A 72089-nucleotide genomic window follows, 5' to 3' on the forward strand; every position below is an offset into this window, starting at 1 on the left:
CTATAGCTACAAATATACCCGTGCTAAGTAAGACTGGTTTTGTGGTCCAGGGCCACATATTTGGTCAGTGATGTAGAACATCTCTCTAAATGCACAACATAAAAGTGCAAAATATTATCATTCATATTTGTTAATGACAAAAATCATCGGTCTAGCAAATCTCTAATGCAGATTTTGTGAAACACCCCAACCAACATAGAACATTAAATTTGTTCTCATTTAGTTATTTTGGGGTTTTATTTTTTACAACCATAAAATAATTTTCCCAGTACGTTGTAGGGTTTTTTTTTCTTGTGACAACCTGTGCCCTAATGGTTATTTTTAGGTTTAATTTAGAACTATAAAATCAATTATTTTGAGACGATCTAAAAATAATCTCCAACGTTTCATAATAATGATTTTTATTTTTCAAACCTAGAACAAAATATTATTATATTTCTGTTAAGACAGCTTTCCTAGCTAACCAAAATATAAAAATGTGTGTTTCGGAATGTTCCGAGAACGATTAGGAACTATCTTTTCCTGTACAACACTGAGGAAATAAGTTCCACGAAACAGCCTGTTGAAGCAACAATATCAAAGTTTGCTGTAAGCATCCAGAATGCCATTACGGTGCGTGTTAGTCACAGTATTACATCCCAGAAGACACAGACCTTTGAGACGACAATCTCAACCTCTTCTTAAACTCTGTGCTGGTTTTTTGTCTGTCCCTCACATATTCCTGATAATTCCTCGTTAATAAAGTGTACAAAAAAGGGTTGATGCAACTGTTACTATACGCCAAACAAGTAACAACGAAGTTAATGTAGACCACCGTACTGCTCGAGAGCCCCCCGTGCGCGTAATAATAGATACTGAGCAACTGCCACAACCAGAAGGGTAAGAAACACGCCCAATAAGTCAGAACTATACTGAAGATCATATATAACACCTTCTGTTTAGGACACTTCTTCATTTCTCTGGATGGGAATATAGAAGTTTGCGATAGCCAGTAGGTCCGGGCTAATTTCAGGTAGAGAAATCCAATGATTAATCCAGGAGCCAAGATGCAGGTGTTGAACAGTATGGTCAGATACACTCTGTACGCGGTCATCCGCCAGGTCGGGTGGCACATGCGCTTCTCTACTCCATTGTGCACGTCTTTCTTGAGGTCAATCATGATCATGGTCGGCAGAGCCAGTATGAAGGAGAACAGCCACACGAGGCAGGAGACCGCGCGCCTGTAGCGCCGGGACCGGCCGAAGGTGTCCAGCGGGTTCACCACAGCCAGATAGCGCTCCGTGCTCATGATGGTAAGGATGAAGATGCTGGCGTGCATGGTGACCAAATCCAGACTGAACAGGACGCGGCATCCGATGTCGCCAAAGTACCAGTCCTTCGCAAAATAGGTCCAAACCACGAAAGGGATGGTGGAGAGGTACAGCAGATCCGCCAGGGCCAAGTTCACAATGTAGACATACATCGATCCAGTTACGCGCACGGTGGTGTTCATGATGATCAGGGTGTAAACGTTTCCAATTACGCCTACCAAACACATGATGGTCAAAATTGTGCCGAGTATGGATGTTATTAGTATATCGTATGAAGATGCGTGCTCTTCAGGTCCTGGTATTGTTGGTGAGATGTTGGTAAAAACAGCCGAGATATTCACCTGATTCCTCACACCAAGTGGATCATCTGATTCCATTTTTAAAAAGCTTCACTTCATTCCTTGGTGAATTTAGTTCATTTTAACATCTGTTAAAGGAGCAAAATGTGCATGCGCAAAATTGCAGTTCCCTGAAATGTCCATTAGCCTATGCAAAATAAAGCTAGCTATTAACTCACTAATATATACATTAGTCTACTTCTAATGTATTTCCAGATGACGATCTAAATATGGACATGCATTATAAATCAGCGTAAATTAAAAACAAATGTGCGCAAAATGTGCCGCGTTCTCACCATCTGCGCGTAAAACTTCTCAGACTGCAGGTCCAGTTGGTGTAGTGGGTGGGATTTATGAGAATCACTCGGGTGTAGTACATACTGCATCACAAGTATAGAACAATAAAGGATGTTAGACTCGGTGCGCAACAGCTTTTTGGATGCGCACTGCGCGCGTTTCATCGAATTCTTTGGTTCCTTCTGTGTCTGTTGTGAAGTTTCTGCAAGGAATTGGCAAGGAATTTTGCACGTATGAATTTAAGAAACAAATAAAGTTATGACAGCGTTTGTAAAATTAAGACGAGACACTGCAGGTGAATAGGGTAAAAATGAACTAATAGCTATCACCTTACTTACCTAGTTGATTGATTACATTGATAATTGCAAACATTTTTTTGTATTACAAGCTTTCTAAAATGTTAGGCTTAAATATGCAAATGAGGCATTATTTAATGAAATATGCACTAATTTGCATACATTTCTAGAACAAAAATCTAAACAGTGGATGAAGTTCGTTTCAAAATTATTTCATTTTATTGACATTCGAGTCAAAAGTTTTTGGGTCTCATTTTGTCACTCAATAATTCAGAAAATACTTAAAACAGACAGAAAACAATAAATTTTTTACAATTTTTGGGGGGAATAAAATGTTGTATATAATCAAGCAAATTATATATGAACAAATCCCTCTGTAAAAACCTTCAGGATATAGACAGGAATAAAGATGTAAAGTTTGGTGTGTGTAAGTACTACTGAAGTGGAGATATACGGCTCAGTGTAGGAGAGAAAACTCATTTTGAGAAAACGGCCTTTAAAAATATGTATTGTAATTGAAATCTATTGACACAAATAGATAACGTGCTATAAAAGAAACACTTAACGGTGTCTTTTGGATGTTTTCTTTCCACTAGTCTGAAAAAATACTTTATGAATAACCAAAAAGCCCAAAATCAGTTTGACAGGTGCAGGAAAAAACATTTTTTTTGCCTGCAGTGTCTCCCCTTAAAACTAAATATTTAAATTTAGTCAAATTACTTCACTAAGTGATTTTAAATTCAAAACATGAATTTTATGGAGTTTAAAACTATACTTTTTCACTATAGAAAGCGCTTTCATTAGCTTATTTTAACAACATATTTGTTTCCATCTACTTATATACAGCTTACAATACAATAATTTATGTTGTTTGTACTCAGTGTTTTGAATTTTCAGTAATTTATTTTCAAATAAACTTTTGGTACCACTTTGATTTTACGGCAGCAGTAAAACTTAAGTTTTCGATCATAATTGTCATATCTGTCTGAAATATGTGAGTGCATGAGACCAAAGCTGTAAATATCGAGGTTGAATGTACATTATTCTTTTCAGTAGCATTGCACAGACTGCCTTTATGAGTTTTTGCAGCTCATATTTAAAAGCTTCTGTATAAAACTGAAAATGTATCAGTACTTTATCAATATAGCACTTTGTTGTAAAATATATTTTCAGATTTTAAATGGCTCTGCACATGGGAAATGTTAATACAAAAATGTTGATGGATATTTCAGATAATTATATTTTCATTACAATAAATAGGTTAGTAAATATCTGGCACGGAGCATGGTTTGTACTGGTGTAAATGAGATTATAAGAATAGCAGAGTGAAATGAGGCAGTGTCAGCAGATGGTGAAAAACTCATTCTCACTCCAGTGTCTGTCAATACGTGTACAGAAATAGCCTGGCACCATCAGTGCTGAGTGATTACTGGATGAAGACCTGTCATTTCTGCACAATTATCAACTTTTCTGGAGCGGTGACCATCTGAATTCATGTGCATGGATACTAAATTATATCAGCAGGGAGCAGACGGCTCATTTGTCCATTACGCCAAAAATAAGCACCCGTTATACCCTTCAGATCTCATCTTTCTGCAAAACACATCCCATCAAGACATTATTTTAAGACTTTTTTCATGATTCAAGTTTTGTTTTTGATTATATGTGTTGTTTATGCCTTTTCAGTAAACACCGTTTGGATGCTGAATGAAGAAATGACAGACTTTTCACTTACTGGAAAACAATCTCATTGAAATTCAACTGTGAGGAGGTCAAAGACGCTTCAGCACATCATGAAAGCTCAGGATGTTTTCAAATGCAGAAATACCCTGCAAGCATTTCATTAGGAGACAAATATGTGCTCTGAGTCCATTTGTCAAAGCATTTTTTCTGCACTGAAGGTATTTCAAAGGTATTTGATCATTAGGCTTCAGTTGTACAGGAATCAACTATATATTTTATCATATCAAATATAAAACATATAGGAGGATTCAAATAAAAGAATGTTTCTGTGCTCAAGGTCATGGAATTATTAGTAACAATAAAGGCAACCGATGTTAAATAAACACTTTTTTTATCTGGATGAATACATCTTGCTGCATTTTTGTTGTAGACTGTATTGATTCCACTGCAGTGGTTGACATACAGTATCTCTATAATTCACCTTCTGTGTCCTTCATAGTTCTGGCATGGTGACAGCAACAGAAAGAGACATTATAACTGCTCTCCAAACACGTCTGTACTGAACTTTATACTTCTGTGAGACAATATTGAGCAACAACAACTACTGCGGTGCAGTATGCCAAAATTAGAGATAAATCTTGTAATTATAAGATGAAGCTATGTACTGTAATAATTATCTTAAAGGTGGTAGAGGATATACAAAACTCATTAATATAATCAAAAGTTTGCCTTATCACTCTCAATTTCAATCGTTTTACAAGCAATATACCAAAATAATATAAAGTATGGGATAAAAACATTCACAAGGGTACAAACCAAGTACATAAATAAATCATTTTTGTAGTCAAGTTATGCAGAAAGAGAGGGAGTTCAGATTTTATAACGAAAGGAGAATTTCTTCTGTCTATTGTCTATTACTGTGGCAGCTTTTGATCTGTTTGTGCTGAGAGGAATCTGAAACTGGATGCCATGCACAAACACTCTGTGATGCCCTCAATCAAAAGACTGGGGCAAATTTATTGCAACCTTTTCACTGAGAGTAACTGCTTGAAAGAGCAGCCTTAACAGATCACGAAGCCCCGGTCTTTGACATTATCCAGACCTGTAGCAGCGGCTCGCAGCTTATCTACTATAAATATGACAGCAGCTAAAGCGACTGACTCCAGGTGCACAAAGCAGACAAATATCCAGACTTTCATCAGCGACAGTTCAGTGTCTGAGCAGGAACGCATCCCTGCCAGGTTGCATAATGTCGCATTCACTTCCCTTACAGTCTGAGGACTTCATCAGGGTCAATCTTTCATTTTAGCTTAAAATGATTAATATAGAAGATTGCCTTGCTACTTATTATTTCAATCTTTGCATAAGCAATTTTATTTAAACAGCATTTTTGAGATCAAAAATAATAATTATAAGGTTATAAATCAAAGGGAAAATAAATAATTTATGTAGCAAGTTCTTCATATGGTTGATTGCAGTAGCAGCATAAATGTAAAATATTATTTACAACCTGGGGCCGGTGGCACTAGTCTAAAAAGTTAGTTGTCTATTTTTTTCCTTCAAGACTGGTCAACTTCTTAAAGTCGGTTATAAAAAGGTCTGATTTGAATCTGAAAAGTAAGACTGATTACCTCTTGGATAACCGGCTTGTTGGTCAAACTATAGTTCTTAAGACAAAGTCTTAACATGGTGGCTATGTTTATGCATCTGGCCACTGGTTAAGTGAGCAGAAGCACATTTTGAAACAGAAAAAAATAAGAGAGAATGTGGAATGAAACCAAATGAAGTCACAAGGACACAAAATCTGTGGAAAATGGACAGCATTTATTATAAAGAGCTCTAATGTTTAATGCTTCCTGGCCATGATGAATTTTTCCATTTAACACTCTATTAAAAGTTCACACCACTGGCTCTTCACTGAACTATCAACATAAAAAAAAAGTGGAAAAAGACTGTATGCATAGATTTGTGGATCATCAGGTTTCAAAAAACGTTTCTAGCCTGCTGTTAGGATCCATGTCTATTTGAACATTTTTCATTAAGCATATCAAAGATCAGTAATTAAAGATGATGAACTTAAGAAATGAATATAATACTCTTCTGCACAGTGTAGTTATAGAAAAAAACACCAGTGCATTTGTTCAAACAACAATTTGAATTCAATGTTTTCTGTTCTCAACTGTTCTCATGTCTACAGCATTTTCCAGTATTCTTGGTTCATAAACAGGTATTTTCTCCATAAACCAAGTGAAGCTGAGAAACAGGTGTAGTGCACAATAAAATATACAATGTATTTCTTTTCTAAACGAAACGTTTTGTGATTAATTTTTGCTGTTAGTCTGAAGAGGGTGTTCTTAATTTCCAAATAAAAAAGCAGCCAAAGTATCTTTATTGTCCCATAACAAAACATCTGGAACATCTGGATTTCTTTCATTTACAGTTTTTATTGCAGATGCATGTTGTGGTTGGCAACTCGAAAAAACCTTGGCTGATAGTTTGTAGTCATTCTGGATTACAGAACACGTTTATTGATTAGTAGATATGATCCTGTAGACCACTCTATCACTCTCTCTCTCTCTGGGAGTGTAAAGATCAGATGCTCTTGGCTATATATCACATTCCACGAAAGGCAAATAAATGCACTTCTATGGGTCTGTGATTTACCAACGAATATGAAAAGATGTCTCCATTTTCAGATGTTGGTGGTTGTCAGAGTCCCACTCCTGCTGAGCAGTAAAAACAGAGAGTGATAAATGTCTCTTAATAAAATCAGCCCTAAATGGAAACAAGGCTACATTTCATCTTTTTATGTTTGACGTTTTTTAAAAACAAACAGGGCAGATGAAATAGAAGCTCTAAGTTCTGTACAAAATACTATACAGAATGTTTCCTTTGGGTTTCCCAGAGGAACCATCTCATTAAATAGCACACACATAATTTTTATTTTTAATCCAGCCTGTGTTAGCAGTAAATGTGTCCAGACAGTTCTCATTCGGCCAGCACATCTCAACACGAACAACAAAATATTGGAGATTATTCAAATGAAGACATGTAACAGGATATTGCAAATTATCAGACTAGTCAGTACAAAACAAAACAAGGTTACAAATAGTCACAACAAAACAAAAGCCACGTTTAAACAGCAGCTGAATATGGTCTTTGTGGTGGTTTAAGATCTGTAAATGGTTGTGTAAATTAGTAGTTAAATATTTAAGGACTAAATAAATAAAATGCATGGCTTAATGGCTCTCAAGCTCCAAAACACACACACACACACACACACACACAGTTTTCCATTTTTGGCGGGGACTCTCCATAGGTGTAATGGTTTTTAAACTGTACAAAGTATATTTTCTATCGCCCTACACCAGCCTAAACCTACCCCTTAGAGAGAACTTTCTGCTATTTCAGATTTTCAAAACGCTCCATTCTGTGTCATTTATAAGCTTGTTTGATGGAGACCAAAAAAATATCCCCACAAGGTCAAAATTTAGTGGTATTACTATGCTTGGGGGGACATTTGGTCCCCATAATGTGATAAATGCAGGTACACACACACACAGACACACACACACACACACACAATAAATAAATCTAAATAAATGAATAAAAAACATAAAAAGACTCTTTTTGAAAACATACAAAATCTTTGTGCAAAAGCCATAGTTCACTAGTCATACTGGCTTGGAATGACATGATGGTGAGTAAACGATGACAGAATTTTCAAAAATTCCTCCCAAAATCCCTCAAGATGTGCGCTACTAGCATTCAGAAGGCTCATTTGTAACCCACAAGGAATGATTTATAGGACAGTATGACGCACAGCACTGTATTTGATCTTATCTTACCTATCAAAACTCATTTGAGTTCTTAAAAAATGAAAATGTGAGACTGTATTGAGGATTTCTCGTCTTCTTATGTTGTCTGAACCTCTGAGGACAGACTTTACGGTTCCTCCGCCAAACCAAAGATCTGGTCTTCATCATCCTGACAGCTCCAGCACCGTTCTTCATTGATCTCGTTACAGATAGAGAAACAAATCATTTTCTTAAAACTGCAGGAAATAATCTGGATGAACACCTACTTCTGAAGTATCCCAGTTTTCTTGGCTTGAGTTTTAACTCCCAGGTTAAGGTCACGGGACTTTATAATGTCTCTTCGTAAAGCTTTATTACTGTTGCAGGATTGTGGCACCACTGTTGGCTTGGCACCGCTCTCCTGTCTGGTAACTTTTCTCCATGGATATCATTTTCAAAATGCTCTCAGGAAACCAGGCAGGGAAGACCTCCAAGGACATTTCAGTTTTTTTTTAGTTGGATTCACAGCTTAAGTCATCAACTCACTTCAATTTCCCAGACATTTTAATGGGGGAAAAGACACAGCAAACGTTAACTGAGACAATGTTGCAGTTATTATTATGATTATTACAAGGCAATTATATTTTCCTTGACATAATGACAACAGTTTTCCTATATAAATTTTGTTTTCCTTCCTGAAAAATATTGCTAATTTTTTATTTTTTTATGTAATGTCTACACAATTAGTATTTTGACACTGCTGGACACAGTAAATATATATAAAAGGCCATAAATTGCTTCGATTCTGTTTGTAAAGACAAAAATCTGAATTATAAGCCAGTCCTGCAAACGGCTTGGACACGAGGCACTGCTTGTGCTCACAGTTGCCAAAGCACATCCTCTCTTCAGTGACCAGCTCCTTCATTATTTTTTAGCCAATTAAATCAAAAGCGTGCATAATTACGAGGGGAGGGTGGCTTATTTTACTTAAAGGAGTTGTCCACCCGAAAATGAAAATTTGTTAAAAATTCACTCACCCTCAGGTCTTTCAAGACGTAAAACAGGTTTGATTAAATTCAGCATTATATCACTTGCTCACCAATGGCTCCTCTGCAGTGAATGGGTGCCGTCAGAATGAGAGTCCAAACAGCTGATAAAGACATCACGATAATCCACAAGACTCCAGTCAAATCAATCAATCAATCAGCGGCTTGTGAAGTCAAAAGATACGTTTGTAAGAAACAAATCCATCAAGATGTTTTTAACTTCAAATCAATGCTTCTGGCTAAAATGAGTCTTCTATATTTAGTGTTGCTTTCTCCAGTGAAAAGTTTTGATGTGTGAGTACAATAGGGTGGTTAAAACATCTTGATTAATGTATTTCTTACAAACACGCAGCTTTTTGCTTTAAGATGTTAATTGATGTCGTGTGGATTGCGGCGATGTTATCAGCTGTTCGGACTCTCATTCTGACGGCACCCATTCACTGAAGAGGATCCACTGGTGAGCAAATAATGTAATGTAAATTTCTCCAAATCTGTTCCCATGAAAAAGCAAACTCATTTGTATCTTGGATGGCCTGATAGGGAGTACATTTTCATTTTTGGGTGATCCATTCTTTTAACATTCATTACTAAATAAAAATTGACAATATATGCAAAAAAAAGAGCAAGGAGAAATAGATTGCAATTAAGTTTTTAATATAATCTTATTTACACTGAATTTTTTCAGAAATGTTTAGTACATAGTAAGTTACATTACTCTTTCATCGAATAAACAATGACACTCAGGACCTAATAATTGTACAATGTGATGATGCTGGTCACATTACTTGGAAAAAGGTTTTTCTTTAGAGAAATATGAAAACAACTGTAACTTCAGGCAAAGTCCATACTCATCTTCAAGCTCACTAGCCATTCCTACAAGTACACAACATTAAAGGTCACCTCTTTTGTCTTTTATGCCAGTTTAAAAATGGTCCACCACTCTAGGCAAGAAAAACAGAAAACTTAATTTTTGCACACTCGTCAAAGACACAAATTCTGACAGATCCGATACACATTAAGTGAGGAAAGAGACATTTTAAGACAGAACCAAGAATATAAAGGTGATGGTTTTTATTGCATATATCACAAATATGAACATGACCACCGGGGCCCAGCCTACATCACTTGCTAACTCCATCCAGGTCAAAGGTCGGGGGAAGCCGTCCTCTTAACGTCCTGAAGAATCAGCAGCAGTTTTAAATACTTTGATTCATACATAAAATAAAAGTAATTAGTGTATAGTTTTCACAAGAACTCAGCCGTCTCTGAAAACTATGGAATGGTAATAGCAGCAATACGTAAAAAGGACATTACATGGTAATAAATAATTGGTTTAAAAAAAAAAAAATGAAGAGAAAAAGACAAAAGTGGTGAAGAAACACTATGAAGTTGGCTCATCCTTTACATTTACAAAGAATAATCTGGTGCCATGCACGTCAAGCACTGCATACTGAAATCCAAGACACTTCCCTGCTCTTTCATCAGAACAAAACCTGTACCAACCCCACTCCAGCAGAGTCTGCAGATGTACCGCCACAGCTAAACGCTCGTCTACAGGGGAATAAACACTCCATGATGGGTGATTGTACACGTGCCAGCGAAAGTGCTGAATGTTACTTGAAGCAGTGGTTTGAATGAAGGGGACACGTGAATAACAGTCTAGAGTTGAATTTCATGGTACGTTACGTTAAAACAGTTCATGCTAAGTTACCATATGATAATGGCTGGATTCATTAAATAGATTAATGGGGTCCATCAAAATTAAGGACAAAAAGAGTTCAAAACACTCAACATCCGTGTTCTTTGCAAAACTACGTTTAGGAGTCCAGTTTAGGCATGTTAACGGACGCAATGGATCAGAATGTTTTTCAAGAAGGTGATTTGCTTCAAAATCTGCATATTAAAACACCGTTCATTAAACATTAACTTTAAAAATAGGTCTTTTGTTGACAACGGGGGAATGCTCACTGGATAAAAATACCATAAAAAAAAAAAAAGACAAAAATACTGGCTCGCTCAGGAAGCTGACTTTGCAAGGGCTTTGGGTCCTTCTCTAGACTGCACATGATCGTTGTGCTTCAGTTGAGGAACATTAACACATGGGTGCTGTGAGACTCACTGTTCCCACAAGAGGACTAAGACTTAATCTTAGACAAAAAAAAACAAAACAAACAAAAACAAAAAAAAAAAAATACATTAGTTAATTTCTACAATGAGAACGCTGATGTGTACAGGAAATGGATACCACCGAAATGTCATCCTATAGTACTGAACAGGCCACAAGGAATTAGTCAAATAAGAGACGATACCGAGCATGACAACGCAGACCACCCTTGTCCTTCAAGATGCATTTGCTGTAGGTAAACTGGTTTAATGGTCACAGGCTCTGCGTATGTTAAAATACTCCACCTAGACTAAAACGTCAGCTCTATTCATGTAGATATGACACAGGCTCAGCGAGGCTCTACTGCAGCACAAACATACTCGCTTTACAGTCAGACGCTATCAACCCACCGCTTCAGTGACAAAGACCATATGAACTGGACTTTTGAGGAACAAAAGAAACGTTGATCAGATTTCTCTGTAACTTATTGTGGTAATGTGAAACAATTCCCAAATCACGTTGTGAGGAATCATTAGTCAGAGTTTTGCCCTTGGGTGGTCGCTCCCCTCCGTTGCAGTTTCCGGCTGGCGGGTGATGCTGAAGTCCATCAGGAGACACCAGTCCGTCTGTCCTGGATAAGGGGAGGGAGTGAAAAGGATGGCTGGGGCTGCTTAGTGGGTTTGCTGCCATTGCTGGCTGGCTGGGCAGGGCAATCGCTCACTCCACTGCAAAGCCACATGTCTCCTCCACGGCTGTCAGGAGCTTCTCATAGAGCTTCTCGTATGACTCGTAAGGCGGGATGTCGATCCGGTTGAAGCTGAAGGAATATGAGAGAAGTCAGATCAGTATTTCAGACCTCATTCCATCTTAAATGAGTCCTGTCACACATTCGTACGGTTTAATATTCACAATACGACTTTAATTTCAGTAAAGCACCAAATAGTGTCACATGACAATTTTCCACCATTCCGTTTTTTCACCCCCAACTACTCCCCGGGCGCCGCAGCATAAATGGCTGCCCACTGCTCCGGGTGTGTGTTCACGTTGGATGGGTTAAATGCAGAGCACGGATTCCGAGCATGGGTCACCATACCTGGCAGTATGTCACTTCACTAAGAGCTGCACCATTAATCGTTAAAAAATTGAGATCTTGCGATCTTGAGTCAAACACCCACGCAATCTTATTCCTGAATGATAACGATTCCGTTATGTCTATTACGACTGTTTCACATCGCGAGTGTCAGTGGAGCGTGGGAAGCACGTTTTGTCGCTGCCCATGTTAATGAATCAGAGGGTCGGCCACCATCACGCTTCCGATGTGAATGCTGTTATTCACTGATATGGGTGGCAACAAAACACACGCTGCTCACGCTCCACTGACGCTTACAATGTGAAACAAGTGTTAAAGACATTCAAATCTGCATTCATGCTGCTGCTGATTCAGAAAGAGCAACACAAACAGTCTTTAACCACACATCATTATTTCTGTGTTACAGACATTTAAAGAAGTACTGGGATAAAAGTTAATAGTTTGGGTATAAATACTTATTGTCTACAGTAGCGAGTACAAAACGAAAGTATCTTAACACTTGTATGTATTGTAACGCTAATCTTCTTCCCCCAGGAGGTGGTGACCTGTATAAAAAGTATTAGTCATTGAATCATTCATTCAAAAAGATTTCAATAGTGAAACAGGTCTTTATGAAGACACTGACTCCATTGATTTTTTTTTAAAATTGTGTTCAAATGAATATACATTTTTAAGACTTAAGCAGTGAACATTTTGTCAGAACCACTAGTGAATTACGTTACTTTGTTTAGTTTTCTAATCTTTTTTTTTTTTCAAAATCGTGAGAATGGTGATCTCCAATTTACTTAGTGAAGTGACATACACATACATATACATACATACATATACATACACATACAAAGTGATTCTCAATTTATTCAGAATCGTGCAGCTCTAGTTTACGTTTATTACTGCATGTAATTCATTAAAATAGAAGTTTAAGTTCATAAAGTACAAGATGATTTCAAAATGCACCTACATCTTTTGCATTTTGTGTTTTTCAGTTGAATAAAAATAAACTACTGTTAACTACTAAGGAAGATGTGTTAACTAATCAGTATGAAATACAATTTTATGATTGTGTTAAGTAACCGTTAGCTAATCAATAACCGATGTATTCTTTCATACCTCCTTAAGAACTAATTATCTGCTAGTTAAGGTTCAAGAAATATAACTATGAAGTAACTACTAATGAACAGTCATACACAATTAAATTGAGTTGTGACCCTCTCATATAAATGAAATCAGCAGTAGTATGAAAATGCAATATTAATAAATGCAATATTAATATATTCCTTAGTTAAGAGTAGTGAGTTGTGTGTTAATGATTACCTGTTAGTTCTTCAATAATTCCTTAGTTATGCAGTAAGAAAGAAACTGTATTCTAAAGTGTTACCAATAGAAGATATTGTCCTCTACATATTTCATCTACAGGATTTTTTTCTTTCTTTTTTTAAAAGTTCTTGTGAACCCAGTCTCGTGGGATGAGTGTCTCGTCACACCCCTAGTAGAGTGTATTACATTACTTGAAAAACATAGTAGGCTTTCAGTATTTTCAGTCTCAAAGACTAAAGGTCATTGCACACAGAGTACGAAATTTTTGCGTGCGTTTTTCAATTTTTTCGTATTCCTCATCCTTTCCTATCAAAATGCATGATACGGATGCGAAAAAGCAGAAAATTGAACCTGATCCAAATTTTTTTTTTTATGATAGGCGAAAGTTTCAGAGACAGTGTGTAAATGTGATTGATCGGGTTGGGTACCGTTCACATTTGAACCAGTACGGTACCAGTATCGTTACCTGAAATTCAGTACCGGTACCTTTTTCGGTACTTTACTCTGTGTAATAACAAAAACATTTCAGTGAAAATAATGAGTCCAACTCTCAATTTCAACATTTTTAACAATATTCTACAATTTCTTTCTTCCAGAAATTCTTGTTTGATTTTTTCTGATAATCAAATGAAGGCATGAAACATTTATTTATTTTTAAATCAAATGAGTTCAGTACCCAACCCTAGTGATTGACATAACGTGAAGTCGTATTTATTTTTTTAACGTGCGAAAATCTCAGACAAAAGTTTCAGACTCCGTGTGCAATGACCTTAAATCTTACCATGTGTGGGCTTTGGGCAGGTTGTCTGTGTTGGCATCAATTAAATGAATAGTGAAGAGTCTTGGTCCTGCAGAACCTGTAGAACCTTACAAAGATACATTCTAGTTATCACTGTTCACCAGATCATCACACTCAACAGAAGTGAGCATGAACACAAACTACTTTAAAAAAGACAACATGAAATCACATTCACAACTCATTTTGCTTTCATACTGTTATTAGTAAATCAGAATATTCAGCAAGATGTAATACAGGGTTGAACTTGATATCTTTGTTCGTACAGCGAACATGTTAAACATGTTAGGCTACTGCTTTATCAATTAAAATGGTTAAAGAAAAAATATTCAGATAATGAAAACTATTTCATAATGCAAATGTTTTTGCTTCAGAATAACATGCACTAATGTATTGTGCATAACTTTAGAAACAATTGATACATTCTGGTTATATATTGCTGTTAGTTAGGGATTAAGGCCAATACAAACTAAAAAGTGTCAGACTAGGAAGTTTAACATTGACAGGCGCAATCTGTCATCTATCAGGTGTATTGAAAGTGCACATGGCTTATCCATTAGCCACCTTGCAGTGCTTTGAAGCCTTGTAGAGGGACGCGTGTAGAGCCTGTGACGAACTGTAGCAATCTGCCTCTCCTCTCCTCGTCAAACGATTCAACCGCCTGCCAGAACCACTTCACTATGTTACTGTCAGCTACACAGTGCTTCAGCCGTGTGTTGGCCTTCCAGTCGTTCAGATCAATCTTGCCCAAACCTCCGATGATCAGCTACAATGCAGAGAGAAACAAGTGATTTTTGACCCCTTCACCACGTTTATTGGTAGTGAGGTAAATAGAAAATGATGAAGAGGGGGCAGGGAATGGCCTATGATTAAGTATGATAGAGATACACTACTCCTCCGGTTTAGGGGTCAGTAAAATGAAAAAGAAAAAAGACTGCTTTAATTTAATGCATTCTTGACAAAATAAATTAAAAAGTACAGTAAAAAGACATTTATAATGTTCATTAAATAATTTCACCATTCCTAATAGCTTCTATAAGAGCAATAAGAGTATAACGTCTCAGATTTCAGCTGAAAAACAAAAATCAAATATTTGGTTGAAATGTCATATTTAGTGTTATGACTCTCCTATTCATTATTTAACAAAAATGTTCCATCTCCCCCCTTTTGACATCAGTCAGATCAGTCTCTTCATCAGCCTATCCATTCAGCGTGTCTGAAATATCTGAATTACCTCAAGTTCCTTGTTGTCAAAAGGCTTGAGCAGATGCTGTGGTACGAGTTCGTTGAAGCCCTTCTGCAGGGCGAGGAATTGGGCCTCAATGCCTCGCATGAATCTCCAGTTGACATACAGCCTAATGGAGACACAATCAATCATTAGAGAGCTGCAGTGGAACACGAAGAACACTAAGAGGCATCTGCACCCCACAGTACACCATTAGCAGCCTCTGATTAATTTCTATTTGGCAATGACTCGCACACAATAAAGACTCACATAAAAACTGACAATACACTAACATTCTTGAGCGATAACTTATATATCCAGGGTTCACTCAATCAAACTGACAGTGGAAAAAAGCAGTGAGGCTCCTAAAACCTTTGCCAAGCCCAACTAGCCATGTGACTGCTGCCCTCTGCTGGATGACTTTCTCTGAGATCGTGATCCTAAATTTGCTGTGTCTGGTCAGCCCACATGTGTGCACTGCTTCATACCTCACATATTCTTTCTTGTTCTCCTCTGTGACCGGGATGTTCTTGCCGTTTGGTTTCAGCTCATGTTGGAGGAATTTGCCAAAAGCATTATGCTCTACGCAGAAGGTGTGGTCCAAAACAGATGTGGTGTCATTCTCTCTGAAAAGACAAAAGACAAATATAGCAAAGTTATTTATCCTTTTGCTTACATTCAACAGGCTACCTATTACCAACAAATAAATATGAAGCTGTTTGTTTACCAATACATTTGACTTTTTTTTTTTTGCAATGGTGATTTGAATATATACACATATACACTATCTATATATATCTATATCTATCTATATCTATATATATCTATCTATCTCTATCTATCTCTATATATATCTATCTATCTCTATATATATCTATCTATATCTATCTATATCTATATATATCTATATACATCTCTATATCTATATCTCTATATATATATATATCTATATCTCTATATATCTATATCTATCTATATCTATATATATCTATCTATCTCTATCTATCTCTATATATATCTATCTATATATATATCTATATATATCTATATACATCTCTATATCTATATCTATATATATCTATATCTCTATATCTATATCTCTATATATATATCTATATCTCTATATATCTATATCTCTATATATATATCTATATCTCTATATCTCTATATCTCTATATCTCTATATCTCTATCGATCTCTATATCTATCTCTATATCTATCTCTATATATATATATAAATAACACATACACACACATATAGCATACATTAAAAGCAGCATAACTACTACCACAATGTTAAAATGCTTGAAACAGTTACAGACAAAAATTGTACTCAAGTATGAATTTTCCTACTTAAAAAAAAAAAAAAAAAAAAAAAAAAAAAGTTACATTAAATAAAATAAATCCTATATGTTCTATACTTGTGTCATTACATAATTTGGATGGGTTTATAATTATATTCTATTTTATTATTATAAAATTTGAAAAATCCTAATAACAAACTGGTGTAACCTTTAAATGGTGCTGTAGATATTTAATTTTTTTTTTTTTTGTTAAAAAAATTGGGAAGGGGTTGGCTATTTTTGAAATCCAATTTTAGCCAGATGATAGATGTCACATTCAGGCTTGTGTAATTCCAGTCTTTACTTTAAATGTGGGACAAGCACAACAGTGTAGAAAATTCTGTGAGAAATATAACGCTCTCTCTTGATCCTGATTTTCTTTAAGCAAAATAAATGTAATTCAATAGAAATTGATCTGGACATTTCTCATAAAATTCACTCACAGTATCCAGACGAGGCTCTTGTGCAGCTCTGGGTCCACAGTCTCAAGGTCACAAAGCTGGATGGGCTTCCCCAGGAGCTGCTTGTAGAAGGGCAAGGTGAAGCCTCCATTGATGTAGTGCCCGTGGAAAACAGCCAGACCCATAATCCGCCCAACAAAGTGGAAATAAGACAAGTGGTCCTGAAAAAACAGCAGAGGGCGTGAGAGGAAGTTTAATGAGACACTGCAGCAACAGAGAACCGCTTGGTGAACCTTTTAAAGCACACATGACAACCATATGTTGTGAGGTCCAAGAAGCACAGCCTATGCTAAATTTCTTTACTGGGTCTTGCTTAGAGGAGAATTCCCAAGCACAGGTCGCCGCATGACTTACAGGGTTGATGGATGAGTCTGGGTTGATCTGTAGTGTGTAGATGTTATCAGTCGAGTACTGAAACAGGCCGTAGTATGGATTCAGCATCTCATGGCAGAGGAGGTACAACCATTCCCTGGAACAGGACAGGAATTCAGATATTGCTGGCTGTAGTTCAGTCTAAACTCTGTGCTCAACAGGGTAACACCTGCAATATCATGAACATGATACCCTGCATGCTGATAAGCCTAGCTGAGATTCAGCCTAAACTGTAGAAATTATAAAGTCAAGTCTGGCGTATGAAAAGAGATGGGGGGAATAATGAGGCACAGGGGAAATTAATTAATGAGAACCTTTCTCATGGAACAGATTCATATGCTACCTAGCAACTCCACCGTAATCCAGCCCCTCCTCTCCTCTGAACTTCACCATCAGCCGCTTCTTTAGGTCTTTGGGTCTCATCTTCATGATCTGTCTATAAGACTCCTATTGCACAGATAGAACAGAATGAGACATTTCTGAGTGATACATTAATTTACATAAATTATACATTAAACTTAGTTATAAATGAAAAATTTTAAACTAGCTTAAATTTATGTGTTAACGCCATGTCAGCAACAATGGCTATATTCATGACAATATTAACAGTATCATTTAAAATAATTAAAAGTTTTCTTAAGCAATCACTATACAAAAACAAGTAACAACAATAGTACTCATAAAAATCATAGAATCTTTCAATTTAATATGATAAAAATTCTAAAATTCTTTTTAAAAAGAGACCTTGTAAAACATCTTAAACTAGCTTAAAATGTCAATTTTGGCTATAATGGCTATTATCATTCAAAAAATAGCAAGTTAACGCACTACCATTCAAAAGTTTGGGGGTCAGTATGTTATTAAAGAATTTCATATTTTTTCAACAAAGGGACCAAAAAAAAAAAAAATTTATCAAAAGTGGCAGTAAAGACATTTATAATGTTATAAAAGTTTATACATTTCAAATTAATGTTGTTCTTTTGATCTTTTTATTCATTAAAAAAAATAATAAAACTGTAGCACAGTTTCTACAAAAACATTAGGAACCAGAAGTGTTTTCAACATTGAGAAATGTATTCATAAATCAGCATATAAGAATAATATAAATAAGAATCATGTGACACAGAGAATTCAGCTTTGCCATCACAGGAATAAACTGCATTTTAAAACACTCAAATAGAAGAGGGTAACATTTTAGTATTTAGAGACTAATTCTCACTATTAACTAGCTGCATATTAGTATGTCTATTATTAACATATTGGCAGTTTATTAGTAATTATAACGCACATATTCTACATGAGCATATTTTGCAACCCTAATCTTACCCAATACGTATACTTAACTACCTTACTATTAAAAAGCAGCAAATTAGGAGTTTGAGGCAAAAGTCATAGTTAAGGGTTTGCTAATGGTGAGAATTGGACCTTGAAGTGAGACCGAAAAGAGTTAATGCTAATAATATTTCACAATTTTATTTTCATCAATTTTTATATCAGTTTTATATAGGGCTGTCGCGATTCGTCAATTTTAGTCGACTAGTCGATTTTTAAAAATCGACTTCATTTTGCTTGCGTCGACTAACCGGCAAAATACTGGAAGTGGCGCATTTCACGGACAAGAATTTTTAGACCGCTTTCCAAGGCTGCATGATATATTAAACCTAATAAACAATTAAGCATAATTGTGAATTCACAAACGCTATGATTTAATTAAATAATTATGTGATGCAGTTCTAACAGTATATGGTCTTTAATTATTTACATGCGTGTAGTTAATTACGTGCGTCTCACAGCGGCTCCGTTCACAGTAGCTCCACAGAAACTGTTATCATTTACATGTTGAGCATCTCATACTCCATCTCTGCATGTTGTTGTTGTGAGTTTGGCTTTATTATAACATTCATCTGGGAACTTAAATCTACACAAACGCAGGAGAATACATCGCGGTTTCAAAATAAAAGCTCAAACCCTCACTCTGAGTTTAGACGGTTTGATGTCCACATATTCATGTAATTACAGCGGCTGTAACACTTCTGTCCTAAAGAAATGGCCAAATATTAAATATTAAGTGTACGTTTGAATTAAATGGTGTTTGGTCAATATTAAACAGTAATGTGTAAAAATAATCGTCAGGCCGTCGGCGTCCCCTGCAGGCCTTTGTTGTGATGTAGGCTATAATCTACATTAACTCTATTGTTTATAATACATTATGTATTTTAACAGTTTTGTTCAATAAACCCATATGATTCCTTGCTTTTGATACTTTTTGAACTAATTATTACTGCATCATTGCTATTATATGTACTTCAAGTCATTTTAAAAGCTATTGTTCACTTAAATCTATTTTTATTACCATATATATATATATATATATATATATATATATATATATATATATATATATATATATATATATATATATATATATATATATATATATATATATATATATATATATATATATATATATATATATATATATATATATATATATATATAAAATATGAAAGTCCGTTTTATTTCCAAATTCAGTTTTTTAAATTGTATTAATCAAAAAGTCTAATTAATTGTGTGTTACAGTTTTATCTGTACCAAATTCAGTTTTCCATTATTTCTGGATTCCATTTTAATTGTTCTATTAAATTTTAATAATAAAAAACAGCTCCAATTAATTGATTTTATATTAAAAAAAAAAAAAAAAAAAAAAAAGTATTTTTCAGAAATACTGCACATTTACATTTTTCACCTAAATAAATTCTGGTAAATAATATTTCTGGTAAATACTCCTTTAAAAAGTGTTTTCTGATTATAATTGTATTATTATTAGACTAGAACACGTGGATATGTTGTCATTCTCACACTATAATACTGATCTGTGATTTCAGTGATTTGGACTATGAGATGGACACTTGCTTCTTGCACTCTGTGTTGCACTTCACTTTTGCTTTAAAAAAGGATTTCATAGAAATTTGGATTAATAAAATATTAGTAAAGTAAAATTGTAGATTTCTTTTTGCGGGAAATTAACTGTTTAAATTAGTCGTTAGTGGCAGCCCTAATTTTATATAATTCTTTTTTTTTTTACTGTATTTTTGATCAAATATATGTAGCCTTGGTGAAAATAAGAGACTAGAATCTGGGATAAAAGATTAATAACCATTCTTTTCTTTGGAATAATGTGCACTGATGAGTCATCCACAGGAATACCAGTGACATGTATTAAAGTACAAAATAAAAAATAATAGACTTGCTCTCCTAAAATTATCTGTCTCATGTCGCTGTGACCAAAAACGGCAGCATTACTTAAGATACTGATAATGGCATCCTACTGTTGGAAACAAGCAAGCACCCAGTGTGCAAACCTAATCGTGATGTATTCCTAGTCACTTCCAATGACAGAAACAGTTTCACAGTGCTGTTAGAACTAAATTATGCATGCACTACAGGACTGGCATTATTCAGCTGTGCGACTGCGAGTACCTCAAAGATCTCCTCACGGGACACTTCTATGCGGCAGTGGCCGGCTTGAGGCTGCTGCAGGGAGAGCTCATGGCGGAGAACTTTGAGTTTCTGGACCAAATCTCTCTCGTAGCGCACCGGTAACTCGCCATCACCTTCCTCCATACCAACTTCCATCTGTACAGGCAGAGCCTGGCTCGACTCCTTCACCTGAGAGTGTTGGCTGCTCATCACATACAAAACACGCACAAATGTCACATGTGTACCAATACATCCAAACACTGATAGCAGTTTATCAAGCCACAGGACCATGAATTTTTCATGCATTATTTGGGTTACACTCCCACTAGGGACGATTAGGAATTAAATAAATGTTGAGAATTAATTTAATAAACCCTTATACGAGCAAGCAATTATCATTACTAGCAACTTTAATTACGCAAGGATGATTTATTCATTGTGGTGAATAATTAACAGGATAATTTAAAGAGCTGGGGTGAGTAATCAGATGTTATGAGCAGAGCCGATGTGAAAGATGTTTTACCTCATGATGTGGTGTAACCTGGGGTCGGTGAATTGTGTGGTTCTATTATTGTGGTCGACAAAATAAATACGTCCCGACACAGTGCTCCTGATCTCCCAACCGGGCGGCAGAGGGCCCAGCTCCTCACAACTCACGCTGTTCAAATCCCTGAAGGAGCAAGCGCACCCATCACACCTGGTGCTCAACACCTATAATGGTGCCCCAAAACTCTTTTTATCCTCTTGCAGGGTGGGAAATTAACTTTTTTTTTTTTAATCCAGCCACAATGGCGGGTGAATACCCTATTTTAATAGACATTCAGATTTTACCAACCATTTAAATTTGTTAATTTCAAAAGAGTGATAAGATTTTATGTGTGAAACGAAATCTCTAATGCTTAATATTATGAAATATTACTACAATTTAAAATGAATGTTTCTATATTAATATATTTTCAAATGTAATTTATTCATGTGGTAGCAAAGCTGAATTTTCAGCAGCCATTACTCTACAGAGTCACATGATCCTTCAGAAATCCTTCAGAAATATGTTGTGCTGCGAGTTGTGCGGATTAATATTTTTGTGGAAACCATGATAATTTTTTTTTCAGGATTCTTTGAAAGGTCTAAAGAACAGCATTTATTTGAAGTAGAAATCTTTTGTAGTATAAATAACTGTCACTTTTGAACAAACTAATGCTGAATAAAAGTATTAATTTATTTAAAAAAAAGTAAATTTTATCCATGTAAGTAGTTATTACCATGTTATTATTCCATGTTATTACTCATGTGACGACACTTTCGGTCGTTTCTTGTTTGGCTATGTTGGTATGCATCTGTGTCTCTGCAGGTGTTCGGCTGATTGCTGCGTGATTGGGAACACCGGCGCACAGGTGGTTCTCTCTCTATAAAACATCTCTTTGCTCGACGGATCGAGTGTACTCTTGGTTGCATCCAGTGACGGTTCTCCGGTCCTTTGTACCCTGTCTCTCTGGATTGAGACGGTTCAATAATGATCCATTTTAGGTCTAAATAAATTTAAATGTTTTATCAATGCAAATGCACTCGTCTTCTCCCTATTTGTAGTGACTCTTTTGGGGGTTGCAACACCCAATTAAAAAAAGCTGCCCAGGAGCATTACAAAGACAGCCACAGAGTAGACCGACTTTCCTTAAAGAGATGTTGGCGAAACTGAAGATGAAAACAAATAATGAACTTCAAAACATACTCGCATGTGTGTGTGCTGAATATACACGCATGTTATTTGACCAGTTTAAGAGGTCACATGCAATAGTGACTGTTAAGGCAAAACAACCTGCCACTACACAAAAAGGGTCTACATTTAGTTGGTGGCATGTGTTGATTTCCCACCCTGCCCTCCTCCCTAACAGACTTCTCGCATCCCTTTCCTCATGCTTCTGAGGTCATTATTATGAAGATGAGGAAATTAAGCTTCAGTGTCAACAGTAGCAGCTATTAAGTGAGATTGCTGATTATCAAGTTAGCTGATTGTGGACATTAAAGAGCTACGATTAGAGTGATATCACATAAGCAGCGAGGAGCAATCAAACTGGGGCAATCGTTATTTCAGCAAAGGAGGGTGGTGATTAAACCTACCGGGGTATTCTGGGATCATGCCAGGTGCTCACGCCAGTCTGTGTGTGCAGAAAGTAGACTTGGCCCTGTACAGTGGTCCTTTGCTCTGCATTAGAAAAGAGAACAGACACATCAAGAGTGAATGAGCCACAGCTAACTCAGACGCCAGTTTACACGTAACCTGAACGAGCGCCAGGGCTACTGAGCTTCCAGTTCTCAGACGGCACACAGCTAGTGTGGCATGACTAGTCAGAGATTTAATTACACTGGCATCGTTCACTGGTCACGGCAGAGGCCTCGACCACAACACCAACAGGGTCAGGCACGGTTACACTCCAATGAGGGGCTTTACCACAGCAGATCCACCTGTGTAATGCGGGCCGCAGAGCCAGAGTGAATAGACTCCTTTCAGAGCTCAGTCTCTTCAGTTCAATGCACTTCAGTAGCCTCTACCCTGATCGCTAAGCTGTATTAGTCTCTATGGACTCCAGCAGCACTGTGGGTAAGAGATCAGGTATACGCACTGGGGATATGCAAAACGACAGTTTTATAGTTAAATATTTATATAAACCTGTTATTGCACAAAACTGACAAGCCCTTCAAAAAAAAAAAAAAAAAAAAAAAAAAAAAAAAAAAAAAAAAAAAAAGTGACCTGCAGATTATACATAATGACAGGAAAATTGCTCGCACCAGGCAGTTTGAAGTATACTGAAAAAAGTGAACAAAATTATAAGCTAAAACAATCAGATTGGGTCAATTTCGCTAATCGACCATCCTGACATTTCTAACGTGCTCAATCTTACCGTAGCCCTCAGGGAGGTCGGGGGACTGGTGTCCGTGTGGTCTGTTTTGGGGCGTGTGTGCATGCCCTCGGGAATCTTGGTTTCTGATGCGTTGTGCTTGGAGCCGCTGCTCCTGATTGGGCGACTCAAGTGCACGGCAGTTTCCCCCGCCAGCGGCTCCTGTAGGATCTGTGTACGGCATGGGCTCCTCCATGAAGCAGCTGAGAGGCCGCCCGGGCCCCGAGTCTTCAAAGACAGGCCTGAAACATACACATACACAGCAGGTGTTAAAACACATACAGCCACACAAACATTTCAATGGGTCTTGGTATTGATGAAAACAGTGATGAACTGTGAAACTAACAGGTCTTTAGGAAGCTCAAATGAAGTGTTTTATCTGGGCAGGTAGCCAGTCCGTGCTAAAAAAACAAAAAGTGCATCCTCTAAGACAGTGGTTCCCAACCACGATCCTGGAGGCCCCCCAACACTGCATGTTTTCCATGTCTCCTTAATCAAACACCTGATTCAGATCATCAGCTCATTAGTAGAGACTCCAAGACCTGAAATGGGTGTTTCAGACAAAGGAGAGATGCAAAATTTGCAGTGTTTGGGGGCCTCCAGGAACGTGGTTGGGAACCACTGCTCTAAAGACAAAAAGTTGACTCACCCTTCATTCTCTACCAGTCCTCTACAGTCGACCACAGGCCCTCCACTGCCAATTCTGTCTCTGGTCTGCAGACTCACTACAAAAATGGTTAAAGGAAAGTCAATTATTTTGAAGACTCTTCATTTAGTCAAATACTGATTAAGTAATTTAAATTTTCATCAGTTAGCAGACATTTGAATTTAGACACTTCAATGACACAAATTACAAAATAAAACAAACAAATAATGCTTTTCTCAGAGCTAACTTTACTTTAATGAGCCAAATTTAATCTTAAATGTTGTGAATGAAAAAAAACTCTACTCGTGTTATTTTTCTTTACAATAAATCACTCAATTTTTGTTATTTAGTGCAAATACATACTTATTTCAAAAGTGTCGTCAAAGTGGCTATATACATATTGGGCCCACTGTATCTGACAAATTCTGTACAAGATCTACCTGCAGTTTTTAATACGTACCAACGATTTGTCCACGGACAGCATCACTGTCAGATGGGTTTAACTTGCATAAGTCTAAACGCTGGTCTGATGGTGAGATAAATAAATGACAAGATGTAATCAAACTTGGCCATCAAACTTTTATAGACTAGAGATACAGCTTAACAAATTTAATGAAGACATGTAACGACTGTGATACGGCATAATGAAGAGCTTACGGCAGGCTATAAAAGTACCACACTCACAGCCTGTGTCTTTTAGTCTGCTGATGGCATTTGACAGGAGCCGCACACAGCCTAAGAAACCCGCACCCTGCTTCTTATGGATCTTCTTGTGGTTCCATATGCTAATGGTGATGGAATCGGTCTTCCCAATATACCTGCGGAAAGACTCTTTAGCAATTTCCTCCTTTTAAAATCACTTGCTAATAATGTTTCAATTATTTTAAAGATTAACAACATGACCGAAACTGCACAACATCATGAACAAAAATTAGCCATGAGTAACTTCAGAGGAATTTGCTCACAGGTCATAATGCTGATTCCACTTGGGGTCCAATGTGCTTTTGACCGTGTCTGTAGAGTGGCATTGACCCGAGCCATCCACCACCACTTTGGCGAAAGGATCAGGCAACCCTGCAGCAGAACAACAGTGTGGCAGGAAGACAAATAAACAACAGAGGACAAACTCGGCCGTCACACACTGTCCTCACACTGCCCTTTGAAAAAAAAAAAATGGTTACAATCTGGACAGCTAAGCAGCTTCCACAGTGATAGCTGCAAAATATTTAGAAAGACTGCAAATATTTGGATGGCTTTGCAGATCCTCAGACCAAAAAGAGTGACCTGACTTTTCAGTTGCCAAATTACAGAATCGCTTAGTAATTTTTTTTTTTAGTTAAATACTCTAGGATGTGTTAGTTTTTTTGTATAAATTTGTATTTCACCTTGATTCTGTCAATCTAGTGATCCTGACTGTATTTGTGCCACATAAATACCACTGTTCTGTAAGGGCTGGAATACACTATATGACTTCTGAACAGATTTTAAAACACTCAACATCATACAAAACATACTTACAAACAAAAATACTGCATTCTAAAACTGACTCAAAATATTAAACATTTGACTGGATGAAAAAAAGTGCCCCTTATAAATAACGTGATTTATCTGTAAAATTGGTCAGCTCTGAATGACCAATATCTGTAGACTGGCTCTGACTTTTGACAACTTGTATCAAATCCTCAAGACTGCAAATCAGGGCAAAAGGTGTATAGAATATTCCTATTTTACAGTCAGATTTTGCTTTACGGTTCCAACATGTCACTGACCTTACACATTCACACCCAAGCAAAGTTCACTCTTAAAAATGATTCCACCTTACAACTGGTTGGCACAGTGTACTGTTAATGTATGTGCTTAAAAATAACCAACAGTATTTTTGTAACATTTGAATGTTTCTGATTATTTAACTCATAAGAATGAGACTGATTCGTTAAGGTGTTTGATTCATTACAAATCCAGTCATTTGCTCAAGAATCAGACATTATGGGTTAGATGAAATCAGATAAAAGCAAAGTTTCAGTCTGTCACCAACAGTAATGAGATTTTAAATTACTGTCAAATGCTTATTTTTGTGTCACATTTACAAACATCTTAGGTGCAGTTTGGAGTCCTGTATTATGTTGTTTAGTCAGACTTGGCAATGCTTTTTGCTCAGTCTCATTGAAAGGACAGTCTCATGCTCTGTGGACCGTTCATTCGGTGGCACAAAGCTATGAAGAGCAATTCCACAAAGCTTTTCAGTGAGTGGGAAAAAAGACTACTGAAAAATATATGCTGCATCTGTTGTGGAGCATTAATGCTAATAATTGAATGTATAATTATCAGGGACAACTGGTCTTGTTTTGCCCATCTTCGTCATACATTCCCGTGTGGCCTTTTGTTATGCGATAAGCATAATGGACATGGCACAAAAACAAGATCTATGAATGACGCACACAAAGGATTTGAATAATATGTGGGACACACACTGACGAGGCCAGTGGGGCAAACAAGCCTGTCAGTGAGAGCAGCTGGGATGAAGAGCCTAGACTGCAGAACAGTGAAGTGCGCTCAATGCTGTAGTGGGTGGAATCTGATGAGGAGCCGCTGATTGAGGATGTGAATTACCCCAGTGATAAAAGCTCCAGTGGGCGGCTCTGAACAACTTCGAGGAGAGAGGCACTAATGTTCCAGAATCACAAATGGTTCATACAGCCATTTCTGAGGGGTATTCAAAGTTGATTAGTAGTTTACCCAAAAGTGATATTTCAAACTCTCAAACTCAACTTTTTTTGTGAAACACAAAAAGGTGCACAAGAAGAATATCTTTGCAACTCTTTTCAAACAAATTTACATTCAAAAGTAAAAGTGAATGAGGAGAGTTGTCAAACTCCAAAATAAAAGAAACTGTAAGCATCACTTAAATGTTTCATACAACACATGCTCTAAAATCTCATGGTTTCCAAAATCATTTGATAGCTTTGTGTCATCCTTCCACCCAAACTCACCTTGGCACATTAATGAAAGTTCAAGAGAGAAGTAATGACATCCAATTTGTGAACTGAATTCTTCTTTTCAATTTAATGGTTGATCCAATTCGCAAAATTGGTCTGAATGATTTTAAAGCAGTTAGTGCACTGCTGTATCAGGAAATAATGACTTCAATTTTAGCCTTTTACTTTGACAAAGTTATCAGAATGACTTCAGAAGACTGAAAAGAGTCCACAATTAACATGGACTACTGCTATCATACATTTATGGATTTGTTTTGGTCCATTTTTGAAGCTTGAATGCCCAATTTATTGTAATTACATGAAAGAGCAACAAGCACATTATTCAAAAAGTTGTTGTTTATTTTTTGTTTGGATTGTCATGAAGGCCAGTAAATAGCAAAACTTAAATTTTGGGGTGAACTTGGGTACACAAAGGGTTGTGAAAAAAGGTGAAATGAGGTATACTTACGAAAGAAGTCTTTCTTTGCCAGATTCTTGGCACATAATACTGAAAGAGAACGAAAAAAAATCATCAGCCCAAATCATTCAATAAATCAACAGATGTGCCACTTACAAACATGGAAAACAAATTGAAAGTCTGATGCATTTAGAAGCTTTGTTGCTGATGCGAGCATGACTGAAAACAGCATTTATCTACAAAGACGGCTTTAAAGACAGAGCTGGGCCTCATTCCACTAACTAACTGACATGATCAGGATCCCTTTCCTCTAGTCCCCCAAAAGGGGCCACTGGGGCCGTCCAAGAACAGCCTGCACAGAATAAATCAGACAGACTTCCTCTCAACGCTGTTAGTCAGCACCCCAAATCTACAGCTTTTCCCTGGACATGTAAAGCTTAAGCCATCTGCCTGAGAGGTTTTTTTTTTTCTTCTTGTCTTGGCTAGCCTTCACCTAATGTGAAAATATCAAAAGGTCATTCTGTGTTAGGCTGCAATGCGATTTCACGCCATTCAATAGGATTTGCCGCACATAATAGAAGCAGCATTTGTGAATAAGGTTGGTGTCAGCTCATGTTTGACTGTGCATCACTTAAATGTTTCATACAATGCGAAAGTGTATTGACTCAGTGCATCTCAGTGTGGTATGGAAACAGCTCCAATCAGGACTCCAAAGCACTACAGAGAGTTGTGCGCTTAGCTGAGCGCATCTCAGCATCATCATCTACCTCAAACGCTGCAAAAGTAGAGCTGTTAAAATCATCAAGGACTCTAATCACCCTGGTAACCATCTATTCACTTTGCTTCCATCTGGTAAGCGCTTCCGTAGCCTGATGGCAAAAACTGAGAGACTTAGGCCCCGTCTACACGAAGACGCGTTTCTCTGTATACGCATACATTTTTTACCGTATAGGCGTTTCGTCCACACGAAACCGGCGTTTTCGAAGAGTGAAACCGATCATTTTTGAAACCGGGTCCCAGGGTGGATAAATTTGAAAACGCCGTTTTCATGTTTTCGTGTGGACGGCGAATCCGTATATTTTCTGAAACGATGACGTCATCAGCCCACGTCTCGCCCCTAATCAGACACCGCTACGTCACATAACAGCGACAACAACAACAACAATGTCAGACTACGTGCCTGTGTTCGTGCTGCAGAACCTACTGAGCTCATTAGTTTTATTAAAGCAAAATCTTCTGCTTTGTGTGTTAGTTTGTATTCAGTGCACAAGGTTTACGCACATGGTCCAAGTCTTCCTCTGTTTTTTTGTGCATCTCTGTGGCAGAATTACAGCGCCACATATTGGTCTGGCATGTGTACTACATCGTTTTCAGTCGTTTTCAGTGATTCCGTGTGGACACAGATATTTCCTGAGACGACTCCGTGTTTATGGAATTTGAGGCAAAAAAAAAAAAAAAAAAAGGATCGGATAGGGAGAAATCTGGCTTCGTGTGGACGTAGCCTTAGGAGCTTCTTCCCCCAGGCCATCAGGCTCCTAAACTCTAACGCTGTGTCATAACATCACATGACTCCTTGTAAATAACACTAATCAATAAGCTTCAGAATATTTCTACCTCATATTGCTGCTATTTACATACCCTGTACAACTTTTTGCACATTCCTCTTGTTATTAAGTCAACAACATACTGACCTGCACATTTATATTTATATTTTTTATATATTTTTTCTTCTACTTTTCTTTTTATTAATACTTGTATACTTTATAATTGCACTATCCTTGGAGCAGACCTGACCTACATTTCACTGCTGGTTATACTCGGTTTAATTGTGTATGTGACATAAAAATCTTGAATCTTGACATGCTGTGGTGTGAAACGGAGCAGGTGTGGTCAGCAATATTCATCTTCTCAAAAACGCACTGTGTACGCAGTGGACAAGGCAATAGCAAACCAATGACCTGCATCATTATGGACAAGAAAAATGTACACAACAGTGTAAAGTAGGGGTCGACCGATTATCGACCTGGCCGATTATTGGCACCGATATTAAGCATTTTTATGATAATCGGCATCGGTCATTTTCAAAACCGATGTGCCGATAAAATTATTTAATTATGAAACGCGCTATTTGGCTCTGATGCAGCCTGTCGGAACTCACCACTCTGTGGCCTAGAGCAGTCTCCGCCCACCGCGCATCTGATTTGTTGAGAGTCAGGAGTCTGACCAATCAACGTGGAAGACTAAAGGCGCTCTCACACCGAAAGCGCTTGTTAACTGGTGCTGCTTCATCACGCATCAGTTATCTCTCAAAGGCAGCAGCAGACGTTGCTCAAGTTGCAATAAATTACAATCCAATACACTGAAGTTGTAAAAACCTCAATATTATCTATTTATGATTTCCGAGATGGGGGAAACGCAGGGGAAATCGCGGAATCCAGTCATATGGAATTTACTGTATAACGCGGAGTCACGGAATTAGTCAAAGTTTGGATGAATTAATCAAAAGTAGGTCAGTACACTTAAATCGACTCATGATATGGACTATCTGTAAACATTAAGCTGCAAAAAGACTATTTAAATATGAATTCTGCATGTTCGGCGTGTCTCTGTATATGTGAAAGGCACAGACGCGCGGTTTTGACACACACACACACACACACACACACACACACACACACACACTGAAGTGCGCGACGCTCGCGGTGTTTTCCGCATCTGCCATGTCACTAAATGAGGGCATAAATGCATGAACATCATCCCCAGAACTGCTCTGAGAGTTACTTCATGAGCATTTGACTGTTTCGTTTGAGTAAAACGATCGTCATATCATAAATAGGCTACAGAAACTTAAGAGGTCCTCATGGCAACCCGTCAAAATAAAAGTTCGGTTTATTTACTAATGCTACTACAATTATTACAACTTTTGTTTAAAAGAACAATCACACAATACGCTATTTCTTACATGTTTTAATTTTAATAGTAAACCCATTTGTTTGCCAAAAAATAGAGTTCAACTCTCATTTGATTAAAAGATAAATTAAATTAATGTTTTATGCCTTCATTTGCACTGCTCTGTAAATGAAAACTAATGGAAATTACTGTCACATAGGCCAAGACTAAGATACTGTCACATAGGCCAAGATTAAGTTACTGTCACATAGGCCAAGATTAGGATGACGGAAATTGGGACATTTCAATAGGCTATTGAACCAAGTGAGCCTATAACAGGCTATTAGTGTTATAGTTTCATTAAAATAGTTGCGGTCTTCTTCGCAACTTCTACAATGGAGCTATGAAGACAATTAAATTATTTACTCGTATTATATACATTGCGCTTTTTAAATTAATCAACTGATGTGCATTAGATGATGAATTGAATAGTCCCCTCTTGTAGGTTATGATTTAGTCAACCGAAAATAATTAATGAAGAATTATGAGAGGTTATGCTATTACACATACATTTCTAACATGTAAATTATTGAAGCCAAATACTTACATTTCCCCAAGCTGTTTAGCTGTAGTATTTAGTATTCATAGGCTTAATCATGAAGTATACAGTGGCCCCACTTTTAACTCTCTCTTTATATATTACCCTTATTGTAGATGGATGCATGGGGGAAGACAAGAGTAAGAAGTGCAACCAACACTAGGGAAGGCCGTTTTTGTCAGAGCCCTTGTTATTCTTAATTTTGACATTCATTTTCATTTTTACACCAGACATATCGGTTCAATATATCGGTCATCGGTCTACTTGGTCTGTAATAATCGGTATCGGCATTGGCCCTGAAAAACACATATCGGTCGACCCCTAGTGTAAAGTGCAAAAGCCTATACTGCACTGCAGTCACAGCACAACAAGAAGCAGTGGGATATTATATGTAGTGCAGCTTGACAATGGTTGGAGTGTTGCTGGACAAACAGAGGAAGGCTATGAGGTCACAGGACTAATTCATGCGTGCTGCTGTCAGAACAGGCACAGTACAAATGAATGCTACATAACACACGACATGGTAAACAACTTTGCCTGGCAACCATCCAATTTATGAACATTCTAATAAGCTTTAAAATGGTTGCAATCTGTCCCTTTCACCACTTTACATGGTTACCCAAAAACATTAATCTGAGTAATGGTGCATAAAAATCTTTTACGTCCAATCGCTCATACGACCTTGTTAAATGGGGTTGTGGTAATTATTACACTGGGGAACTGTTAAAGGGTCAGTTTGGCCAAAAATGAAAAATGTTATCCTTTCATGATTCCAAATATGCAGAACATTTTTATGCGCAATTCAAAAAACACATTTTGAAAAATTCCCATGGCAACAATGAAATTCAGTGGAGTTCAATGTTATTTTGGACCCAATGAATTTTCTTGTATGGACGATGCAGCTGAAATATTCTTAACATCTCCTTTTAAGTTCTGGAGGAATATTATACTAGGGCTGGACGTTATGACCTAAAATCAAAATCTCGATTAACTGAACATTTTACCGCAATAACAATTATTCCATGGTCTGTCTGAATACTGCGTTCTTATTGGCTATATGCAGTAAAACCGTTTAATGCACGAGTAGTTCCAAGTCAGTTTAATCATTGTTCCATATTAATGCACTGCTTTAATTGATGCACACTAACCAGCATGCATTACTCGTATACACACACACACAGAGAGACAGATCACTGTTGGAGATCACTGATTGTGCTGCGCACAAACAAAATTGTCGTCAATGTTTCCCCTGTGATTTTTATTAATAAAATAGCCTAGATACTAGATCGCTACATTATATTCCTCAGCAACGAGGTGGTAAAATCTGTGTTTTTGAAGTAATTGTTTTGTAGGTCTGTACTGCAAATATGCTCAACTGTTAAAGGTGGGGTATAGTTTTCTAATGAAAGACTGCATTTCTTATCTTTGTGAGTTTAGAATAACTGAAGGATTTTTAATTAATTATTTATTGAATATTTCGAACAACTGAAATCAAAGCACACATTTCTTGAAATGAAAACGTCTTGAAGTGACATTTACATTCAGTTTTCATGTAAAATGGATATTTTCACATTAAAAATGTAAAAAGCACATCCAGTTGCTCAGATGACTGCGTTAAGAGTTCTATGTTGCTTTCATGCCGCTGACTGGACAGAGTCATGTGGCTACACATGCAGTGGTATGTTTTTAAGGGAAAATTCAGGGTTGCCAATTTGGGCTGCTGCCGTGGGTTGTTTTTGTCCATTTTTTTTTTTTTAAAGCGATTGCCCATAACGCAAAATTGATGGAGACACCCGATGGAGGGGAAAACTCCAGGAAAAAAAAATGCAATTGGGCTAACTTTAGTCTAGTTTTGAACAGCAATCAGGCTTGTTTTGTTTCGTGGGAACTGGCAACCCTGGGGAAAGTATTAACATGATTTAAAAGAGCGAATAACCAAAGTGGGAAAATTACATCTGTTAGAGGTTCTGTATTTCGGTTTCGATTACTTTTTCAATTGCTAATCAACAGAATACTTTGAAATATGTTGCGTGCCTTATTCTGTGTAAGAAGCCACATCATCTCACAGGAGGATTTATTTAAAACACTCGACTGATATTATGAAGTGAGTTTGGAGTACAAACATGTTTTTAAATGTGGTATTTTCACATGCTTTCAGATGGAGCAGCTTCCTCTTCACTTCGGAAACTGTAGACTTCCACACAGACGCTCATACACATCCACACGATCGTATGAGAAGTGTTTATTAGACGGGGAAGGGCGGGATTTCAAAATAAAGATGAAAGATGCAACATAACGCAAGCAGGGTTCACTCATACATCATTAACTAAAAAAACAAACCGTTAATTAATTTCATATAAAATACATAATACATGAAACAGTTTTGATGTTATATTATTGATTGTTTATGTTGCTAAGGGTGTTGCTCAGTGATACACAGAACTGCTGGGTGAAGCGGTCATAGCCGTGCTGTATCGTGAATAAAACACTGCTGACCAATCAGAATTGAGAAATGGAACCAACCGTTTAATATCGATATATTTGATATATAAACATAACATTTTTCTTAACTATATACATGCATCTGTTTGTACTTATTTATACATAATATACACAGTACACACATTATGTAAACAAAAACTTTGATTAATCGTTTGACAGCACAATTAAGTACTATTGAAAAGAACATTAAAAAGACCTTTTTGACCGGTTCCTGTTGATGACAACAGAGGCATCTTCCCTTGATCCCAGCGTGCACAAAGAAAAACATGCTAGTGTTTCTACTGTTAAAATCAGGATCCTAGACAAAAGCAGCAAAGGGAGCAAAAAGCACTTGTACACTTTTTTCCTTTTATGTATTCTCAGTGTCCCTGCAGAAGGCTATTTATTTATTAAAATCCACCTGACAATACAGTGAAGAAACCGGCTGAAGTTGAGAAAAGGCAGCCAGTTTCTATAAAACGTACTCTGTTACTAACGTAACCTCGGTTCCCTTAGATACGGGAACGAGTACTGCGTCGCTAGATGCTATGGGGAAAACTCTTTTTCTCCGAGGACTGAAGACTTTTTCAATCACGCAGTGTGACTGCACGGCCATTGGTTCGTGCAGTAATAAACGAACCAATGGCTCGTCAGCGGTGCCGTCAGCGGCGGGGTCATCTGGCTATATAAGCAAGTGCTTCGCCATAGGAAAACAGGCCAATTCGACTGAAGCAACGACCTGACTCGTGCAGCTGCATGGCATAGTACGCAGTACTCGTTCCCGTATCTAAGGGAACCGAGGTTACGTTAGTAACCGAGTACGTTCCCTGTCGATACTTCACTCGCACTGTGTCGCTAGACGCTATGGGGAACAAATACAATCCCGCCATGCCATGAAGAGAAACGACACATAAACTGGCCTTGAGCAATAAGGCTCAGAGGGACCAATTATAAGCAGGAAGAATCCTGTAGGAGCTTAGAGGTCAGTCCAGCCTAGAAATCGTTTCAATGGTCATAAGTACAGCCTCAGCACCAGAAATGGGGCCAAGAGCGTTCCTAGAGAATCAGGCAATGCCCGAGACAGGCGTTTGCCCTCTAAGCAGAGAGAACCCGAGCCTGTAAGGCTGGGACATCCAAGCTATAGAATCTGGCAAATGTGGACGGCGAGGCCCAGCCGGCCGCCGCACAAATTTCTGCCATGGACACACCACTAGACCACGCCCAAGAAGAGGCCACGCCTCTAGTGGAATGAACTCACTCCAATGGGGCTCTGTAGGCCCAGGGAGGAGTATGCTAGTGCGATAGCGTCAACTAACCATCGAGATATTCTGTGCTTTGTGACCGGAGACCCCTTGGTGAGGCCGCCAAAGCAAACAAAGTTGTTCCGTCTGCCTAAAGGGAGCGGAACGCTCAATGTACATTCTCAATGCCCTGACCGGGCAGAGAAGGCTGAACTCTCGGTCCTCCTCAGAAGAGGGGAGCGCAGAGAGCGTAATAACCTGGGCTCTAAATGGAGTGTAGAGCGCCTTAGGGACATAGCCGTGTTTTGGTTTTAGGACGACCTTAGAGTCGTTAGGCCCAAACTCAAGACAGGCAGGGTTTACAGAGAGAGCCTGCAAGTCACCTACTCGCTTCACCAATGCTAACGCTAGTAGCAGAGCGGTCTTGAGCGACAGCGTTTTTAAGCTTGCAGATTGCAGTGGCTCAAAAGGAGGGCCCTTGAGGGCTCTCAGGACCGTGGGCAGGTCCCATGCAAGGACTGTGAGGGGTTGGGGCGGATGGAGTCTCCTAGATACCCTCAGGAAACGGACAACCAGGTTGTTGCGGCCCACCGACTGTCCGGCTATAGGAGCATGAGAAGCTGCTATAGCTGCCACGTAGACTCTGAGCATGGAAGGGCCCTTGTCCAACAGCTCTTGTAGATATGACAATATTGCTGATGTCACATGTTGTCGGGTCCTCACCGTGGGCTTGACACCAGGCAGAGAAAACCGACCACTTAGAGGCGTCTCGTGGACGGGGCTCTAGCCTGTTCAGTGGTATTCAGGACATTCTCGGGGAGATCTACTGAGTCCCATCGAGTGCCCATAGATGCAGGTCCCACAGCTCGGGCTGGGGGTGCCAGATCGTTCTTTTTGCCTTAGAGAGGTCGTCTCGCCTCAGGGAAATGGGCCACGGAGCCGCTATTAGCAGCTGAGATAACTCCGGGATCCAAAGCTGGTTCTTCCAGAGTGGGGCCACTAGAAGCACTTTGTGCTTGCATTCCCTGATTCTCCTGATTACTTGAGGAATCGGAGGAAAAGCGGAGGTTGGGCCATTCGTGGGCCAACGCATCCTCGCTCTTCGAAAAAATAAATCTGGTAGTGAGAGTTGTCTTTGGAGGTGAAGAGGTCGACCTCTGCCCTGCCAAAGATTTGCCAGATTTCCTGAACCGTCTATGGGTGGAGCATCCACTCCTCTGAGGGGACGTTGTTCCGAGAGAGCTTGTCTGCTCCTTGGTTCAGAACGCCGGGCACATGAGCTGCTCTCAGTGAACGCAGGTTGAGATGTGCCCATAGTAAGAGGCGCTCTGCCATCATCTCGAAAAGGCGTTTTGAGGTGAGCCCGCCCTGGCAATTTATGTATGACACCACCGTTATGTTGTCCGAGCGGACTAGCATGTGGTGTCCCTTCAGGACTGGCAGGAAGAACTGAAGAGCTCGACATACTGCCGTCATTGCGAGGCAGTTGATGTGCATCTGTACAAAAGGTCGGATTGCCATTGCACAGAGCTCCCCAACCTGTGTTGGAGGCATCTGTTGTAACAACCTTCCTTCTGTAAGCCAAACCCATTGTCACGCCTTGTTCGAACCATCGCAGGTTCTTCCAGGGGGCCAGGGCTGACACGCAGGCCTGGATCACCCTGACGCGAATGAGTCCATGAGGCGGAATTAGAGGTTTCAGCCAGTACAGTAACAGGGGGAAGTCGTGGCCTAATGGTTAGAGAGTCGGACTCGTAATCGAAAGGTTGCGGGTTCGAGTCCCCGGCCGGCAGGGATTGTAGGTGGGGGGAGTGAATGTACAGCGCTCTCTCCACCCTCAATACCACGACTGAGGTGCCCTTGAGCAAGGCACCGAACCCCCAACTCCCCGGGCGCTGCAGCATGGCTGCCCACTGCTCCGAGTGGGTGTTCACGGTGTGTGTGTGTGTGTGTGCGCATTTGTTCACTACTCACTGCTGTGTGTGTGCACTTGGATGGGTTAAACGCAGAGCACCAATTTCGAGTATGGTCACCATACTTGACAATACGTCACGACTTACTTTACTGAAGGGGTCTCATCATGAGAAGGCCCAACCGAAGAACTGGTGATGGAGAGGCCATGAGGCCCAGCATCCTTTGAAACGATTTGAGTGGGTAGGAGGCTCCAATCTTGAAGGAAGCCGTGAGCTGCCGTATGGCCAGAACGCAATCTGGCACGACAGGGAGCTCTTGGCTAAATTGATCCTGAGTCCCAAGTTCTCCAAGTGCCTGAGGAGGAGGGACCTGTGTGCTACCAGCTCTGCCTCTGACTGTGCCAGAATGAGCCAGTCGTCGAGGTAATTCAGGACACGGATTCCCATCTGTCTCCGAGGGGAGAGAGCCGCGTCTATGCACTTCGTAAAAGTGCGGGGAGCTAGAGCCAGCCCGAAGGGCAGGACCGTGTATTGATAAGCCACACCCTCGAAAGGCGAATCTCAAGAATCATCTGTGATGGGGGGGCTATCTGGATGAGAAAATAAGCGTCTTTCAGATCCAGCGAAAAGAACCAGTCCTCTGGGCGAATTTGCGAGAGGATCTGCTTCAATGTAGTCATTCTGAACGGCCGTCTCATGAGGGCGCGGTTCAGACGTCTGAGATCGAGGATGGGCCGGAGGCCGCCATCCTTTTTGGGGACGAGGAAATGACGGCTGTAGAAGCCTGACTCGCTCTGAGCTGGGGGAACTATTTCTATAGCTCCTTTCGCCAGCAATTTCTCCACCTCGGCTCACAGTCATGCAAGGCTTGGAGGGATGAGCAGCCTTTGCTTTCCATCCGATGGCGGAGGGTGGGCAAAGGTGCGCAGCCACAGCTTCGTCAAGAGGGGGCAACCTCTCGTAGCCCTTCTCTTCGGCGCCATCCACTGAGGAGAGAGCAGAAGAAGAGTTAGAGCGGAGTCGGGCTGAATACGGAGCACGCCACGACTTCGTAAGTTCGTCATGGACCTCCGGAAAAAAACGGAGAAGCTCGCTGACGAGGGGCCGTGCGGCACCCCGGCAGGAACTATTCGTCCAGATGACTACGAGTGGGCTACTCCGGCATAGACCACTCTAAACCCAGCTCGTCAACGGCCTTAGAGATGATGCGGAAGAGCTCGGCATCCATCCCTGGCTTTGCTTCGCTGGGTTCGGCAGACGAGGAGGGGGCGGGGTCAATGGTAGAGCCTGAGATATCCTCCGCGTCTGACGCTATTAGAGACATGCGGTCATCTAATAGCACCGAACGAGATCACAACCGAGGGACGCTGATCTGCGTGCTCGAAGAGGACGGGGGAATCCTCTCTGCATAGCGGGGGTGAGGCATGCGGAGTCTGAGCCGGCGTGAGCTTGCTCGCCGCTGAGCGCTTAAGCCCTTTACCCTGCCGTTTTTTCCCACCAGGTCCCTGTGAGGAAGAAAACGGGAGGGCGCAAGGGGCGGAGTCTCTCTGAAAAGAAAGCGATCCAAACGCGCAGAGTCACGAGACTCATGTTCATACAATATGAACATTCCATCTCGCTCAGAGCGGCTTCTGCGTGGGATTTACCCAAGCAGGAAACACACTCTGAGTGGGCGTCGGAAAGTCTGCACGAGACGCACTGACGGCGCGGCATTTGCAACAACGCAGTGATTGCTCTTTTAGAAGAAATTTGCTCTTCTTAAAGGCTCGCTGGATGGCGAGCTGATCTCTGAAACGGCTCGACGAAGCGGGCTGGATCAGCGGGGAGCAGGAAAAAAAAAAAAGGCAGCCTTCCAATCCGCAGCGACGCGTTTCAACGGCGAGCGTCTGGAGTCCTGGATCAGCGAAGAAGTCGTCACTGAAGGAGAATTGATCTGAATTGATCGGGCTTTGCTGCCATAGGCTCGTGCAGCGCCGCTGACGAGCCATTGGTTAGTTTATTACTGCACGAACCAATGGCCGTGCAGTCACACTGCGTGATTGAAAAAGTCTTCAGTCCTCGGAGAAAAAGGAGTTTTCCCCCATAGCGTCTAGCGACGCAGTACGAGGGAAGTATCGACAGGGAACAGGAATATCCAAGCTCAGCCACTAATTGGCCTATGCTGAGGTTTCGTGCTGCCCTAATGCACGGAATAGTTTATGCCCTAATAATGAGTCAGGATGGATCTTCAAAAGGTCAGAGAGCTGGAAATTCATGGCTGTGGACAGAAGAGCCAAACGGTATACCTCTGTTAGCACCCACACACAGCTCCATGACTTGGGCACTGCCTCATTAGCTGTGAAATTCATCTCAGCATTCACAGGGAGAGACGAGAGCGGGGGTGGGTGGCTCCGTAGTCCATCATGTCTTTTAGCCTCCAGGCTGTCCATCACCTCCAATAACTGGTTACTGCGGCAACCCATAACCCAAGTGGAGGTGCCGGATGCATAAGAGGCTCAGATCAAAGTCCGCAGGTATGACAGAGCCGAGGCAGATCCCTCAGGAACAGAGGCGTAGATACAGCAGTCACAGAGTAATCAAACATACATGCAGCAGATATTTCAAAGCTTTACCACCCTAGCTTCCCTTTAGGAGCTTTCCACATCTGTAGCCATGGAAACAAAGGAGGAAGGGAGGCAGAAACTTTGCTGTCAGACACAACTTTCATCACAGGCAGTCAGGGCTGTAACATCCCCTCCATTTAAACCAATTAGTTCACATGAGGATTTTATTGGCTCAGAAAAGCAGATGGATATTTTGTTCTATGAATTACTGAGTGCAAAAAATGTCAAAATGTAACCAATGGAGTTTTGCCAGTTTTTGCAAGTCCAAATCAACAGGTCTATTTACATGACTGTTCAGAATTTGGGCTCGGTGAGATTTTTTTCTTAAAGGGGGTCATATAGTATTGTTAAAAAGAACAATATTTGGTGCATTTGGTGTAATGCAATGCATTTGTGGTTTAAAGTATAAAAAAAAAAAAAAAAAAAAAAAAAAAAAACACTATTTTCTAGGGGTGTAACGGCACGCGTATCGTATCGAACGGTTCACGGGCAAGTTCCAAATGGAAGTGATCATCCCTATCCCTTGGAGTGGGGACTTTAGAGTGAGCAGGGCACGTGCGTGGCGTTATTTAGTCGTTTGGAATGCACTTGGCACAGGGAGCGATCTAATTTCCTCATTTTCAGCTGGGATGTTCCCGTGACAACGCAGCACAGTGTCCGTCAGATGTCGCTGTTTTAATGTCATAAATGTCTTTTTTTTATTGTTAGCATAACTGTTGCAAATAAATATGCATTTTACATTTTTAAAAGTTTAAAATATGCTATATAATATATAAAACTTTTTAAAAATGTAAAATGTATATTTTTTTATGCCGGTGCCCATCAGCGAATCTGCTGTGTCCATCTGACCGTTCTGCATCGTCACGGGAGATCCTAGCTGAAGATGAGGAAATTAGATCGCTCCCTGTGCCAAGTGCATTCCAAACGACTAAATATCGGCACGCACGTGCCCTGCTCACTCTAAAGTCCCCACTCCAAGGGATAGGGATGATCACTTCCATTTGGAACTTGCCATGCCCCGCCCTTCTGAAACGTGTCGATTTTTTACAAAGCTCATCGTTCTGATAAGCGAGGTGTGCTCCGATTGGCCAACTATCCAGTGCATTGTGATTGGCCGAATGCCTCAAGCGTGTGACGGAAATGTTACTCCCCTTATCCCATATTGTTATGCGTGTCCTGGCAAGATGACAAAATCAATAAAACCCATGTATAAACGAGGCATTTGTTTCATTCAGTGGGGACACAATTAGGGCTGGACCAGAATATTCGTTTGGAGGGATGGCATTCGATTTTTCATTTTGAGATTCGAATATTCGAAAAAAAAAAAATTATAATTAACACGTGACATCGATCCCTGCGAAACGGTTCTCATTCGCGCTTTAATGACTAGCCCTTGCAGCAACACCAACATCGTGATTAAAGAGAAGGACCTGGTCTACATTGAGGTTAGACATTTTATATTAAATTATTAGTAAATAATTTAAATGTAATTTAATATGATGATTTTGCTACACTACTTCATCTCGTGCACAATGCATAATTTGACTAAGAAAATGCCAATTAATAGGTTGTCCGCCTGGCTGAATATCTGCACCAGCAACAGACCGATCGGAAATGTGGAAGAGCTGTCTGCAAGCCATAGAGAAGAGGAGACTGCGGCGCCACCACCAAAAAAAAAAAAAAAAAAAAAAAAAAAAAAACATCAGGAGATTTTAATGCTGATGGAGTCCGATGACGAAGAGGAAGAACATGGAGACGGTGCAAAAAAAGAGATGGAGCAATATTTAAAAGACGCTACAAAAGTACAGTCGGGCCCGCTTGCATGGTGGAAGCGAAATAGTGACCGCTAAACTGGCATTTGCAGCCAAACACCTCCTTTGCGTTCCGGCCACTTCAACTCCGTCAGAGCGCATTTTTTCAAAAGCTGGCTACATCGTTAACAAGACCCGAAGTTCGCTTTTGCCCGAAAATGTAGACAAGCTCATCTTTCTTGCACACAACTTGAAAAGAGTGTAGCTAAATAGGTAGCTTTTCTAGCTTCAGCTTGCAACCTGATTTTATTTATTTGAAAGTTTGATTTGTAAAATTGTTCGTTTATTGAAATGTGAACTAACGTTAGCTTATTTTATTTAGCCCATTACATTTTGTTTTATTGTATAAGGGATTTTTTTCTCTTTTATTTAAACACTAAATAATGCTACCTTGTCATTTATTTATCACAGTTTGTTGAACTTTGTTAATTTATTTGTTGTTCTTTTATTTAACTAGCATACCTTTTATGGTGTCGGTGTTACTCTGCTGCTAATTTCTGAATTAAGAGTGATTTTGTTGGAAAAATGTTAGGCTACCTTATTTAAAAAAAATGTGCTGCTAATATCCGATTTGGGAGTGATTTATTTAAGTTTTACTTTGTAAAGAATATTTTGTTTATTTTATTTAGACTATTAAAATGTTTTTATTCTATAAGGGAATTCATTTAATTTTATTTAAACTGTTCGTTAATTAAAATGTGTGATTTTATTGAAAGTATGCTGCTGCCGTGTTTATTTATTACAATTCGTTGAACTTCGTTAATTCATTTTTCGTTCTTTTATTTAAATAGCCTACCCTTTACGGCGACAGGATTAATGTGCTGCTAATTTGGGAGTTATTTGTTTGTTTGATAAATGTTGAGCTATACCTTATTTAAAGTATTGCTCTAACAGACCTGTTATTGTTTTGTATTATAGTGCAGTGTTCGTTCTTAAATAATATAAACCCTGCCCGGGCCGCATGTAGCGCCCGGCTTTCGGCTTGTGCTGTTCTGTCATTTATTAAAGTTTTATTCATTCTGAAAGTGTCGCGACTTGCCTGTATCCATATTACACAAAAATGTGACTTTGCACTCCCTTGCGTCCCCAGCAGTTGGATGAACGGTTCTCGACATAAAAATGCAACAGACAGACACACACAGAGAGATTCCTGCCTTTATTAGAGATAAGAATATATTCAGCCCCCTCCCACCGAAGCTTCGAATATTCGATGTTGATCACTACCGAATACTCGAAGCTCAAAAAATGGTATTCGGACCAGCCCTAGACACAATTACGGCTTATAAATGACTTGTACTGTCTTTTTACACGTTGCATTGTGCAGCGTAAATATTACCATGTCTGCATTTGTGATCAGAGAAATGACAAACAACAAGAGCTACTCTACACTGCTCAAAACTCACATTTGAATAGTCAGTAGCAGAAATGTACTTACAGGCTGTGAGTCAGAAGCGTCAGACTGTCCTTGCAAAGTTGGAACTGCCCCACTTTATAGAAACAGCCTTTGTGCAAGCCAGCATTGTAGGCAGAGCTGGGTAGAATACTTACAAATTGTAATCCGTTACTGATTCCAGATTACATGACGAAAATTGTAGTCAGTAACGTAATCTGTTACATTACACATTTTAGGTAATATAATCAGATTAGTTTTAGATTACTTTTGATTTAACTCGTTTATCACATTGATTTAAATAGCATTATCTTGTACCATAATGATGTAAAAAATGCAAAGAGTAAGAAAACTTGTTCCCTTCATTGTAATTTACAACATGAAGCGCATTAAACATATTACAGTTTCCCAAACTAGGGTTCGTAAAGGAACTGCAAGGGGGTTGTGAGTTTAATGAAAAGCTGACAATTAAATCATAAATTAAAATAAATTATTTTAAAACAATTTTTTTTTTATTTGAACTCCCTTTCGAGGAAAGTCTCTTCACTTGGCGGCCATATTTGCAACGCCTCCAGTCAGCTCATACAATACAATCTTACTGAGCAGGGGAATCCTGAAATCTCAAAAACTGCTCGCTGAACTCATTGTCAAATCAGCAACAAAAACCTGAAATTAATTGCCCCATGAATGTTGTTTTCTTATGCTCAAATAGCGTATAGAAAGCTTATTTTTCAGGCTAGACCAGGCAATGTGCATGCAGAATCATAACCTGCTTATACGGTGTATGTGGATTGGCAGGTTTAGTCAGGTTTCTATGGGAAATTTGGCTCTTTCATTTCGAAGGTGGGACTATACCTCTATATTGCGTGTTGCAGTTTCTCCCATTCATAAGTATAGGAGTGAACAGTCTTTGTGTTTCTATAGTCTTTGTTTTAAATAAAACACTTACTAAAGATTAAATATTTTTATTTACCTGCAAGCCATGTGATCATTAATCAAAGAAACCATGAACATGCAAATATGATACTTAATTATTGAAATATTTTAAAATCTCAGGGGTACTTAAAGCAAATATATTTGGTGAATAAGGTTTAGATGACAGTTTTGGAATGCCTGCATTACATGTGACTAAGAAATAACGTGAATGTTTTTCATGTAATGTATTTTAATTAGTTATAATTAATACATGGTTAAAAAACCTACAGAGTAATAATTCAAATAAAAATGAGTGTGTTCATCAGTAATTGATGCCATGTTGAAACCCTTCTTAAACCTGAAATGATTTTTGTAAATCCAGTGGTCTTAATGCTGTCGCCACCCGACTAATCTTTGTGAGAATGTCCGCAAGACTGGACTATTTATACATATATAAGTATATATTCTGTAGAATATTTTATAAAGGAAAATTTAAAAGATGAAAAAGAAATTAGGGGGAATCAATGATTTATGAATAATTTATTGCTATTGTGTGAATAATATGCAATCATGTAATCCATAAAAAGTAACTGTAGTCTGATTACGAGTATTTTAAAATGTAATTTACTCTGATTACAAGTACTTAATTTTTGGAATCTGATTACGTAATCCAGATTACATGTAATCAGTTACTACCCAGCTCTGATTGTAGGCTACTCTCCTGCCAGGTTAAGGAAATAGTCCTTAATTGTGCACACACTCGAAAATTTGCATTGCACTGCTCTGAAACGGTGTTGTAAATACAACTTAACCACTGTGTTCTAGTTGTGTCCTCTTTTGGAAGCCCAAACAAAGTACTTTCGCTTTCACAATGAAAAACAGCGTCTCCACGACATGGTTCCGGCAGCAGCAACAGTACAACAGCGAGAATAAAAATCAAGCCCCCTTTCTTTGCGTAAACATTTGAGCAGTGTTATGAAAATCTCCCCACATTGTGACAGACGTGGGGGCGTGTTTGAATGAGCTGTTTTAGAGGGGCATGGCAGAGTCTTAAATGTATAAAGAATCTCTCTTTGGTTTTGAGACTAGTCTTTGCAACTTCAGGGATCTCATCTATGCATGAGCTGGTAACACTCCAAAGAGAAAGGAAAACTTGAAATCACATATGACCCCTTTAATGTTTTTGAAAGAAGTCTCTAATGCTCACCAAGGATAATATTTCAATATTACATGATCCTTCAGAATATGCTGATTTACTGCTCAAGAAATATTTCTTATTAAATGTTGAAAACAAGTTGTGCTGCCTAAAATTTGTGGGGAAATCATGATAAATATAAAGTTTAAAAGAACCGCTTTTATTTGAAAGAAATATTTTGTAAGCTTGTGTCACTTTTGAACAATTGCATCCTCGCTGAACAAAAATATAAATTTTTCATATTACAAAACATGCAGATCCTAAACTCTTGAACCGGTGAAACCAGCTGGTTGCTTTAAAAATACATAGTAGTTTTACACATTTCTCGCTGATTCAGGTTGATAGATGTTCCTGTACATGATGGATCTAGAAGTTTAGTCAGCACAGCAATGATTTTAAAACCGAAGAAAACCAGACAATACGTACCATTCTCAAAGCTGGCTGAGCTCCTCTAAATTAAGTTCAAGAGCGGTACTTTTAGGGCTTTTATAGAGGGTTTTTCCTGTTGCTTTAACCGTTGCCTAATCATAGTGAAGTGAAGTGACATAGTGGGTGACAGGCAGAACAAACATGCACAACACTTCACGTTTGAAATCCTATAAATGCACAGAAATAAATAGTCATAGGCCCTGAATTTCAGTGCAGGATTGCACATAATTTTATTGATTTCTGCAAGTTGTGCAATTATAACGTGGGAGATTCCTGCAAACACTTGTTCACTAGAGCATCCTAAACTTTTTTTTTTTTTTTTTGAGACTGTGCCCAATCAAACTCCAAGAATTTTGACAAAAATCTGTAAAATGGTAGAAATAAACTAGGCATTCAAATTAGGCTGCGTCTCATGCATCCTCAAAAAAAATAAGTACACAAGGAAAAAGAAAATATGAGCCAGACTACAATAAAAAGAGTTGCTTGCAACAAGAACATGGTTTCAGCCGACCGGCAAGTTCATGAAATGAATAATTACCTAGCATGAAACCATCTAAATTCAATTGGTGCATGATAAACAAATCTGGTACTCAGTTGCCAATTTAAAACCCTCAAGCAAAACCAGTTGAGAATCACCACTCCAAATCAGACAGTAGATCATCTCAGCTAGTCAGCGGAGAGTGTCTTCAGTATCTTGCATTAGGACAGCTGGTGTAGTGACTGATGAGGGTGGGTGCAAGGGAGACAGAAGAGGCTCTATTCTTAGTTTCCCACCCACTTATTCCCTGACTTTAATAAAAAGCACTACTTTACCTGACGCAATGGCAGAGAGCTGGTTCACAAGCCTCAAGACCGTTCACATAGTTAATTAGCAAAAGAACACGTGTGTAGCCAAAAGGAACATTACTCAGTAGATGGGAATGAGTCTCTGACGGGTTCTGCAGCTGTTTGCAAGGCAAGTAGTTTGCTGATATATGAGGTTAAAAGCATGGGGGGGGGGGGGTCTGTAAAGTTGACACGCAATGGTGTAAGGCACCAGAATATGAGCCAATGGTCATTTCTCTACACTTCTTCAGTATGAGCAGAGCATCTATTGAGCAGGGGTGGAGGATGTAAGGCAGGGGGCACAGTGAGAAGAGCGGGAGTGTTATCTCGGTTTATTTAACGTGGGTTTCTGTGCAGAAGCTCACTTGCTATTGACGCATTCGAGTCTGATGACGAATTTTCAGCATTCTCTGAAAAAGGTTTGGATAAATGAAGGTTCAGCTCAGTCTCGGAATAAAATACAATTTCAAACTAGACTGTAAATAAGAACAAATGACATTATTAAAGCACGATACTATGGACTTAGAAGTAATGAGACAAAAAGATGTTATTGTTTAATTTGTAAGTTTAAGAGATGAAAAATTGAGAACACTGAATTGTTATTTTATGGAAAAAAATGTGATTGCAATGTAAAATGTGTGTGTTTTAAAGGCTTCAGGTTTGCTGTGCTAGTTTGTAGGCCTACACAAATTAGTTTTATCAATATTACTAAATTAATCATCATTAATTTTGTAAATAAAGTGATAGTAGTTAGTTCATTGATAATATTTCCATTACTAATTTCACAGTTTAAAAAAAGCAATATTTAATGAAACCGCAATCACAATTTTGTTACAGCAGTAACTGTAGTAGGGCTGGGTGATATGGCCAAGCACTGAACATAGCAATGTGCTGAAACGTCTGCTTGCTTGCTCGTGTCCATCTGTTTTTAATTCACATGCACTTTGCACGATGTAGTTTATAAATTAAAAAAAAATGTTTTTGTAGACTTTCAGTCTTGAGTGGATCAGTGTGCGGTTAGTCACCCTCTTGTTCATTTTCAAAAAAATTATAAAAATTCTCTTATCAGTCGATATTGATAATTTACAAATTTCAAATCTTTCAAGTTTAAAGCCAGATTTTTGCTCCAAAGTAAAAGTTGTTGAAACCAGACCATTTATTTTCCTCAAAATAAATTTCTTAATTTCTGCATGTTCTAATGAGTGATTGTTTCAAATCAAGAAACAAGTTTGTGTTGCCTGATAATATAAATAAAAATTCCTTTTTTGTCTCCAAGGAATGCACATAGTAGTATTGAGTTAGGATGCAGATGTAAATTTATGTTTAATATCAAAATCAGAGCGGATAAATGGTCTGTGTGTCGTGGTTCATACGAGTAGTGCCCTTTCATTCCGCTGTTGGTGCATAAACATTATATTGAATATTTATCAAACTCTTATGATTTTATCGAGAAATTACGTTGTGATAATTATCGTTATTGATTTAAATCACCCAGCCCTAAACTGTAGTAATTTAACACTAATATTTATGCCTCAATTTCTTAATTTTCAAACATTAACCCATCTAACTTTCATTTTGATGGAAAAACAAAGAAAAACAGGTTACAACTTTGTTGGGTTTCTAAACTTTTTTTGGTTGTATAAAATGCTTCTCATTACAAATTACATTACATTCCCAAATGCATATTTAACGCAAGAAAAATCCATAATTTAAAGTGAACTGAGCCACTCCGAGACACCAAAAACATTGTTATGAGCTGCACATCTGTAAATGAAGTCAGTGCCAGGCTTCACTTTGCAATGCACAGTGGATGCATTTAATTAAATACACACCTTGCGATTTGTTTACTGATCTAAGCCATGTTGCGATTTCTCAGCCCTTGTACAGTCAGTTCAGACTTTGCATACACAAGCCATCACTCTAATTGAGTTATGAACTAGACTGATTAGGGGCTGAAGAATGTGGCCTACTCGACTCATTTCCTGCCAGATTCAGAGATGACACACAGCACTCCTCCCTTCACAACTTAGGTTTGAGTCACAGCGGCGTGAGGCGTGAGGGCTGGAGGGATATGAGAAAGGCCGTATTGTACACACTCATGTAAAGCCCTGCCATATGCAAAGCTGAAACACAAGACGTCAGGGCCCCAATGCGAATGAAATATCCATGAGCTTATCCGGAGTTATCCTCCATCCTGGCTCTTTGTTTCTCTTTCTCCCACTTTCCACAGCCAAATCCTCACTCTGCGCTGAAGATTAAACTGCGGGAAGCCATTTTGTAAGGTTGATCGGAACGCCAGGCGCCTTTAAAAATATATCCCCATCCAAGCTTGAACAAAATGAGTTGTCAGCCAAGAGGGTAAACTGGAATGCTAAACCTCCTCATGTGCATGAATAGACAAGACATTTCTTCAGGCAAAGATACAGTGGGTCAGCCACTCCGACTTCCACGGTGAATCCGCCAAGCTCCCCTAGGAAGAAGCATGATGATGGGGACAGGCGGGCAGACTTCCCCGTCACTGAATCACCAGGCATGAAAAGGAAGGGAAACCTGAGCCATATCTTGGGGGAACGAGTGGTTAAAAGCACAATACATAGGAATGAGAGAAATGCATTCAGTCAGCAGTGACTGGAGGAGGAGGACATCCTGAATCTGATGTGCGGCGCATTAATCATAGCTCTGAGCCAACACCAGAGAGACTGCAACCTTATGCTGACAATGCAGACAGATGTCTGCCTGTCTGTGCTCTTGACAGCTTGTCTGACACCATCAGAAGTACTCAGATACAACACACAATGATGATTATGGTGCTATCAAACAAACTTAAAACTGGGTCTGGTCTGCACTTCAAGAAAATTAATTGGTTCCAGAGTGCACTCAATGAACACTCAGGAAAACAAGCTTGTAAAGAAACAGGCTATTTATGTCGGTCAGTTTAGAGAATGGCCTACGGTCAATTGTCATCCCTGTAGAGATATGAGCGATGCTTATAGCAACACCGATGAGCATCTGCCCCGCACAGAGACAAGAGCTGAGAGGATTGCTCTCACTGAAGAAAAACAGCCTAAAATCGCAATGGCCTACTTATGCGCCGTGTCAGAGCAAGAAACATTATAGTGAAAAGTACCATCTTCAAGTCTGATGGGCTGACAGACAAAAAAAAAAAAGACCCTGCATTTAGCGTTTCGTGTTTACAACAGCTGAAAGAATGCGTCCTGGAGCGTTGTGTGTGACCGGTAGGGACCTATGGGGAGGTGGCTGTGTGACCCCTGGGTGCTGTGCAGTAACCTAAATCCAGACGAGGCACGTGGGAGCCAGCCAGGCTGCTGAGGGAGGCTAAAATGACCATATGAGCTCTTCATCCTGTCTGGAGGCCTCACAGACTTACGGCACTGTCTGCAGCTGACCACAATGCAGTCTCACATGGACACAAAGGCCAATCATGTCACACAATTTTCAATCAGGGCAACAGGCTGCACAAATCCACATTTTCCAACTATTTTTAGGGATAAAATAGAAGTAAATAAAAGAATCTGTAAGCTCATGTGTTTAAATGTCACAAAACTTCAACTACAGAAATAAAAATGCATTATTAAAATAATTGGGGATTGGTAAGACTTTAACTAAGGCTGCATTTATTTGATCAAAAACAGTAAAAACAGTAATATTGAGAACTTTTCTATTTTAAATTTAATTTATTCCTGTGGTCAAGCTGAATTTACCCCATTATTACCTCAGTCTTCAGTGTCACATGATCCTTCAGAAATCATTCATACGCTGATTTGGATGAATAAAAAAAAAACTCAAGAGAACAGCTTTATTAGAATCAGAGTTATTTTCTTTATGGTCACATTTGATCGATTTAATGCATCCTCGCAAGAAAGCACTGGAGTCTTATTTTAAAATAATAATAAAATCTTACTGACCCCAAACCTTTGAGTTAAAACATGTCTAGGAATGGGACAGGATAAGTTTGTGAGGATGAAGGAGTTTATTTCTTATTTTTCTTTTCTTTTTTTTTTTTTTTTTTTAAAGAGGCAGGGATTTAAATGGGATGCATTTTGAATTAAATGTCTCTCAGAAACATCTTATCAGGGGTCTCGTAGATATCCTCATAAACCAATTAGTCATTTAGGCAACCCACTGAGTAGTCCATGATAAAAATGTGGCATTTCACTTCTCTAGTCTGAACTCCCACTTGTCTTGCAAAGTGGTGAGACACATACAAACTTAATGTCCTATGTTCTGAAATACTGAAGTCACTGCTTTAGTGAACAATTAACCCAGCAATAAAAAAAACACATAAAACACCACAATAAAAATCACATAATAGGTCAAATGATTTGGTTGCTACTGACATCAAGTGACCACAATACAAAGTCTCATACTAATCATTCTCTTCAGTTCAAGGCGTAGAGTCTTATATAAGGGATGAGTCTATCATAACACAAATGGTGTGACCAAGTGCATGAACATCATAATTACATAACAAAAACCTTGAGTTCAAAAAAGTGATTCAAAATAAGATTAAGGTTTAACACAAAACACAAATGCTATAGTGGCCCGAGTCATATGTGGAGAGGACAGAATGTCCATGAAACAGCACTTTAACACTGCAACATGGCCTAAACTTGAGGGATTTCTCACATTTTTTTGTTTTTCCACCCTTTTTGAAACACCTTTTTGCTTTATTTTAGCTAATAATAAAACAGGTTTAAATTGGGCAATTATACAAAGCACTAGAAAAACTGTTAATTATAATTATGTCAGTTTCTTTAGCACCAGTTATCTCTCACAGGTGAGGGATACTAGCATCGAAGCTCCAAAAGCAAGCAAACACACAAACTCAATCACATTTCCTCTGTATAACAACTATCTGTTGCTTTCATTCCCAGAGCTTTCCATCGAGACATTTATTTACACAGGACGGGTGACAGCCTGGCTCTGATCAATAGTGTCAGTTTACAGTGCTGCAGACGGTCCGAACAAACAGTATCCCCTACAAACCCGCAGCTGGACTTCACATCAATATCAGGCACAGGAATGTCTGAGAGGCCACATGCTCCACATACCTACACAACCATGAACATGAAATGATCCCGTGCAAGAGGACAAGGGAAAAAAAAAAAAAAGATAAGGAACGGGGGAGAGGAAACAGACAAGCAGGCAGCACGTGACAGAGAAATGATAACAGCAGAGCGCTGCTAGTGCTCCTTAAGCAGGATTCCCCAGAGTCCAGCTCTCTGCTTCTAGCACAGGCTCACATACACAGGGGGCAGTAAGCCTCTTTTCATGCAGCTTCTTGCACCTGATGCCTGCCACAATAGCTGGCCATGCCATGCAACAGCCTAGTACACAGAGTATAATCCAGGCTTCAGCTGCCGTACATTACAAAAAAAAAACAAAAAACACGCTACTGGGCAAACGGTTATGGAGAGTTTGAGTTTGCAAGGGGACATGGGATGTTCAATAAATCATTTATAGCGTCTACTCTAAAGTCAGCACATCAAGCCAATATAACAAGCAAACATGGCTGCATTTGCACTGCAGGGCTTAATGCACAGATGCCATTTTTGCGCCACCCGTTTACATGCACTTAAAACTGGGTTTACACGAGTGACCGCCAAGAGGCATTGTTAGAACCACATGTCTTTGCTAGAAATGTTAGGGAATTGACAAAAACATCACAATAATGCAATTAGACAATGACAATATGGCCATTCCCAATAAACTAAGATAGACTTGTTTTTTTCTTGCCATTCACACTGGAGATTAGGGCTGGGTATCAAGTTCGATACTTTTTAGGCACCGACCGAATTGCCTCGATACCACCGAGTACCGAAAAAGTCTTGTCGTTCGGTACCAAATTTCGATACCTAAGGGGTTAATCTCATTAACGTCAGTGAGCCAATAAGCCTGCAGCACTAGGTGTGTTCGACTAGAAGTGACGCGGGGCTGATTGATCAGTGTTTGACATCCACGAGAGCAATTCGAAAGCGTACGGAGCAGTCTGCTCTATATCGCGCAGTTTCTCTTACTTGACACAGACTGAAGCTCGCATGACATTTCAACGTCTGCCGTCTCACTAATGAGGACAAACACATGAACAGCAGCTCTAGAACTGCTCTGAGAGTCACTTCATGAGCATTTTACAGTTTGATTTGAGTAAAACTTGCGTCATATCATATACACACAGAACTGTAAAAGGTATTCCCGGAAACCCGTCAAAAAAGTTTGGTTTAACTTGGAAGACACTGCGGCAGAAATATATTAATATTGTTCAGCAGAGTGTACTGCTACTATTAAAACTTATTTTTTTAATAACATTTCTTCCATGTTTTAATTTTAATAGTAAAATTGTTTGCCAAAATAGTTTTATTTTCAATAATTTAAATGAATGTTTTATGCCTTCATTTGAAAACCAGATACAGAACAATTTCTGAAAACATTTCATAAGGCTGTTTTAAGAATAAATTTGAATAAACTAAGTTATGCATTCAAATAATTAGACATACTACAACATAGAATTTAACAAAACATTGTGAAAGAAAAGAAAATATCCACTTATGAGTGGATAAAGATTTTAAATTTCTTGAAGTCTTTAACAACCTAGAATAAATGAATAGAAATGATGATTCTGTCTGAGCTATGCGTTTTAAAACGAGCACGCACTAGTGTAAACTGAAAACTATTTGATCTTTATTAAAATTAATTTGTACTGATTTATTGTGTTGGCTATACAGGTCCTTCTCAAAAAATTAGCATATTGTGATAAAGTTCATTATTTTCTGTAATGTACTGATAAACATTAGACTTTCATATATTTTAGATTCATTACAACACAACTGAAGTAGTTCAAGCCTTTTATTGTTTTAATATTGATGATTTTGGCATACAGCTCATGAAAACCCAAAATTCCTATCTCAAAAAATTCGCATATTTCATCCGACCAATAAAAGAATGGCCATTATGTTCATTTATGCACTCAATACTTGGTCGGGAATCCTTTTGCAGAAATGACTGCTTCAATGCGGCGTGGCATGGAGGCAATCAGCCTGTGGCACTGCTGAGGTGTTATGGAGGCCCAGGATGCTTCGATAGCGGCCTTAAGCTCATCCAGAGTGTTGGGTCTTGCGTCTCAACTTTCTCTTCACAATATCCCACAAATTCTCTATGGGGTTCACGTCAGGAGAGTTGGCAGGCCAATTGAGCACAGTAATACCATGGTCAGTAAACCATTTACCAGTGGTTTTGGCACTGTGAGCAGGTGCCAGGTCGTGCTGAAAAATGAAATCTTCGTCTCCATAAAGCTTTTCAGCAGATGGAAGCATGAAGTGCTCCAAAATCTCCTGATAGCTAGCTGCATTGACCCTGCCCTTGATAAAACACAGTGGACCAACACCAGCATCACTGACTGTGGGTACTTGACACTGGACTTCAGGCATTTTGGCATTTCCCTCTCCCCAGTCTTCCTCCAGACTCTGGCACCTTGATTTCCGAATGACATGCAAAATTTGCTTTCATCCGAAAAAAGTACTTTGGACCACTGAGCAACAGTCCAGTGCTGCTTCTCTGTAGCCCAGGTCAGGCGCTTCTGCCGCCGTTTCTGGTTCAAAAGTGGCTTGACCTGGGGAATGCGGCACCTGTAGCCCATTTCCTGCACACGCCTGTACACGGTGGCTCTGGATGTTTCTACTCCAGACTCAGTCCACTGCTTCCGCAGGTCCCCCAAGGTCTGGAATCGGTCCTTCTCCACAATCTTCCTCAGGGTCCGGTCACCTCTTCTCGTTGTGCTGCGTTTTCTGCCACACTTTTTCCTTCCCACAGACTTCCCACTGAGGTGCCTTGATACAGCACTCTGGGAACAGCCTATTCTTTCAGAAATTTCTTTCTGTGTCTTACCCTCTTGCTTGAGGGTGTCAATGATGGCCTTCTGGACAGCAGTCAGATTGGCAGTCTTACCCATGATTGCGGTTTTGAGTAATGAACCAGGCTGGGAGTTTTTAAAAGCCTCAGGAATCTTTTGCAGGTGTTTAGAGTTAATTAGTTGATTCAGATGATTAGGTTAATAGCTCATTTAGAGAACCTTTTCACAATATGCTAATTTTGAGAAGGACCTGTATTTTGTTCTTTTGTGCAGTGTCTCAGGAGATTAGACTTCGAGTCTGTATACCTGTCAACAAGCTGAAAAAAATAAAACCAAAGTTTTGAGATAAATGTAATCTTGTTAAAACGGTTTTCATAAAATTGGTATCGAAAAAAAATATCGTTCAGGAACCGGTATCGAAATCGAACATTTTTGAACGATACCCAGCCCTACTGGAGATGCTCACTCATACCAAATATTATGATGTAGATGCAATTTGGTAATTTTGCATTGTCCAAAAAAAAAAAAAAAAAAAAAAAAAAAAAAAAAAAAACTCTTCATGTTAAATTTGTGCGCACAGACTTAGACGTATGAACTTTCCATTTGTATTTACGCTCTTTTTCTTTCAACGTTGCAAAAACTATTTCTTACATGTCAAAGTGCTTGACATCTTGTCCAAACAAAGTTCTGGAGCTACATGTACAGATATGAAAAGAAAGCTGTTATAGTGGATAATGATAAAAACTTGTAATAACAACCTCATAACATAATCATGAACTTAAATATTCAGATAGGTATCAGCTTTAGGACCACATAAAAGCAGCCCAATTTACACACACCCAAAAAATATTGGGGTTTCAGTAAAGCACATGGTTTGGCACCCACTGTTTAATGCGCATTTGCACTGTGGTGCATAACTATTTCTAAAAAAAAAAAAAAAAAAACTTTTCGAAAAGGTTTAAGAATTAACAAATTTTTATTATGTAGCCTAAACAACATGTAGAAGTGCAAACAAGTATTGCTGCAATGCTAATTGTGACGTGCTAAGTAGTTGGAATACAAAAACAGTGAGCATCAAACTAGCACGCAAAACAAGTCATTGGCATTCTGAACTGTTAGACCACTAATATTTTGAAAACAACGCATATGCTACCAAAACATGATAATAGTGCAAGTATACATACTGGGCTAGCATTATACAGCTAATAATATCAGAAAATGCAATCTATATCTTTGCTACAAAACATTAAGCACAATGACAATTCCTGAGCTAGATATAAACCGTCGCCCTGATCAAGTTAAATGCATTGTATAATCCGTTTAAAACAGGACTCACAAAGATCTAGCATTTTATAATGAGTAATTATTCAACACTATGTATTTTGAATGGATTGAATAGCACACCTGGAGTCTAGTTAAAGAAATGCTAGTTGTGAGAGCATCAACACATCATTTAGTCTATAGAGGTTTTAAGAAACGGCTTTGGCAAATCACCTTCTAGCTTTACAGGTTTTGGAGGTATACAACAGAATCTCACTAACACCACAAGTTAAACACAGCTGTTTCACAGAAACAAGCAAACGTTTTGAAGCCTGAATGCTCATGGCCTTAAAGTTTATTATCCCCATTTGTGTGAGCGTGTTTAAATGTAACAGCAACAGTGAAAAAGAGAACTTAGAAGTAGAATACAAATGAAGGACTCTAATGTTTTGCATCCAGACTGCCTTATTCATTAGCACAACAATAAAAACCAAACAGCCCAACTAATCCACAAAAAATACCTTCAGGGTGAAACGGTTCAAAACATGTGAAGGCAAGTGCTTTCTCGGGGCATTATCAGCGCAGACCTTTCCAAGTAATGAGGAAATAATTAGAAAATAAGAAACTTGCATTTCTCCCTGATTACTCTGTAACCATGATGAGGGCAATAACTTCTGAGCAAACTTAAAATTAAAAATACGTCAGGACGTGCATAATCCAATAATGACACATATTTACAGAATTCTTTCACTATAATGAAATTACCGAAGGGTATAATCAGGTCATAAGTGTCATTCATCTCAATCTAACATCAGGTTCTATAATTCAGTTGGATCTGATCAATTTAGAAATATTCAGACAGCTCAAAATCTTGTAGGTGAAAACACACATCTTAATGTTTTTGTTGCAGTCTAATAACCATTGCTTCAAAAGATGATATTGATAATTAAATTTGGCTCTATCAACTACTGAACACAAAACACCACAACATAACCTGTATTACTACTGTGCACAAAACCCCCACAATATTGCTCAATCATGAAAAGAAATGATCGCAGAAGCCACATCCTACTTCCCGTTGTGTGATTCAAGATTTTTTTTTATTTGTCACATACACAATTATACTGGGTATAACCAGCAGTGAAATGTAGGTCAGGTCCGCTCCAAGGACAGTGCAATTATAAAGTATACAAATATTAAGAAAAAGAAAAGTAGAAAAAAGAAAAAAAATATATAAATAAATGTGCAGGTCAGTATGTTGTTGACTTAAATAGAGGAACGTGCAAAAAGAATGCGCAAAAAGTCCAGGGTCTTTAAATAGCAGCAATATGAGGTAGAGAAAAATTATGAATAGCTATTGATATAGCGATATTTACATGGAGTCAAGTGATGTTATGACAGAGTTAGAGTTTAGGAGCCTGATGGCCTGGGGGAAGAAGGTTTAAAACGGACACACTAAAGGACTGAAAGAAGCAGCAACAAAGCAGGGAAAAGCACTGCAAGTGACACCATTAACAGATACAAACACACAATTAAAAATCAAAAACTTCAACATCACATCAAAAGAATTTGGGAAAATATTCCAGGCCATCAAACATAACACTGTACTCCAAAATTACTTAATGTATTTGTTTCAGTGAGGAGGAATTTAGAAATAAAATAATTCAACATTCAATCTTGCCTTGATCTGTTAACTCTATTGTTATCCTCAAGCAAAATAACTTGTCTACTGCCGTCAAAGCCTCCTAAACACTAGTGTGAAGGTGTTGTTGATTGTCAACACTTTAAATCTACCAGGAATCAGTGTGCAAAAAAAGGTGATGCACGTTGACTACAAACAATTTGATCGTCAAAAGATCACGTTTTTAGGCTAACAAGAACCGGTTCTTTTGCCGATACTGAAGTTCTGACTCATGCACCGTGTTTAACTGAGTGTACCGATCTTCATGAACCAAAAACAGTCATTGTTATGTTGCACTAAAGGCTTGTGAGACTTGACTAGTTATTGACTGGTTGTGCATATGCCGTTATGAAGTTAAACATAAATGAATTTGTGTTAATATGTTACCACATTGTTTTTGGGAGATTATTAGCATTCCAAAATAGTACAAAGCCTATTTTGAATGACTGTACCCATGCAAGTAAAAAGGCTGTGAAAAGTCATTAAAAGTGTGTAAATATCCTTGGTGGGAACAGCATGTTTTCATCAATGTATATCTGTTCTGAAATCATCTCATTCAGCAACACACTACTAAAGGCAGCAAGTACAATAAGAACTGGATTTTATTTCTCAAATGCATTTCTAAAACAATCATTAAAAGGATCTCCTGCCCAAAAATGAGGGCGAGTAAATGACAATTAATGTTGTTTCACACATTTACGACTACAGAAATACACAAATGAAGATATTTTAAAAGACCTTTGGGAACCAAACAACATTGGAGGCCACTGAGTGCTCAAAATATATTTTGTTCCACAGAAGAAATAAAGGGTTTAAATGACATGAGGGTGAGTAAATGAACCATGGAATTGTTGGAAGTACCTGAATCATTAAGAGGAATCAGAAGCAAAATCATTAAACTCCTTATGATTACCACACCCGCTAATATGTTTTGGTAGCTGTCCATAAGACTCAATGCAGTGGTTGCCAAACACTGCCGTTCTCTCTAATTTACACCAAGTAAATTATATCAATTGGAAAGCCATGTGAAAAAAAACTCAAAACATACCTGGCAAACAAGAAGCTGAGAATAACTCTGAAAATAATATCCTCTCACCCAAACCCCTAAATGGAGCACTGCTGCATCTACTGATGACTATCATACAGATACAAATCTTGTAAGCTTTGGTAACCCAAACCTCTGGACTTAAATGCCCTGCGAGACTAAACAGTGAAGCAGCCACTGAAGAGATTCAACACTCATTGTTTCACGAGACAGACATTCCTTGTCCAATTAGAATTCCTTTCATGGGCCCAGGGGAGGAAAGCAGCACAGCTGGAGGCGCTGGGTTTGTCTGCGGCCCAACAGCTCTCCACCTCTGCTGTGGACATTTCTTCCACAAACAAACTCAAGTGGCCACAGAGGAGATGTTGTAAGACAAACACATCTGTGTAAAATAAAGACCACCTCATTCAGTGCTCTCTTGTTTGTGTGGGAACACAATGTCTTTATATGGTGTCGTCACTGCATTCATCAAAGCAGTGCATAGTACAGTGTTGAGTTTGACGTCAAAATAGTTCTGCCAGACAAAAATGGAGCCATTCCATCCAACTAAATGTCAAACTTTCTCACATTAAAATGACAAAATGCCCATGTAGTCCACTTGTTCTAGTGGCATACATCAGGTGTTGACAGGAAAGGGCAGTAACACTACAATATGGTTAACACTTGAGTCAGACTTATCATTAACTAAACAAGTAAAATACTTTTAATGCATCTATTAATCTTACTTCACAATAATTTCAACATTTATCAATTCGTTATTAAAATCAAAACTTCTCTGTTAATACTGTTTAATGGACCTGAGCTAACATTGAACATTGTTTTTACTGACAAACGTTAAAGATGAATGCACAATACAAACATTAATGAATAGTCTGCCACACACGGCAGTCTTAATATCTTAATATATAACGGATGCACATCCATCCAGATGAGGGGAACCGAGAAAACAGCTGCCTCTCCCCTTCATCCGGTTAATACTCAGCTGATTTATGACTAATCCATCCTAACACATGCAAGGGAAGCTGCTTTCGGCCGATGCCGTACACATGAGTGAAAATAAAGCAAGACCAAGGACTACTGTGCTGTTTATAGAGAAGTGAAAGATTGCTTGTCGCGTTAGCATGCGTTTAGCATGAAGAGCCAGGCTGCTGCAACTCACCCCAGCAGCAGCAGCTAGCAGGAGTCGCTTAGCCTTCCATACACACACTAGCGACAAACACACAGCGGCGATAACCTAACCAGAAGTATAAAATGATCATTAGCCCAGCAACGACACAATTAAGACGATAGAGGAGCTCATATGTTTTACCTGTCAGTCGGATTTTGATGCTTGACCCGTTCCTTCGAGTCCCAGGATTCGACATCACTCCCACAAAATAACCGACCAACTTTCTCTCAGGATAAACCCAAGACTCTCGCTGCAAGCGGATAGAAAAACGTATAAAAACGCGCTACGCTAATATGTGGGCTCTACATGTGTTTCTAGGCGGTAAAACGGTTTTATTTCCGTCTGGCAAATCCCCTGTAGCTTTCAGACTTAACACAGGCTAACATTTTTTTGAGCTCAACGGCGTTCTGACATCACGTTAGTACAGCTGTACGTGCACGTACTCGCGGCTGGGCGTGCGCGCGCTCTCTCTTCCGCCTGCCTGACCCTGGAGCATAAAACAAACAATAAGGGTCAGTTTAAAAAAAAAAAAAAAAAAAAAAATTAGATTTATACATAATCTGAAAACTGAATAAATAAGCTTTCCATTGATGTGTAGTTTGTTAGGATATGGCAATATTTTGGCGGAGATACAACTATTTGCAATCTGGAATCTGATAATTTTTTGTTGAGAAAATCGCCTTTAAAGTTGTCCAAATAAAGTTCTTAGCAGTGCATTTTAATTAATAAAAAATTAAGTTTTGATATTTACAGTAAGAATTTACAAAATATCTTCGTGGAACTACATGCTCTTTACTTAAGGCGAGACACTGCAGGTGAATAGGGTAAAAATGAACTAATAGCTATCACCTTACTTACCTAGTTGATTGATTACATTGATAAATTGCAAACATTTTTTGTATTACAAGCTTTCTAAAATGTTAGGTTTAAATATGCAAATGAGGCATTATTTAATGAAATATGCACTAATTTGCTTACATTTCTAGAACAAAAATCTAAACAGTGGATGAAGTTCGTTTCAAAATTCTCATTTCATTTTATTGACATTCAAGTCAAAAGTTTTTTTTGGGTCTCATTTTGTCACTCAATAATTCAGAAAATACTTAAAACAGACAGAAAACAATACGCTTTCAAAATTTTTGGGGGAATAAAGTGTTGTATATAATCAAGCAAATTATATATGAACAAATCCCTCTGTAAAAACCTTCAGGATATAGACAGGAATAAAGATGTAAAGTTTGGCGTGTGTAAGTACTACTGAAGTGGAGATATACGGCTCAGTGTAGGAGAGGAAACTCATTTTGAGAAAACGGCCTTTAAAAATATGTATTGTAATTGAAATCTATTGACACAAATAGATAACGTGCTATAAAAGAAACACTTAACGGTGTCTTTTGGATGTTTTCTTTCCACTAGTCTGAAAAAACACTTTATGAAAAACCAAAAAGCCCAAAATCAGTTTGACAGGTGCAGGAAAAAAAAACTGTGTTTTTGCCTGCAGTGTCTCCCCTTAATGTTCTAATGATTTTTGGCATTAAAGAAAAATTTATAATTTTGACCCATACAATGTATCGTTGGCTATTTCTACAAATATCTCCATGCTACTTATAACTGGTTTTGTGCTCCAGGGTCACAATTGTGGTACCTGATATAGGAGTTGACATGTTGTCCAAAGCGAAATTACTTTATGAAAAATTGTGCTATGTTGGCTGTTTTGCAGCAATGTTATCTAGAGCAGTGGTTCCCAAACCTGTCCTGGAGGCTCCCCTGCCCTGCACCTTTTGTATGTCTCCCTTATCTTACACACCTGATTCCACTCATCAGCTCGTTAGTGGAGACTTCAAGAACTAAATTGGATGTATCTGATTAGGGAGACATACAAAATGTGCAGGGCAGGGGGTCCTCCAGGACAGGTTTGGGAACCACTGATCCAGAGTATTTTAATTTACAGTTTAATTGTAAATCATTTTAATTAATATTTTCTAAAAGATAGCCAGATTGAAATTGAATAGAAATTTCAAATTGAATAGAATATAAAATTAAAGATGTTATGCATAAATTTAAACGGATTTAAAGTGATCTGGGAAAATGTAAGTCATGTTGTCATTTTGCAGCTTCCTGTAACATTTTACTTTTGGTAGAGGTTGTTGTTTTTGGGTTGTAATAAATTACCAGATGATGAATGTAGATGATTTACATTGAATTTGCATTATTCTGATTGCATTAATTGTGGCTCGATAATTGTCGTGTGGTAGAAAGCAAACAAGGTTAGTCTGAGCAATAGGGCAAGGGATTGGATTTGAGGAGTTTAGCAACTGGAAACAATAGAGCCATTTAATAGTGTTGTGCAGAAGAAAAGCCAATCCACATAAACAGCAGGCTAATGAGGGAGGCAGGCCACACACTGGCCTTTTTCAGTCCGTCACCACTTTAATGAGCAGAGAGGCATTGTGCTTTTGGCATTATAATGAAATGTATTTGATCTGAAGACTCATTAAAAATGAAACAAATACATGTTAATGCATTTAATTAAGTCAGTTCATTGTGTGGGATGCAATGTGGTTTAATGATGTACAACCCAAAAATGAAAATGTTGAATAAATGGTAACATTCAAATGATTGTTATCAAGGACATCATGTAATTATGTGCATGTCTTAAGACCACAGATGACATGCACATTTATTAATCATAAGATATTGTTAATTTTACTGCTGGCAAATTAAAACTAATCTATTGAAACAAAGGGCTAGTAATACATTGCATCAATGGGGTTCAATATTAATGTTATGAAGAAATGAAAAAAAATATTTGAGTTAAATTATGAATTTTGGATTTTAGAAAGTGATTGCAACCCTCGAGCTTAATTGAATACCAGACATGAGCTGAGTACAGAAACAGTCATTGAGGATATTTAACTACATTTTAGAATGTGATACATATGTAAACTACTCCAATTATGAAAGAGTGCAAACAGATTATGGATAGAAACCTTATTGACATAATTTACTCATTCAGCCGAGATGATGTAGCTCACTTCTGCCACCTCTTGGCCATAATATATTTACGATATGTGCTTCTTTCCCTGTTCTCTTGGTTGCGATCAATAAATTGATAGTAAATAGTAGAAAACATTAAATAAACAGTATTTTCTGTCTGTTTTATATGTCAGTGGAATGTGTATGACCAGCTAATAGTTATATGGACATGATAAAATATACCTTTGTTAGATGAAGATTGGTAGATTGGTACTCCTTTTTGCCTTTACAGCTACATTTTATAATTATTGGTGAATTTTACGTATATCAATACGTAATTTAGCCATCTTAGAATATACCGCCTGTAGTTTTGATAGCTAATTAATGTGTGCAGTTGTCAGGAATATCCTGAGTATCCAGGGAGCAGCATGTGTGTTCACAGATTTGAGATAGCAGCCTTAATGATCCCCTAATGTGTCCACACACATGCTTGATTTGGCACCACCACTCTCACCGTGTGTGAGATAATAACACAACATAGCCATATTACAATCAATAGACAAATCACAGACAAATTTATTCTTCCAGAAGCTGCTAGTGTCACTAGCTGATGACGAGAACAATAAGACTTTCTGGTTCACAAAGATGATTTTATGTTTTACACACACGCACGCACACGTAAATGACAATCTTATGCTATTTTAGTAAGTAAATTTAGCACATTTTAAAGATGGTATATTTTCGTAATTACCCACATGAAATTTCTAGGTGTAGGTCATGCTCTGTTTCTTTCATCCAACTGTGATTGCAGAAAGTGATTTTCGCAAATTAATTAAAGTTTGATTCATATTAATTAATAATACATTCCAATTATGAAACCAGCTCTAAAACATCCATTTATCCATTGTGTGTTATAAATAATACCACTGCTCTGTGTTGAGAACAGAGACGAGCTATAAAATATCACATATTCCTAGTGGAGAAACTGGTGCCAGCAAGACTGAGCAACACCAAAAAGGTCATCCAGTGTTTTGCCAATGTGGGAACCACTGGAGGGAAGCCAGCTTCAGATTTTAAGGCAAGCAAATGGTTTAGATGCCCTCTCTGTGGAACATCATGCCCTGTTCTATAAGCCAAGGATTTACACTGAATCATTTACTCTATTTTCCCCTGTCCTAAAGGCCATGGCAATGCTAAAACCACCAGGAACAACAAGTCTTTTATATTCTCCTACCACAAAGCATTAGAGCAGCATACTCAATTCTTCTGAATCACCTTGTCCTTTTTATTCTAGGGGAAATTAATCTGACTTCACTTCTAAGCTGATTGATGAAGACATTTTATCACCTTCAAAGCAGCTCTGTATGACACTCATCTTAACTTTGATGATTTACTCTGATGATATAGCAACTTCCTGAACACAAAAGCATGGTAGAAAGATCCAGAGGCCCATTTTGAGCTGATGCATTATGCTGGAACTATTAGTCTACATTTGAGAAAGAAAGATTTCCATGTTGCTATAGATTCTCAGCCAAAGAATGTCCCATGTTGATTATATCAACACATCCCAGGTGGTATACAACAAGCAGGATGGCTATGCAAAAACAAAGATCCACTGAACGAAACAGTAGTGGGCCTGTTGCAGCCCTCCATGTCTCTTTTGGCTTAGCTCTTCAAAGCAGAGGAAGCTCCACCAGGCGCAAAAAAGAAAGAAAGAAAGGGGCTCTTCCAGACCATCTCAGCTTTCTATAGGGTACTAGTCACCTATAAATATAACCAAATACCTGAACTTCCTCACAAAATATACTCTTTTTTTTAAGTTGATATTTCCTTTAGACCCAACAGCAACAGCTGTATAAACTGATTACCACTCTGTGCACTGCACTGTGCCAAATGAGTTTAAACAACCAACTAATTATTTATTTATTTATTATTTAGGAAATTATTTAACACATACTTCATTTCAAATTTGCACCTAACTTACCTGTACATACTAAATTGTCTATTTTGTATATTGTGTTTGTGCTATTTTGTACATTGTCTATTTTTTATATTAATGTTTTTATTATCTGTGTCCTGTCCTGTCACTGTCATTCTGTCGCACTGTGGAGCTTCTGTCACTAAAACAAATTCCTCGTATGTGTAAACATACCTGGCAATAAAGCTAATTCTGATTCTGAATTATTGTGATGTTTTTATCAACTGATTGGACTCTCTTTCTGACGGCACCCATTCACTGCAGATGATCCTTTAGTGAGCAAATTATGTAATGCTAAATTTCTCCAAATCTGCTCCGGTGAACAAACGTGTGTGCATCTTGGATGGCCTGAGGGTAAGTACATTTTCAGCAAATGTTTATTTTTGGGGAAATTATTCTCTTAATATCTATCATTATTGCATTTCCTTTTTTATTCTATATTTCTAGTGCTCCCTTATTTTATCTTTACTTTGTCTTTTTGTATATATGTCCTATGTAAAGCTTTTTGTAAAGAAACCATTTTAAAATGTGCTATATAAATCAGGTTTTGATTATTTACATATAAGTTATAGTCCTTAAATTCCCTGAATATAACACATACATACTGATATGTTAACCAATGCACTTCCATCAAGCAGCATAGATTGTTATTATTTCAATATATGCTCTTATGTTTACCAGCTGTTTGTGATGCATTCCTAATCCTGCACCTGGAAACTGGTATGTAAGGGCATCCTAGAGGGAATGCCGAAAGGTTTTTGTAGTTTAAGCACAAGCTGCTCCTGTAAAACAGTAGCTCTTTTTCACAAAACATGCAAAAATGACAGGACAGAAACAGCACATAAAATCCATACAGTATACTTACACTTAAAGGTTTAATCTAAACCCTTGTGTAGAAAATTCTGCAGTGTTCTTATTGGTACTGATAAGAACACCTGTGGCCTCTTACTAATTAAGCCTCACTTTCAATGTGTTTGTGTGAGAAAAGCTGTCTCTCTGTTCAAACATGGCCTGTGTGGAATTGTTGAGTGGTTGATTTAAGTTCACAATTGCTTGTTTCTTTGATTATGTATGTGATTGTTTATACTAACTGTTTATATTGGTTTATGGGTTATCAACCAACAATTACAGCACTTGTTACCATGGAAATGTCTACTCCTACATGTTGAGAGAATAAACTGTAAACATGAGATTGATGACTGAATGAGTTTTAATAGTCCAATCCTTCAATTCATCCAAGTGGACAATAGTCACAAGAACCAAAGGATTTGAGCTAGCAGGTTACATCACAAGGAGCTTCCAATACTGTAATCCAAACTGAGGTGAAGTCTTTGAGGAGATTAAACAGATAAAGGGAATGTTGTTGGATATGGGACAAATGATGAAAGATAAGCAAAGAAAACGAAGGTCTTCATCTTCTACTAGCTCTGAATGGAGTTCTAATGAAGAGTCCTCTGTTTCAACTCAACTGAACCAACAAAATTAGGTAAATCCCGGAAATTCTATTGTGGATGAGTTGAGTGAATGTATACAACAACATCAAATTATGCAGGGAAATAAGTTTTCTATGCTACCAAAGTTTAGTGAACAAATTACTTTGCCTCCATCTCAGGATGTCCCGCCTGTCTCTTCAATTTCTTCCGTACCTATACAGGGCTATTAGAGACACAACATTTGCAGCCTTCTAATCCATGTACCCCTATTGGATCTTCCTTTCGTCCCTCAGATAACCTCAGGTCACAATCTGCTGTGGATCCTAATGTAATGGGTGCAGGCTTGACTCAGCAACATATTGGTCCACCATGTCTATCTTCAGTCAGTCATCATCAAATGAATCCAGGTTTTTATTCCAGTGATCAACAAGTAGGAAGGGATCAACGTTTTTTTTTCCTTCTGATCAAATGCAGGGAAATGCATTTTACATGCTTGGTCTTCCATGGATGCCTCCAAGTTGGCCTCCCTCATGTCCAAGTGGGCATCCATACCTGCCTGTTTTTCCTTATTCAGTATTATATCCATCTTATGGCCAACATGCTCCACTTAACTGTGATCCTTCAAGAGTTGCAATTGAGTTGAGAAAAATTTCCTTGCAACATCAAACTAGAACAGTTATGGAGCAGCAAGCTAATCCTTCCATTATATCTATCCCGAATCCTTTGACCTCTAGAGATATCACTGCTTCAGCACCTCAAGAGCAGCAAAGAGATATGAATCAAACATCTGCACTTTCTCCAACTGGAATACAACAGATAGTACCTGGTCAGCATATGTCTATTCCGGCAGCAGTGACTGTACCCCACACAATGATGCCTGGTTTACAGCCCTCTAGGTCAGCACTTATTGAATGGGCGCACATTTACTTTCATTTCCATATTTAAGGAGTGACGACCCCCATGAGTTTGCTATGTTGAATATGGCTTTGAAGAATTTGATGCCCTCAGAAGAAACTGAGCAATACAAGTATCATATTCTTCTGGATCATTTGAAGTTTGATGCAGCCCGACATTTAGCCTTGGCTTATGCCTATCATTCCCAGCTTTACACTACTACATTGATGGCTCTTCAGAAAAGGTATGGTCAAGCACATCAGTTGGTGCTTTGAGAGATTGCTGCTATTAAGAATTTGCCAGCTGTACATCCAGGAGATCCTGTTGGGTTTGGTCAAATTGCTGTACGAGTTCAAGCTCTTGTTGGTATGCTTCAGTCCTGGGATCATGACGGATCAAAAGAGTTGTCTTGTCATCACATGTGCATCACATGCATCACATGTGCATCACATGTCCATCAAGTGCTCCGTAAGCTACCAGAGCAGCAGGTCGCCAGTTTTGCCAGATATGACAAAACCACTCGACCAGATGAGCCCTATGATTTGGTTAATTTCTGTGTTTGGTTGGAAGAGGAATCAGAATGTCAGAATCTAGCTACCCAAGTGTTTGAACAATCTAAAGGTGTGAGGTTTCAGACAAGAGAAGGGAGACATACCACGTCCCAATTTCAAACAGCTGCATTCCTACATGGGGTGAGTCCAGAAGTGAACCTACCCACTAAGAGAAAGAAAACTGAAACTACTAACAGTGAAATTATCAGATCACAGGAAAGGAATGAGGGCCGTAAACCATCTTGTGCATACTGTTGCAGTACTGACCATCATCTTAGTCACTGTCCTGAATTCCAGAGTTTTGATACAGTAGCCAAACGGAAATGGATTGACAACAATCGTTGTTGGAAATGTGGTTGGGCCCATAGATCATTCAACTGTGACCTGCAAAGAAAATGTCCAGCATGTCAAAATGGTCACTTAGGAATATTCCATGAAGTGAATGCAAACAAATCTGATTCTGGTATATTTTATTTGAGCAGACCAAGTGGTTGTAACTCTGTTCTTCTGAAAATTGTGAAGGTAGTTCTGAGCTACCAAGGAAAGACTCTGGAGACGAATTACATATTAGACAACGGTTCAGAAAGAACCATGCTTATGTCTTCGGCTGCAGAGAGTTTAGGTCTTCATGGGGCGGCAGAATCATTGGTTATTCGAACCATCCGACAAGGCTCTGAGAAAATTAAAGGTGCTACTGTTTCCTTTTCAATTTCGTCAGTTGTCCATAAGCAGAGTAAATACCTAATACGAGGAGCCTTTACTGCTCAAATGCTCGATCTACCTGAACAGACTTATCCAGTGCAGATCCTCCAGCAACGCTATCAACATCTAAGAGGCATACCACTGGAGAAGTTTCAGAAGGTTAAACCTCTGTTATTAGTGGGAGCTGACCATCCTCACCTTCTTTGTTCCAAAGAGCGAGTATGTTTCGGTCCTCCTGGAAGTCCAGCTGCTTTGCATACTCGCCTGGGGTGGACATCGCAGGGACCGACTTCTTTAGGTGAGATTAATTCGACCACAAAGTGTTTCTTGCAAGTTTCCCTCTCCACAGATCAGTTGCATAGGGATGTGTAGAAGCAATGGCAGGTTGATCTGAGTCTGAGAGACAAGACGCACAAGCCGGGTCAGCCCTTGCACATTGTCTCCGTTCCCATTGTATCAGAAAAGTTGGCTCAGCCTTTGTATGTATCTGCTAGTACAGATGGCTCAGTGCCTTTTATAAGAGGGAAATGAATCAAGGTCCTGTCCTCTGTTTCCACTGCATGGCCCTCTGAACTCTCTCTGTTTGCTATTCTGCCCATGGCCCTTTGTTCAATCCTGTTTGCTCTGCTCCAGTTCATCTTTTCCCGAGCCCAGGCTATACAGTTTGTGATCAGCTTAATCTTAGTCGTGCTGTTGGAGACTTGCTCTGGGATTTTATTAGAGTAGTTGCAATTTCTACTTCTGACTATAACCCTGCCAGCACCATGGCCTCCACCTTCTCCAGGAGTTCTGTTATGGCTTGTATTGTCATCTGTAATTGGTTTGCTTAAGCTTTGTGTTTTAGTATCATGTTGGGCAGTATCGGATCGCTCCCTTTGTCTAGTGTCTCCCCAGAGTCATGGTTTTCACATTTATATGTATTATAATGATTTATCTCTATCTAATGTATTGTTAAAGTAGGTACCCTTTATCCAGTTTCTCACATACAAATCTTGACTTTACTATTGCTAGATTTGGGAAATTGTGGGAACTTTGATTGTTAATGCTATAGGGATTGTCATATTTTGTAAAATTTCAATGTGTTAAAATGGCTGTATTTCTTTTGTGAAGGAAACCTGTAATAATTCCTGATTGGTTGACTGAGTACTGATAAGAACACCTGTGGCCTCTTACTAAATAAGCCTCACTTTCAATGTGTTTGTGTGAGAAAAGCTGTCTCTCTGTTCAAACATGGCCTGTGTGGAATTGTTGAGTGGTTGATTTAAGTTCGCAATTGCTTGTTTCTTTGATTATGTATGTGATTGTTTATACTAACTGTTTATATTGGTTTATGGGTTATTAGAAACCAACAATTACCAGCACTTGTTACCATGGAAATGTCTACTCCTACATGTTGAGATAATAAACTGTAAACATGAGATTGATGTCTGAATGAGTTTTAATGGACTCACCATTCCGGTAGTAATAGCCAAACCAGCCTAATATTTTCTACACTTGTCTCTCACTATTTCAGAAATGGCTTCACTGCCATTCAGCAAAATGTGAGAAGATTCCTGAAGCTTAAATAATGTGGAAAAACATACTTCTGAAGTCACTCATTTTTATAATTTTTTTTATTTTTATCTTTTCTAGTCCTTTCTATCCTGCAGTGTTTTATTTTCAGGTTAAAAGTTTGCTCCACATGGCTCACCAACAGAGTAAGATGAAGGCCAAAAAAAGTAGTAAGCTGTTCTGGAGAAATCAACAAAAATGGTAGAGAAGACCAAAGAACTTGATAAATTGATTACTGTTTCAAAAGAAAAGGGTGATTCAGTCCTGGCCTCTGCAACTGTGTCTGAATGGGGTTTTCATTTTTAATGAAAATGAACAGCATTTTTATATTCTCAGGAACTAAATACGGTTGCAGATGCTGAGAAGTACTGTAACCAGCTGATCAAGCAGAAAAACAGCATGAAAGAACAGACGTTCAGGATATGAATGATATATTAAAGGATGACAAGAATGTTGCCAGTGCTTAACGTGCTCAAAATTAATGGACCTGAGAAGAGACTTGGAAGGATGGAAATCGATTCTGGCAAAGTCAGAAAAGGAAAAACAGGTGAAAGCAATCACATATTTTAATAAAATAAGGTTGTAAATTCCCCACACATCTGCTATCATGTGTGAAATCAGGCAAACACATGTTATGGATTGACAAATTAAAATAAAGTAACTGATCTGAAATGATTCAGTTTATTGGCTCTAAAGTACCTGCTGTGGCTCTTTAGGGCCTGGACCTTTGCCGATGGGATGAAAGTATTGCTAAGACCCAGAAGGAAAAGAAAGATCTAGAGAAGCTTCAGCAGTTAAAGAAGCCATCACTAGTTTAGAATTAAAGCTGTTATTTCAAGAAAAGATCAGACAAATATACATGCAGCCACTCTGGAGAAGGTCATGCATGACGCATGACTTGGAAGATAATAGCTCAGGATTGTTTGCGGAGCTGATCATCTGGACTCTGTTAGAAAAGATTAAAAAAAGAATTTGTTTAAAGGGGTCATATGACGTTGCTAAAAAGAACATTATTTTGTGTATTTGGTGTTATGTGGTTTAAGGTAAAAAAACACATTATTTTCCACATACTGTACATTATTGTTGCTCCTCTATGCTCTGCCTTTCTGAAACGCCAATTTTTACAAAGCTCATCGTTCTGAGAAGCAAGGCGTGCTCTGATTGGCCAGCTATCTAGTGCGTTGTGATTGGCTGAATACCTCAAGCGTAAGATGGAAATGTTACACCCCTCACCGTATTGTGATGCCGTGTCCCGGCTCAACGAGACAAAAACAATAAAACCCATTATAAACGAGGCATTTGCTGCATCCAGTGGAGACATAATTACTGATTATAATGACTTATACTGTCTTTTTACGCGTCACGTTGCAAACACACGGTTCAAACACATGGATATGAGTTTCTTATCACATTTTTATCTTTAAAAAAATTATTTTTTTTCAACATCAGTGTAACCTTTTTTTCCAAAACTGCAGAAGGAAGAAACATCAGAGTACAATAGAGTTCCTCTAAGATAGCCTGGAGGAAGAGGTCAGAGGTCATGCTGAAGTCTGAGGAAGAAAATGGAGTCAGACTTGAATAAAATGGAGATGCAGCAGGACAAAGGCAGCAAAAACAATGGTGACCTTTAAGAGACTGTAAGAGCAGCTCTAAGCTCATCAGAATAATTTTTTTTTTAATCAACTAGGGAAGTTGTGGCCTAATGGTTAGAGAGTCGGACTCGTAATCCAAAGGTTGCGGGTTCGAGTCTCGGCCGGCAGGGATTGTAGGTGGGGGGAGTGAATGTACAGCACTCTCTCCACCCTCAATACCACGACTGAGGTGCCCTTGAGCAAGGCACCGAACCCCCAACTGCTCCCTGGGTGCTGCAGCATAAATGGCTGCCCACTGCTCCGGGTGTGTGTTCACGGTGTGTGTGTGTTCACTGCTGTGTGTGTGCACGTTGGATGGGTTAAATGCAGAGCACGAATACCGAGTATGGGTCACCATACTTGGCAGTATGTCACTTCATTTCACTTTGGCCCCATTTGAGTATGAAATTGAGTTTTGTATGAACAGGGAGCTATTTAACCTCGAACCAGACAGTGACTGAAATCAAGGATGTGTGCAGTGGATTGGAAGGATTGGAAGCTGTCAGGAAAGCTGGTGGCCAACACTGAGTGTCATAATAAGCTCAGTGTGTAGGTATATGCCAGACTCAGTTGTGGATAAATGTTTAATAAAGTGAAAAGTACATCCTGTTTTTCTTGTTTTTGACCTGTGGGAAAGAGGAAATTGTTCAGAACACAAATTAAGATATTTTTGATGAAATCTGAGAGCTTTCTGGCTCTCCATAGACAGCAACACCACTGAAATGTTCCCAGACCCAGAAACCTAGCAAGGAAGGCCATCGGTAAAATAGTCCATCAGATTAGATTAGATTAGATTCAACTTTATTGTCACTGTGCAGAGTACAAGTACAGAGCCAATGAAATGCAGTTAGCATCTAACCAGTAGTGCAAATAACAGGTTTATAAATAGATATAAAAAAATGTGTATAGACATTGTTTTATGACATATAGTGCAAGTTATGAGGTAGATGGGGAGAGACTAGCTCAGTGCAAATGACTGTACATACGATTTAGGTTGCAAGGAAATATAAACAGAAGGTGCATTATAAAGAGAGGTATGTAAGTAGTGATGACCTTCACGGCATCCGGAGGTAGAAATGTGCAAGGGAATGTGCAAATAGCAGGAAATAAAAAACATTGTGAGTGAGGAGTGCAGACAGGTTGTTGAACAGTGCAGTTTTTTTTTTTTTTTTTT

The 72089-nt window shown here is 38.6% G+C and overlaps 1 protein-coding gene and 1 pseudogene across 5 annotated transcripts; both read right to left on the minus strand.

Moving 5' to 3' along the window:
• Positions 1-576: 576 nt before the first annotated feature.
• Positions 577-1687, minus strand: LOC306858600 (urotensin-2 receptor-like; annotated as a pseudogene). Its single transcript has one exon. The product of its transcript is annotated as a urotensin-2 receptor-like (transcript).
• A 7714-nt stretch (positions 1688-9401) lies between these two features.
• Positions 9402-59644, minus strand: LOC306859855 (E3 ubiquitin-protein ligase SMURF1-like). 4 transcript variants are annotated; one of them, XM_079401214.1, is made up of 18 exons: positions 59341-59644; positions 27940-27978; positions 25461-25569; positions 25180-25313; positions 24956-25021; positions 24499-24574; positions 23853-24091; positions 23071-23155; positions 21476-21622; positions 20953-21154; positions 17816-17919; positions 17455-17569; positions 17083-17261; positions 15785-15922; positions 15306-15426; positions 14636-14837; positions 14057-14141; positions 9402-11688 (listed from the first exon to the last, which is right to left on the minus strand). In XM_079401214.1, exons 1-18 carry the CDS (start codon positions 59393-59395, stop codon positions 11589-11591), a joined length of 2196 nt encoding a protein of 731 aa, XP_079257340.1. In that variant the 5' UTR covers positions 59396-59644; the 3' UTR covers positions 9402-11588. The 4 variants fall into 4 exon arrangements, with proteins under 4 accessions (XP_079257340.1, XP_079257341.1, XP_079257342.1 ...); XM_079401215.1 differs by having other exon boundaries at positions 14057-14132; positions 59341-59640; XM_079401216.1 differs by lacking the exon at positions 21476-21622 and having other exon boundaries at positions 59341-59640.
• Between the last annotated feature and the right edge of the window lie 12445 nt (positions 59645-72089).

This window comes from Barbus barbus, assembly GCF_936440315.1.
Source record: "Barbus barbus genome assembly, chromosome: 3".
NCBI lineage: Eukaryota > Metazoa > Chordata > Actinopteri > Cypriniformes > Cyprinidae > Barbus > Barbus barbus.

Bases quoted from the DNA above. Each gene is read 5' to 3' on its own strand.
- LOC306859855 (XM_079401214.1), bottom strand. From the start codon at position 59,395: ATGTCGAATCCTGGGACTCGAAGGAACGGGTCAAGCATCAAAATCCGA. The intron at 23,156-23,852 runs GTAAGATTGAGC...TTTCTAATGCAG, and splicing joins CGACCTCCCTGAGGGCTACG to AGCAAAGGACCACTGTACAG. The intron at 14,142-14,635 runs GTGGCTAATGGA...TATCTTTGTAAG, and splicing joins AGGCTTCAAAGCACTGCAAG to GTTCTACAGGTTCTGCAGGA.